Source organism: Primulina tabacum, chromosome 18 (genome assembly GCF_025594145.1).
Source record: "Primulina tabacum isolate GXHZ01 chromosome 18, ASM2559414v2, whole genome shotgun sequence".
In the NCBI taxonomy this organism is placed as follows: Eukaryota; Viridiplantae; Streptophyta; class Magnoliopsida; order Lamiales; family Gesneriaceae; genus Primulina; species Primulina tabacum.
In genome coordinates, this window is record NC_134567.1 from 8,958,256 (window position 1) to 9,030,344 (window position 72,089).

Sequence of the window (72,089 nt, forward strand, 5' to 3'; positions counted from 1 at the left end):
AACTATATCGAACGTTGTCCAAACATTAAAACAAATTATATATTCGGAATTCTCATGTCGAGAGCGTTCTTTTGAGGTAAGATTCTTTTAGTTTCAGTACCTTTAATTATTGAAGTGCTGGAATAGCGTGTATCTGAAGTTGAATTTTCTGTTTGTAGTAGAATAACCGACAATAAACTTATATTCGAAGTCGGAATTGAATTATGATCTGATTTGGATTTGATATGAATTTTTGAAGTTTCAAATGATATTTGAAACTATATTAATGATTTTGAATCATGTTATTGATTGAAATGAGTATGTTATTGATGTAGATAAAGTGTAATATCAATATCTTCAGGCTACATCAACCGGAAACTAAGAATTGAGGTATGTTGCGACCGGGTAACATACGACAGGTATCTGTATTATATGATATATGTAGGATTGATTTGATTGATTGGAATAACAATACATGTCTATATGCCTTATTTGTTGATTGATGTGGCATACATGACATTGAGATTGAAATATCGATGTATAAAATAAATGTTTTGTTAACACACATCGTTTGATGCATACATCGATACATGACATGCACGTTGAGCTATGATCCTTGGATACCCTGATATGATTTGATTGGATTCTGGGGTTTGTGAACACAATTGCTATGTTGGTATTATATGACCCGCAAAGCATAGACAATTGTGGCCCCGATGATTGGATATGAGATTTGGGATTTGATGGCGCTTTGTCGACGCTATCATACGAGTATCCCTTATTGAGGCCGGTGTGCCAGCTCGAGCATTGATTTGATAGCGATTCAATTGATTCTGACATGTGATCAGTGGATGGGCATTTGACCCGATACCTCCACGACATACATGCATTGCATACCATATATCATTGTTTAGATATATGTGGTATATATGATTGGTTGTTCCATACGGAGCTTTGCTCACCCCCAAGGGGGGCTGTTGTTGTCTTTGTGTGTGGACAATGGCAGGTACTCCAGGATATCAGGAGACCGGAGAGGGTACTTCTGGAGGGAGCCACAGCTTGGGCTGAGGTTTTATGTTTATGTCTTGTTCCCAGTATATATGTATATGTATCTATATACCGGGGCATGTCCCGAGGATATGAGTTGTTTGTATATGATTGGTTTTGATTACGTGTGGGCATGTTTATGACGTGAGATTAAATACTATTTTTAGTATTCAAATAAAATGATTTGGGCTCATTGTAAAGAAAATTTAAACTCGTTTTCCGCTGTAATTAGTTAACCCTAATCAGATTGCATTGTAATAACGATTAGGAGTTAAGGGCCCCACATCATCAGTTGTATCAGCCAACAGACTGATAGTTCGTATCAAAACAAAATAGATGAAATAGAACAAAACAATTTGATATTTCATACGACTGTCAGATAAAGTCATCTACATGGACGATTCAATGGATATTAGTCACAAATGCATTCAATGCGACCGTTGGAATCGAAGAATATATATAGCTGATCGATTCAGTTGAAGAAAGTTGGTGAAAAATACTGAACAAAATATCTACGATCATCAATCAGTTTTTATACATTCTCAATCATTTCTCAGTCTATAAATCACACACTTTAGCTCTCATTTCATTGTATTTATTCGTAGCATTCGGTTTTCTTCTCATACCGATTCAGTTATCTATTGTACGATGTTGAAAAACTAATAGTTTCGGCTTGGCAGTGAAGTGAATTATTACAATCAGTAGTAATACATCAAAGTATTTTAGTGAAAAACATATCCTTGAGATAGAAGTGATGATGTAGGAGCATTTGAGGTCTACGAACATCCATAAAAATTATTGTGTTATATTTTATTGTTTATTTAGTTTTTTACAGCACCTCAGCTTTAGTATTCAATCTATATTTCATTCTAATTTTTCACTATCATTAGTTGACTAATTTATATTAACAAATAAGATTTCAGAATCAGTTCAATCAAAGAACTGATTCATACTCAAAAAGATTTAAAAAGCCAGAGTGTTTATTCAACCCACCCCTTCTAAAGTGTTGAAGGAAGAAGGACCAAACGGTCCTAGAATGCTTTTCATCTAAAAAATTATTACTCCTAGAAGACTTAATAACAAGTCAGTAAATCTAAGTATTTCTTTTAATATTGTTTATGTTGTTCCAAATTTAATTCTAGTTTAAGCTTTTTTCAACATTTTTTACTATCAAGGAGTTATTTTATTCATTTTCTACGGTCCAATCATCTAAGTATGCAAAAAAACAAGGTTGTAAATGGCGGGAGGCGGTGACGTGGCGGTCACCCGCCTAGGCGGTTGAAATTTTTTAAGTAATTTTTTTATAGATAATCATGCAATATAAAATGTGCAATTAAATAATTTTTAAGCACAAAATATAATATCATCTAGATAATGTGCAATTAATAAATATTCATCATCATATTAATGCTATCATGCTAACAAAGCCAAAAAACTAAGTTTAAATTTCAAAGTTTCAATCAATTATCCATCATTAGAACAAGTAGTAGACTAAACATAACTAATCTTCCAAATCATCTACATATGCACCATCTACTATATCCATGATCCTCTCATTATCGGACTCAAAATCAACATTTTCTTCATTCTCCTCCTCCAATGTATATAAATCTTCGTCAAGTTCTCTAACGGGAATGTTCTTTGCACTCCTCCTTGGATGTAGCACTTCATCCGCTCCCGAGGCCTCCGCTACCATTCTCCAAGTAAGTCCTGAACCCGGCTCGACCTCATCTTCCATCACCATCATTGACAAGCCAACCTTGAGCTTCACTATCTTGAGAGGATAGAAGCAAATCTCCACCCATTTCTCTTTTACTCTTCTTCTTCATAAGATTAGCATTGAATTTGACATATACAAGATCATTCAATCTTGATGTCTCAAGCCTATTCCTCTTCTTAGTATGTATCTAAAAATTTAAAACCATTGTTTAAAAAAAAGATAGATAACATAATTTATAAATTAGTTCTCAATATTTACCCCTTCAAATTGACTCCAATTTCTTTTGCACCCCGATGAACTACTTGTCAAAGAGAGAAATCTCATTGCCATTTTTTGTAAGTTTGGAGTGTCACCACCATAATTGGACCACCATCCAACTTAAAAAAGCAAAGAGGAAAAAATAATTAAACCAAAGATGGGTAAAAAAAATACATGTACTGACATGAATAAAAGTAAAAGAAAAAAGATTTACCCGAGTCAAAGTCATGGTACACATCCACCTTCTCATATGCCGCGACCGTCATTTTTCTTCCAAATTTTCCAGATTTACTCTTATACTTCAGCAATTCATCATTAGCAATGGTAGATTGCATGTTCTCGTCAGTGGCAAAAATTATCTCAACACAATTCAAAAACTCATTCATGAAATTGGTGTCATTTGATATGCTTGAATCTTTGAAGTAAAAGAGGGATTCAATAAATAAGCGGCATAATGCAAAGGACTATCAAGTCTACCCTTAAACTTCTCATCAATAATCTTCAAAATAGGGATGGTATTTTACTCTTTTTTGAAAGACTTTTTAATGTCTTCTTTGGCTTGTTTAAGAGCACCCAATAAGAATGCCATGGAGGGCTTCTTATCACCGTCAACAAGACGTAAAACTTTCACTAAAGGGGTGAAGACATTCAAAGCCAAAGAAACATCATTCCAAAAGGATATACTTGTTATCGTGGCTTCCCCCGCTTTTCCCTTCACACTACTCCTTAAAACTTTGTTTTGCTCCATTCATCGGATGTAAACATGAGTCTCAATTGATCTTTCTTGTCTTTGAGACTTTCCAAAGTCAAAAATGAAGTAGCAAATCTAGTCACCCAGGGCCTCACAATATCACTCTTCTTGGTATATTTTCTCATAATAGCCAAAGTTCTATGATGTGCATAGATGAATATCGTCAAGGCCTTTTCTTTCTCAAGTATTCCGCTAAACTTGAGTAGTTTTCCAATTTCTTCAAGCATGAGGTTGATTGTATGAGTCGCACAAGAGGTCCAAAAATTTGAGGTTGTGTAACCTTCAATAAATCCTCCGCCACCATATTGTTTGTGGCATTGTCCGTCACTACTTGAACAACATGTTGCGGGCCAATCTCAATGATATATTTTTCAACAAACTCAAATATATAAACCCCGGTGTGTGCCTCCATGGATTCTTCAATAGAACCAAGGAATGAAGTGCCTAGCTAGCAATTAACACATATATTCATAATGCTTCTCCTCTTGCGATCGGTCCATGCGTCGGTCATTATTGAACATCCATTTTTCATCCATTCTTCTTCATGTTTTTTTAGAGAAAATTTGTTCATCTCAACTTCTTGCTTCAAAAGTGGCTCTCTTAAAAGATATTCACTTGGAGATTTGTAGCCCTGACCGAACTGGCCAATCGCCTCTACAAGTTGTCTAAAACTTTGATTGTCAATTGAATGAAAAAGAATCCCCGTTTCGTATATCCATCTAGTAACATACTCATGCACATCATTTGTAAACTTTAACTTCAAAGCATCATTTATGTTTTGTTGTCTTGTCTTAGTTGGATCGATTGCGGATGTCCACTTATCAATAGGCCCGAGATTCTTTGGCTTTTTTTTTTAAAATTATCTCCCATCACTTGACAATCACCATCCTCTTCATCAACACATATGTTTACCTCTGCCCTTTCTTCTTTTAATTCTTCCACCCTTTGACGCTTTTTATTCTTGCTATATATTCTCAAGATAGTCTCCCAATCTTTTTTTGTCATCATCGGATACTTTAGGACATGCTTCAACTTGTCCTACAATACCCGCAATATGATGTTTCATCCTATAAACTCCTCCTTTAATAAGCCTCTTACACAACTTGCATGTGATTCAATCTCTTTTCTCTTTATTATACAACACCCCATATTCCCAAACAATACCATTAGACTTTGGCTTAAATTCCAACTCCGGTTTTTTTATCTTTTTTCGCCATTAATCTTCAACAATAAATAAAAAAATAAAATAATAAATTAATAATAGGAAAAAAAAATTTATTTTTGAAATCACAAAATCTGAAATATTATAAAAAAGTATGATAAATAATAAATATGCAATGCCTAACCTAAATATTCTGACTGCTGGCAGCAGTAGGCGACAGCACCGGAAGCGGTCCGTGGCGGCGGTCCGCGGCGGGCGGCGACGTGCGGATTGTGTGTGGTGGCTGAGAGTTAAGAGTTGAGAGTGAAAACAAAAAATAAAATAAAGAAAGTGAGATGTGTTAGGGTTTTAATATTTAAAATTAGTTGACTTTGACTAGATTTTTAAAATTTTTGACTAGGATTTTTAAGTTGTTTTTTAAATTGTTGACTACAACTTAAAAATCTTGACTGCCTGCCTCATCCGCCTGCTCGCCGCCTCGCCCGCCTAGCCTGCCTGCTCGCCGCCTTTCCCCACCTCGACTCGCCTGCTTGCCGCCTCGACCCGCCTCCCCAATGTCAGTATAGCTTGGGACGCTTAAAACACCCGCCTAATGCATAGGCGTCCGCCTCGACCGCCATTTAGAACACTGCAAAAAAGTAAGTCCAACACTTGTTGGTCATCTCACAAGGATGTCTTCCAGCAAGAGCTTGTAAAGCCCAACCAGCTCGGCACCCGTAAGCCCAGCTCAACTCGACACATTACTTAAGTCCAACAGAGCGTGACAAGTCATAAAAGTCCGACCAGCTCGGCACCTTAAAGCCCAACACATCCTACACATTACTTAAATCCAAAGGAGCTTGGTAAATTACAAAAGTCTTACCAGCTCGACATCCTAAAGATCAACACAGCCTGACATGTTACTTAAGTCCGAAAAATTAAAAAATCCCGACAAGCTCGGTACCCCAAAATCCAGCACAACCTAACATATAACTTAAAGTCCAACAGAGCTTGGCAAATTATAAAAGCTCGACCATCTTGACATTCTGAGGCCCAACACGTCCTAACACACTAGTTAATTCCAACAGAGCTTGGAAAATTACAAAAAATCCGACCAGATCGGCACATAGAAGCCCAGCACATCCTGACACATTCTTAAGTCCAATGGAGCTTGGAAACTACAAAAGATAAAACATCTCGGCACCCTAAATCCTAGCACAGCCTGGCACATTACTTGACTCGGATGGAGCTTGACAAATTACATAATCCCGAACAACTCAGCACATTAAGCTCAACACAGCCTCAAACATTAGTTAAGTCCAACAGAACTTGGAAAATTACAAAAGTCTGACCGGCTGAGCATGCAGTAACTCAAGCTATGTTTGGCCAATTCTTAAGTCCGGTATGTCTGATTGGTTAGTAAGTCCATCTATATATGACCGATTGTTAAGTATTTCTATGTCTGATTGGGTTTTAAGTCCAGCTATGTCTAGCCGTTTATAAAGTCCTACAGAGCTTGGTAAAATCAATTACACCCCGAGCAATGGTCCTGCTCAGGCCGATGGTTCATGACTTAGTAAAATGTCAAAACATTTGACTTATTCTCAATTATGCCACAGGCAGAGGTCCTTATCAAGTCAATGATTCATTACTTAGTAAAAGTTCAAAACATTTTACTTATTTTCAGTTATGCCTCGGGCAGAGGTCCTGCTCAGGTCGATGGTTCATTACTTAAAATATTTCAAAACATTTTACTTGTAAATAATTATTCCCAGGGCAGAAGTTCTGCATTGCTCGGTGGTTCATTGCTAAGAAAAATTTCAAAATATTTTACTTATTCTAAATTATGTCTCGGACTGAGGTTCTACTCTGGTCGATTGATTATTACTTAATGAAGTTTCAAAATATAGTAACTTATTTTCAGTTACAGCCGGAGCAGAGGTCTTGCTCGGGGAGATTGTTCATTAATTAGTAAAGTCTCAACATTTTGTGAAAGTTTAGATTGTTAAGAGGCTCGGTTGGTGATCCTATACTATTAAAAATAATATGCTAATTAATTGGGAAGGGTGAGGCTAGATGGAAGGAAATGCATAATTCATTAAAATAGGGCTGAGCCCAACTGTTACAACAAAAAAGGTACAAGTTAAAGGGTCCTCCAACCTAGCCTCAGCTCTTTTTTCAGACTCCTCGGTGACCTCGCCCTCCCCAAGAAGATCATAAAGGGCCTTCGCTCAGAGTTGAGAAACATAACCCATGAAACCGAGCTCAAAAAACTTTATTGCCTTGTTAGTACATAAGGAATCGAAATCATCAGACTTGACAAATTAGGTTTTCTTTCTTGTCCAAAGGGCCTCAGTTTCCTACCATTGTCTTAGCAACTGGCTTTCCAAAGCCTAGTTCTTCTTAGTTAGTTGGGCCCTCTGCTCGGCTCCCATCTCTCGTGCCTCTTCCAGCTCAGCCACAAGTGAAGCCTTCTCCGTCACTGCTCGGTCTCGCAGCTCTTTGAGCTGTCACATCAGTTCCCCGTGCCTAGCCCAGACGTCGGTTATATCCTTTTTGTGGGACTAGACACGAGTACGAGCCTAGAAAGCTTGGAAGTTGCGCTACCTTGCATGAATTACTCCTTGCACGGGAAAACAATAGTATGATGTTTGGAAGAATGCAAGGAAAGTGAGGACACTAAAATATCTCTTGCCCATAGGAAACCAATGGCTACTTGTTAATCCAGTTCCTGATTGGGTAGCTGCCAAACCAGATTGAGGTCGGTATCTCAAATCAAATTCTACATAATCCCAAGGGCCATTGAACCTTAGGAGCCGAGCATCAGAGAGTCCTCGGGACGTATAAGCGATCCGGAACCCGAGGCGGAGGTGTGCGATTTAGTGAGTCCTCAACCTCAACAAAAAGGCTTTTCTCGGAGGCTTGAGCCTTCTTTGAGGAGCCTCCGAGCTCCTCTACATCATTAAGAGTAGGGTCCCTAACACCTGAAGCCACCTTCTTAGCTGGCTCAACGACCTTCTTTTTTTTCCTCCGAACTAAATTATCCGGAGATTCGAGAGAAGCCTGCTTGGATTGTTCAACCATCTCGGCTTTCTTCTGCCTTAGAGTATTGACCATTTCAAAGCTCACCATTTTTTTACACGAGGAAAGAGAGTATTAAAGCTCCGAAAAAATTATAATAATAATAAAAAAAAACACTAATGATGTTAGCACGAACTATACTTATGAGCACTCTAACTCAACCGACTTCCTACAAAATCCGGATTGGCATAGGATGTCATCTTGCATCAGACTTAGTGTTCGGAAGCACTAAGCCGACATGGTGGAAAATTATGTTTTGAACCGGGGCTTAAACTCAAAATGATAGGATTCTCGAGAGGTTATCTCATCCTCTCATGTCATGGGGAAGGAGTAAGGCACGAAAGAGGTGACGTAAAAGAAAAGGTTCGACCTCCCCTTATGAGAATAGGGTTACTCCCCAAAAATTGGTGCTTAGTTTTCATTTAATGTAAAATCGGTTGGGCCTACTCATTTGATATGTACAAAAATAAGTAAAAGACCCATGGTAATCCTAAAATTGAATTATTTAATAATAACCCCTAAGGAAAAAATGGTGGAATAGCCATTGGGGGCAACTTGGTTTGGGGAAATGCCAGAGTATTTACACACCCATTGAATCAGTTTCAGGACGGGAAACCTAAGGTCCTTGTCTACTTGGCCTTAATAAAATTATGGTAGCCCAGGGAGGATTTTGTGCTTGGTCAGCTACCCCAGGCATAGCCAGTTCAAATATGGAGGGCATGCCGGATTTCTACTTAAGTTCATCGGCCAACACATGATCGAGGTGGGAACCTTCCACCCCGTACCACTTCAGCCCTACATCCCTTAATTCGACCTTTAAGGCTCTAGCCTCCCTAACACGCTTTTCATGTAGACTCAAAAGTATGGGGCTGGGGGATCGCTTAGGATCAGAAGGATGGGAATCAACAAACTCAGCTATCTCATTGATGGCTCGGGGATCGGGACCAGACATCTTGTCTTACTAAGAAAATACAAATAAATTACTAAGGAAAATTATGAAGTCTCGAGTACAAAAAATGTCTTGGTTGGGAGAAATTTGATAGTTCTGCAGCATAGCGGCAATGTGGTGAAAGTTTGAAAATAACACGAAGAAATCGCCTATTTATGGTATGGGATCTCTTAGTCATGAAAACATGATCAGAAGTATTTGGACGGTGTGGATTGGATCGGGAGTCCGAACTATTCCCTCAAGAATCTGAACAGAGGCTAAATCATGGTAGTCCACGTGGGCATCAAAGGACTGGAAATAAAAGTCACACGGATCGAGATTTTGATTCTCATGCATCTTAATCTTAACCATTAATTGCCCTCTGTTTCAACTAAACGAATAGGCCTGAACAAACTTTGAGTTAGAATCCGGAGGAAAACTTAAACCACTCGTATTACAATCTTAACTGCTCGTTTCAACGGTTGGGATGCCATCACGGAAAAAATGGCTTCAGAAATTCATTCTTTAATCGGTTCAAACCAAACATTCAGTCTAAACTTCATAATTCTTTTAGGCCGAAATGAAGGAGGTACTATTGATACCCTCGAAAAATCCGACCCGTCCCGAATCATGTTGACTGACCCAGACTACATAGGAACTATTTATAAAGATTTACTCGAAATTTGAAATACTCTCTGCTCGGTAAAAGTTTTGTCAATGATAAGGACTAAGAAGCCAAACTCAACGGTTTTTTTTCCCGAAAAACATCGCCGGAAGCGGGGGGCGGGGGGTGTAAGTTGGACCCCTACCAGTATATACAACAAAAGAGGAATAAAAATAAAACCTAAAGGGAGGGGGACTAGGCCAAGACCTCCCAAAGGCTATACAATCGTGACATCAAAAAAAAAATAAAGACATACTACAACAGAGATCCCAGATAACAGCAAAAAACACGAAAGACCATGGGGCACCCCGGAATATATCAAACGAGGTAAGACAAAATAATGGACAAGGAGAACTCTTCAGTGAACGCCCACCACCTACCGCCAAAAAAAGTAGAACAAACAATATCAACCAAGATCAGGAGGTCGCCCATATGGCAAACTCTCGACTGAGCCGCATTAAGCCTGTAATATCGTTGCTGCTGGGAGCGCGTACGACCGGGGAGAGGTAAAGATAAACACGCAGTGGTAGAAGAAGGCACAACACCCCCCTCACCGCCCACATTCTTGGACTCCAACGCAAAAGATGGCAAACTCAATGGTTACCGACCCGAGCTCAGGTAAATAGGGCAGTGCATAATGTTAAGTCTATATAAAACTTTTGAACTAAATCCTCTGTGATAAGGAAACAATCTCAAGGAAAATGAGATAGATTATTTCTAACGTCCCAAAAATTTGAAGGTCCACGTGAACCACATGCATGCAAGTTATCAAATTCTTATCTATTTTAATTAAAAAAAATTTAGTTTCTGGTAGGCATGTTTACATGTTTAAAATGTAATTTTATATTAGAATGCATAAAACTGCATTTTTAAAGGTTATTCGAGATGGGATCGAGAAACGGAGACCGAGGGCTGAAAAATGGAAAATATTTTAATTAAATAATTGTTTTTATTTATTTAAAATAAGGTTGATGTTTTTTGTTATTTTTGAAAATATTGAGTTTTGAGGTGATTTTATACGCCGAGACGTAATTTTTATTGATATTCGATTTTCATCAAAAATACGAACTTTTTGACAACTCGGCTAATAATATCACGAACTTTCCTAAACGAAATATTTTAAATACACTATTGGGATTATTGGGCCTATTATGTCATGTTAATGGAACTAAGCTACCACACTTATTACTTATCAAATATTAAGCCCAAAACCCTACCCATCTATTTGTAAACATACGCATCATCTCTCCAACACACACAAGACTCCTAGCACCCCTAAAACACACGGCACACACAATTTTCAAGAAGAAAAGCATCGGTTTTCTTGAGGGAAATTCAGCCAAGGTCGTTCGTCGTCATTCTTCGCATTGTCAACGTATTTTCGTGCGTAATATACGCAAAGGAACACCATAATTCTTTCTTTTCTCATATATCACACCCTAATATGTATTTGATTATTGTTTGCATGATAAACATGTTGTCCTTTTGAATATTTTCGTTTTTATGCATTCATGGATGATTAAGGTATGATTTTTGTTCCAAAACTTGATATGTAATTGTGTGAAGGGGCTGCCATGATTAAGGACCAAGATGGTACATTTTTATATGAGTTTAAGAGTCCTTAGACACAAAGAAATAGGCTGCACGGGTCATGGAACCAAACTAAGCGAAATATTGCATGTGTTATCGCAAGGGTTCGGTTATAAGGGAACCACGGTGCATGGCTCGGCCAGGGCTTGAACAGGGCTGGGCTGGGATGTGGTTGGGTCCGGAGAGGAGTCTTAGCCACGCTAGGACTCAAGCTAGTCAGCTAGGGAAGAGTCCAAGCGAACTAGGGCTCTTCCCAAAGCCACCCTAGAGTAGCTGCAGCGTAGGGAGGTTCGCTGCAGGGGCTAGGCTAGGTCTGTAGGGTCGTGAAAGGGTTCACGAGGGGCTAGGCATGGTGTGGGCTCGAGGGTAAGGGTCCTAGCTAGGTTTCGAAGAGTCTTAGTCTTGTAAGGGCTTCTCGGCCGCAGTACTCATCTGGTGTAGGTAGCTTCAGCGCGAGCTAGGGTCGAGTTCTAGGGGTCCAGTAGGGTCCATAGAGGTTCTGGTCAGGAGTTGGCTCAAGGTGGCTCGGGCTTGGCTCGATGAAACCTAGAGTTGGCTCGAGGGTTCTTGTCTAGGGTTCGAAAATTTAGTTTAATGGGCTAAGGCTTGAACCATGGGTTCACGGGGGTGGTTCATGGATCACAAGGGCATATTAGTGAAAGGGGATCGGTTACGGTGACCGAAAGCGCAACGGAAGTTTAAAAATCAAAATTTTGCTTGGAATTTTCGGCCACCCCACATTTTGTGTAGCAAATACAAAAACAAACACATGTCATACATAGGGTGTTTGAGAGATATACCTATCAATCTTTAAAAGATTGATTGTGGCTCCAACTTTGTTGTTAAACAACAAAGCTCTTGAATGGCAAGAAGATCTACAAGCTTCCTCCTTGAGCACACCTTGCTCAAAATTAGGCCCACCACTTGCTAAGAAGATCCCCTCTTGTTTTGCACTAGAAAAACAAAAGGATTTTTCAATGAGAATTATTTTCTTTCCTCAACACTTGAAGAAGAAAAATGAGAGAAAAATGAGGGAGAGTATCATCCAAAATTTCGGCCATTGCAAGGTGTAGGAGGGAAGGGAAGACTTTTCTTGGGTGTTGAAAAAGTTGAGTTAAGCATGTGCATGCCATGCCTTGGTTGTACAAAAAGTTGTCTCCCAACTCTTCACCTCCCTTGCATGCAATATGACTTGGGCTTGTAACAATTACAAGGCCCATGGACTATTTAAATTGTCTCAAACATATTTGAGCCTAATTAGACTTTACTTAATTTTACTCAAGCCCACTAGTTAAATAATTATTTCCAATTGGGCTCTACAAGGCCCAATGTTATTTAATTAATTCAACACTTGAATTAATTTAATTATTTGGACTCTACTAGGCCCACTAGCGTTTTATTAATTCAACACTTGAGTTAATTTAATTTAGTCCATAATAATGTTTATAAAAATCACAATTTTCAAATACATTATTTACTTGGCCTATTTTTAATTTAGGAACACATTCATAAATTAAAAATTACATTTCTCTCATAGAAGTCATACTTCTATTTTTCTCAACGCTTATAAACTCATTTATAAGCCGTTCAACACATTGAACTATTTTTACTTCTCAACGGGATCTAGAAAGCTAGTACTTGTGTGGCCCTCAATGGTTCATTGATACAACTAGCCGTGGGTTCACATCTCCATGTGATTCGGACTAAACATGTCCTTATATGAGCATACCCCAATTGCTCCATTCTTACTTATCAACTCCTTGATAACAAGAACGTCAGAACTGAAGTCTGATAGTACCCAACCAATCATGTTAAACGCCTAGCAGCATCGCTTACATGATTCCCTAGGTATCAAATGATAGTGCCTGCAAGAACCATTCAATTATGGTTAGCGTACAATACGGTCCCTTCAACTCATATATCCCGACCGATTCGACAACCATTGGTTTATCGAGAGTTGTCAATGAATTGATACTATGTGTCATGTCGTAGTTGCATCGATGGTGTAATCTATGAAACCCCTTTCATAATTACCACCATACTCTGATCAGAGATTTCAACCTACACATACATGAGAACACATAGGATATCCATACCCGAAGGTAAGCGGTGAATCCCCGACTACAATGCATCGACTCCTATATGTTTCGACAGAACACCCAACCTTGCCACTTGATGACCCCATGAGAGTCGGTAAACAAGTCAAAGTGTAATTCTAGCACATAGAGTCTCAATGTTGTCCCGGGTCATAAGTAATAATGGTGTACAACCATAAACTAGGACTTTTCCACTCGATAAGTGAGAACCACTTGGAAAGTCCTTTATGGAGGGTTGTTCAGTGCACTCTACCAGGAGCACCTATCTGCATGCTCGGACATCACAATGTCCCCTACCAATGAAACATGGTACTCACATCGCAGATACTAGTCTCGAACTCTAGCGGCCTATATCCTTCTTAGCGGCGGCTGAATCGACTAGGAACTGTTTAGAATATACAGTATTCCAAATATGAGTTTCATGATACTCATCATATGAGCATCTCATATTCTTTCTACTATTTGTATATTCAAGGGCTTTATCTATGCAACTAGCATGGGTATACAGATAAAGATTTGCCAAAACAATAATTTCAAATATTATTAAAATAAAGACTGCTTATACACAGAGTTTCATTGTGAACACTCGGCCAACATTTGCTCGACGGGCACCTACTCTTACAATTAGGTATTTTGGGAATTTTATATTAAAATTTGAATTAATTCTGGAATCAGTTGCTCTACGAATTAATAATTAAGAAATAATTAGAATGCCTTGAATTTAAGCTAAATAAAATATTAAAAATTTAATTTAAACTTAGATAATTATTTGAGATGGTCTAGAGTCAATGAAAGCAAGAGAAACTCAAAATCGAGAAATTTTACGTCTAGAGGTAAAACGATTATTTTACACCTGAAAAATAGTAAACGTCATGGCAGTTCCCTGAATGCTGTAAAATATTTTAATATGATTATTTTAAATTTTTATGGAATTTTATGATAAAATATTAATGTTAAAAGATATGTTGCAGACTTGGCTTAAAAAAAATGATTTATGCATGTTTAAATTTTATAAAGTTATGAAAATATGAAATGTTGAAGGAAGTGAAGTAATTGTGACTAATATGATGATATGATGATATGTAATGCCAAGGCTCAGTTGACGGGTGAAAGTGTCGCTGATGTCCCCGCCGTCCAGTACTGTGGTTACATGTAGATGGATCCATCGACCTTCAGCTAATACAAAAATAATAATTAACGATCTGAATTCAACGAAAAGAAAACATATATGTATATGATGAAAATGAATATGTTTATAAGGATATGAAAAAAGTTTATATTTATGCATTGTTCATGAAATGTTATGTTACGTAAAAGTATTTTCACTGTTGCAAGTGATTGAATACGTATTACTTGTTATAAAGATTATGATTTGCTGAGTCTTTAGACTCACTAGGTGTGATGGATGGAAGTGAGCATAATAATATTTATGTGGAGGGACTTGATGGTTGATCTTTTACTGGACTGAAGGTACACATAACCCGAGGACCAGTGCTAGTTTTCCGCATTTACGTTTAAGTTTATGTTAAAGATTTTTACGACTATTATGATTGATTTTGAGTGGTTTTTGAGATGTTGGTAGTGTTAGTATATTTTGAAATATTGATAGTTTAGGTTTGGCAAAACAGTTGACCATTTAATATTTTGAATTCTTCTTTTGAGTTTCAAATATAGTTGGTTGTTTTAATTTAAAATGGTGTCAAAATATTATATATATGTGTGTGTGTGTGTCGGACGAATTAGGAGTAGGGAAAAAATTGTAGTACTTTTTAAGAAAAACGAGTAGTTGACGTTTTATTATTAGATTTATAAATTGCCAAAAATAAGGTAAGATCATCACAAATATGGTATTTTACGGAACTTACTCGACCATAGTTTTTTCCTTGTAAAATACTTGCCTAGCTAGAGTTCATTATATACAAGGTACTCAGTTTCATACCTATAAATATCAAGTACTCTACGATTTGATTCATTCACTCTTTGCTTTACACAGTCACTACTTTTCTCGCATAATTAAATTTGCTCTCCGGACTTACTTAAGAATCGGAAGTGTTACACAAAAAACACTTACAAATCTCTATAAGGGCACCCACAATGGGGTGTTAAATGGGTGTACTCTCCATTGTGAGTGGGCGTTATAACGCCCATTCACAGGAGGGAGAGTGAGGGGCATTCAATTGTTTGAACGCCCCTCTGTCAGTTTATTTTTTTAAAAAAATTAGACAATTAGCGACGGTTTTTGAAAAATCCGTCGTAAATTTACGACGGTTTTTCAAAAACCGTCGCTGCCACGCGGACCCCTCTTGTTTTGAAATAGTTTTTTATTTTTCACGCGGACCCCACGAGTATTTCAAATAAAATTTTTTTAAATTTTTTTTTTCTTATAACGGTAGGATTTTTTTGTTTTTAAATTTTTTTTTCAATTATTTGTGACGGCTATTTAACGGCTAGTTTTAAATGTCTTCTATAAATACCCACAAATTTGTACATATATTTTCATTCCAACTCACTACAATCTCCAATTATACTCTCTAATATTCTCCTATCTATTTTTTTTTGAAGTTCCAAAAATCTTATTTTCTATCCGAAATGGATGAAAATAATAAGGCATTTTTTTACAAATTTCTTAAATTCTACAAACAACCCGCAAGAATATCCATCTTCCCAAAATCCACAAATTCCACCAAATTATCAATACCCACATCCATTTCCAAATATGATGTTTCCTCTCAAAAATCTTCAAAATTTCCAAGGTTTTGGAAATTCTATGAATCATCCGAATTATGCACCTCGAGGTCCATATCAACCGCTTCCAGCCGAATATTGGCAAAACATGAGTAATCCGTATTTCGTGCCGCCAGTTGTTCATGGATATAGTACCCCGCACACAAATGTTATGCCTTTCACATCTCTGATGTCGAATGAACCTGCAACTCCGACTTTTTTCCCGGAGACGCAACTTTCTGATCGTGAATCCCCAATTGAGGTGGTCAATTCAGAAAAAAAAAACGTTTTCAAATGCTGAGGGTTCAAGAAAGCGTTCAAATTGGACAAAGATTGAAGACGAGGTGTTAGCGAGAAGTTTTGTCACTATCAGCGATGATCCAGTAATCGGCAATGATCAAAAGGCGGATGCTTTTTGGGGACGTGTTGCAAGCTACTACAATGAGAATCGTCCCACAGGCTCAAACACCAAAAGTGCAAATGTTATACGATCACATTGGCACAATACAATCCAAAAGAAGGTATATCGATTCAACGCAAATTATAATACTGTTTACAGTTCATATCGAAGTGGTCACAGTGACGAAGATATATTGAGGTTTGCGTACGAAAAATATCGATCCGAAAACAATGGTGTAGCATTCAATCTCGAGCATGTGTGGAGAATTGTCAAAGACCGTCCAATGTTTACTTCACAGTCCGCTAATCACTATGTGGCCACAAAGAAGACGAAGACTTCAGAGTCCGGAGCAAGCAACACCTCGTCTAACCAAGAGGTGAGCATAGATATGGATGATGAAGATACTCGTCCAATGGGACAAATGGCAGCGAAAAGAAACGGAAAAGACAGAGTCAAATCGACCATAGAAGATCTTATAGTAAACTACAACAATATTTGCGCAAAGTTCACCGAGTACACAAGCGTGAAGAAATCCGAAGTTGATCTGAAACAAAAACAACTCGAAGTAGAGGAGATTAAGGCAAAAGCTGCTTTGTCCAGATCTGAAGCAAAGAATCGACGCTTGAAATTAAAGGAGTACGAAATCTTGAACAAAGACACCTCGCAGATGACAGAGGAACATCTTATCATACATGAATGTCAATGCCAGGATATTAGATCGGGATGGAATATCTAAACAATTTACTCAACGTTCATTTTCTATTATTATTGTTATTGTCAAATATCTGTTGGAAACTAGCCGTTGCAAAGTAGCCGTTGGAATATCTACTTTATTTAATAAATATATTTTAAAAAACATTAATATTATTTTTTAAAATTAATAAAATTATTTTATTACGAAGTTAGATTATTTTAAAAATTAGATTAATAATTTAAATAATGTAAAATATATTTAAAACATATTTCTTTAATATGAAAAAATTTAAAGATGAATGAGTGGATTGTGGGACCCATCAATAATGAGTTATAATGTTAATAAGAATGTGGGTAAAAGAGACATGTTGTTATAATGAGTATGTGACATTGGACCCCAGATTTTTTGATGAGTTGGTGGGTGTTATGACTTTGTTCATCCGCGAAGGAATCAGCTCGGCCAATTCTCTACCTAGAAGTTTCTGTTCAAATCACTCTATATCAACAAAGAAACCAGGAATAATTTTTTAATCACCAGATTGAACTTCAGGCACATAAAATTTTTGGTACCATCGCGTTTAATCGATCTAGTAGGCGATTTTATGCTCGTTTAATATGAGGTATCAAGATATAATGAGTCATAGACAAATGCAAGTTCTCGTCGGTAGAGATATTTATAATTTGGTATTTGCGTGGTTGTAAATAACTGCAATGCAATTATAACATTTTGTATGTAACATAATAATGCCAAAATCTATTATAAAATATTATCAAACAAAATCTTCACTCTTAAAATCATTGGATTCAAAAAAAGATACAGTCGGCATAAATAATATATATCATAAGAATAGGAGAGGCCAGACAAAATTTCGAAAATATATATAAATCTGGTCAAAATTAAATAAGATCATCTCTCCAACTTGTAATTATACACATTTATGTTACATTAAAATAATAGATATTTAAATTCAGTTCCCAATCACGAGCATCCTCGTCAGTGCCGTACCCTGATTAAATTTTGTCGCTGGTAGCAAACTTGTTATTGTTGGTCTGGTGGTGACGTAATCGCTCACGCCACTCATATAATGACAAGAACCACTCTGTTTTTTTTTTTTGTAGTCTTCTTCTCCAGATAACTCAGTCAGCCTCTCTTTGGGATGATTTTATGTATATATATTTGTAAGATATACGTTAATTCAATTTATATTTGTAATGAAAATAATATTTCTGGCGTAAAAAATTGATATATTTTCATGAATTGAGTTAAATAAGAATTATTTGTAAAATAATATCAAACGAGTTTTTGTGATCAATTATTGTATCAAGTCAACTATTACTATGAATATGATATGATGTTTAAAAATCATCTCCAATGTTTTGAGTTGACTGTGAAACATTAATTTTTTTTTATGAACTTCACGTGAAAAATATCATGTACGAAACATTAATTGATAACCACACAATTTGGGTCCAGTGTGTGTTTTTTAAACACGTAGGCCTCTCCTTGTATTGAAATACTGGTACAAAAAAATTAGAATAATAATTGATTCTCACTTATCTCAATTTTTTTAAATAATTATAAATTTTTCAAATCAATAAAAACTATACATATGATAGTGTTATAATAAATATTACACTATGAGTAAGTCTCTTAAGCAGTCTCACAAAACTATATCTTTGAGACAAATCGATCTGATCCATATGATTTTAATGTTACATGAAATAGTGTAGAGGATTTACGGTCTTGAAATACATGAGAGAGGCCTATATGTTTAAAAAACACAGAGGTGCTCAATTTTTGATTTAAACAGAAAAAATTGAAAATCGAACTTAATCAAAAATCAAAATTTAAATTCGGATATAAATGATAAAAGAGAAGTAAGTATATATGGTTTAGTTTTGGATTATAATCATAAAAATCGAACCGAAAAAATAAAATTTTAATTAAATTAATGATTTTATTTAGACTATATATTTTATGAGATGATATTTAGTGAACTACCAATATTTTTGTTAATTTTCAGTTGACTGTTATTTATTTAATTTATTTAGATTTTATATTTCAATTTTGCTTGCTGAAAATTAATATAGTATATTTTAACTACTAATTTAAATAATTATTATCAAATAAATCGACTTGAAAGAACTGAGCTATTTTCATAGAAAACCGACCGAACCAAAGGAAAACAACTCAAATTGAAATAAAAATGGAAACTGGAAAAGACCGACAGGATTCAGATATTTTTACCAGATGCACGTGACTACCAGCTTTTGAGTTTTGTAAGGGGTAGGGACGGAGCTACCTCCTCATCTACCCCAACTATAAAAGCTATTAATATTTCAACAGCTGGAAAAATGAGATTCCAACGTACGAACTCAATTATTTCTCGATTATTGTTTAAAATAAATGAGAAATTAATTGAATTTAAAATAATAATAATAATAATAATAATTCACTCGGCAATTGGATTGTCATTCACACGGCAATTGGATTTAGAGCTTGCAACACTTGAAACTAAAAGACTTGGGATGTAGTTGATTTATCTGCTGTTGTTAAACCTATAGACTGCAGATGGGTTTATAAAGTGAAATTTAAATCTGATGGGACAATAGAACGATTTAAAACTCGTTTGATTGCCAAAGAGTATACAAAACAATTTGGTGTTGATTTTCATGACACGCTTTTTCTTACGGCTAAAATTGTGACCATTTGATGTTTGTTGAGTAATTGGACTCTTCATTAGAAGGAAGTGGCAATTGAACTTTTAAAAGGTGATTTAGAAGATGATATCATTATGTCACTTCCACAGGGTTATCGAATTAGTGATAAACACAAAGTTCGTAAGTTGTTAAGTCGATTTATGGCCTAAAACAGACATCTAGACCGTGGAATCACAAATTTGCAATTGTTATGTTCTTGGCTGAGTATTGCCGATCTAAATATGATCATCCCCCTTTTGTCAAGCATGATTTGCATGGGATTACACTGTTAATTGTGTGTGTTGATGATATTGTCATCACAGGTAGTCACGAAAAAGGCCAAATTGAACTCAAGGCATTTGTGCATTCGAAAATGCAGATTAAAGATCTTGGTGTGTTGAAATATTTTTCGGCATCAAAAGTAACTATCTAAGGAAGGCATTTACCGGTATCACATAACTATTCCTTAGAACTCATCGCAGAGGTTGGAGTTGCAGGTGCTAGGACTTATGATACACCGAAGGAACAAAATAAAAAGTTGGCAAGCCATGCACTGGACAATCTTTTCCATTTTATCACTCTTGACGATAAACTTGACTCTTTGTTACCAAACCCAGACTCGAATAAAAGATTGATTCGGAGGTTAATCTATCTTATATTTACAAGGCCTGATATGTGCTATGTAGTTCAAACAATAAGTCAGTTTATGAATTCTCCTAAACAATATCATATGGATGCGGCAGTGAGACTAGTGAGATATCTCAAGAAAAATCCTGGTTTGGGAATTTTGTTGCCAGCAAAAAGCTCAACACCTTGATGCTTATTATGACTCGACTGGGATGTGTCCTATGAGCCGCATATCCTTGATGGGGTACTGTATCAAATTTGGGGATTCTTTTATCTCTTGGAGAACAAAGAATCAGAATACCGTGTCTCGGTATTATGCGGAGGCGGAATACCCAGCTATGGCCACTACAACTTTCAAGATAATTTGGATTTTTGTTTTTGTTGACAGACACGGGGATTAACTTGGTGAGAACAACCACACTCTTCTGTGATAACCAAGCGGTGAACCATATTGCGGCCAATACCAAGCAAATCGAAATCGGTTGTCATCTAGTTTGGGAAAGAGGTAAAGATGGTACCACAAAGACACTCGATGTTTCAAAAACCTCAGCAGCTTGGTAACTTATTTACTAACAGGTTAGGCGTTAGTGCATGTGCTTTATGAGCCAACTTGAGGCTTTCATTTTATTGACTCTTATGCAAAAATATATATATTTTAATAATAATTTACGATTTTATCCAATTATAAAAATTAATTTATCTGTATACTCATGCAAGCTACATAGATAAGACCCTTGAATATATAATAGGTATCATGAGGTCTACCTCACAACGTAAGATCATGAAAATTATTAGGAAGTGTACCATATATTCTGGATATGTTCTAGTTGAATTAGCCGTCTTTTGACCCGAGACAATATAGAGGCTCTACGTACTAACATGCACTTTGATCTGTTTACCGACTCTATTGAGGGTCTTTAGATAGCGAGGATGAGTGTAGCTTCGAAATACGTAAGAGCCAATGCATTATAGTCGATGATTCAATGTTTGCCTACGGGTGAAGATATCCTATATAATTTGATGAGTTAATAATGCAAAGAATCTCAAGGCAGAGTAAGATATGTGCTTTAGGGAAAATGATTCTCTAGTTGCATATTCGATGTCACTATTATTACTCAAAGATATATCACATCGTTAGAATTCATTTGCAACTCTCAATATACCAATGATTGCAGATTCGATCGTAATATATGAGTTGAAGGGACCACACTAAAAGGTAACTGAGGATGTTACAATCAACTAAAGTATGGTTAGCTAGTAAATTATCTTTGGGATATAGGTGAAACATCTTATATACTTGAAATACAGATCTATAAAGATATATCAAAGAGGATTCTAGGGCTCACCTAATCCACTTATATCAAAACCATACTGAGGAGATTATTAATGAAAGAGTGCAGCAGAGGAAATCTCTCAACGTGTCATGGTGTGATTCTATCTAAGTTTATGTGCCTTAAGACTGACGATGAGATAGAAACCATGAGCCGTATCACATATGCATTTGTTATAGGCAATATAATGTATGATATAATATCTACTCGACCTGATATTGTATTTGCATTGAGTGTTGCAAGCATATATCAGTCGAATCCCGATCCATTGCATTGTAAAGCCATGAAGGACGTTCTTACGAACTTGAGAAGAATTAAATATTTGTTCTTGGTTTATGGGAATTGAGAATTAAAATTGGAAGGCTATACTAATTATAGCTTCTAATCAGATGTGGATGATTCGAAATCAACCTCTTGATTTGTATTCAAGCTAATGGTGGTGTTGTATCTTGGAAAAATCCAAGTAAGACACCACAACAGATTCAACCAACGAGGCCCAATACATAGCTGCATCAAATGCAGCATATGAAGCTGTTTAGATAAGGAGTTTCGTTCAATATCTGGGTGTCATTCCTGAAACAATTGACCCATTCCCGGTCTGCTGCAACAACACTGATGCCGTAGCGCAAGCAAAAGAACCAAGGTTTCATCAACGATCCAAACATATACTGAGGAAGTTCACATAATTCGGGAGATTGAGGAAAGAAAAGACATAATCAGTAGAGAAAGTAATCTCTGCAGATAATGTTGCTGATTCACTAAAACAAAACCCTGTCAGGACCATTGTTTGAGATGGACCGTGAAACAATGTGTCTAAAATCTATAAATAGTGGGCTATGGGGCAAGTAAGACATTGATAGAGTAGGTACTCGACGAGCCAACTTGTGGCTTAGGATTTATCGTCTCTTATGTAAAAACAATATTTATTTTAATAATATTTTACAGTTTTATCCATTTGTTATAATTAATTTATCTGTATACCAATGCAAACTGCGTATATAAAGCTCTTGAATATATTATAGGTAATATGAAGTCTGCCTCGCAACGTAAGATAATGAAACTCATTAAAAAGTATATCGTATTTTTTAAACATGTTCTTAGTTGAATCAGCCTCATAAAATTAGGATAAAGAGTGCTTGAGCTTGAGACTAGAATCTGTGATATAAGCATCATGTTTCATTGGTAATGACACGTAAAGTCCATTTATACAAATGAATGATCATTTGATGATGCACTGAATATCCCTCAAGTGATCATTTCATGATACACTGAACAGCCCTCCATCAGACTATCGAAGTGGTTATCACGTATTGAGTGGAATGGTCATTGTACACCATTAGTCATTTGACTATGGAAACATAGAGGCTGGCTTTACGTATTAGAATGCACTTTGATCCGTTTATCAACTCCATTGAGGGTATACAGGTGGCAATGTTTGGTGTAGTTTCAAAATACGTAGGAGCTAATGCATTGTAGTCGGGGATTCATTGTTTGCCTACGGGTGAAGATATGTTATGTGATCTAATGAGTTAATTTTGCAAGGAGTCTCTGGCCATAGTAAGATATATGCTTTAGGGAAGGTGGTTATCTAGTTGTACATCTGATGTCAGTATTATTACTCAAAGATATATCACGTTATTATCGAATTCATTTGCAACTCTCGATATATCAATGGTTGCTGATTTTATCAGTTTATATGAGTTGAATGGACCGTATTGTATGATAAACATAACTTAAGATTCTTGCAGGCACTATCAATGATACCTAGGAGATCATGGGATGATGCTACTAGATGCTCTTACCATGATCTGATAGGTGCGATCAAACTTGAGTTATGACATTCTTGATCAAGGGATGGATGAAAAAGATGATGCTAATTAGGGTAGGCCCAGATAAGAATAAATGTTATTATGAATCACAATGTAGTTGTGAACTCACGACTAGTTCTATCTCTAAACCATTGAAGGCCCCACAAGTATCGGATTCTGTGTTCCCGTCAAGATAATCAAGTTCAAAGAGTTGATTTGGCGACTTTAGTTTAATAAAGATCAAACAGATTGCTTATAAAAGAGTTTATAAATAAATTTCATGTAATGGAAGTTGTGGAAGTTAGCTTAATTGTAAAGTGAGGAGAGTGAAATTGTCTGTTTTAGTGAAAGAGTTCACAAAACTTACATCTGTCAAAAATGAAAAATGACTAATTAAATAGTTTTAATGAAACGAATTAATTATGATATGCATGATTATGTGTTTAAAAATAGGGTTTATTGTTAGAATGCATAAAACTATATTTTTAAAGGTTATTCAAGACACGATCGAGGAACGAAATCGCGGGCTGAAAAAGGAATAAATATTTTTATTAAATAACTTTTTAAAATTATTTAAAATAAGATTTATGCTATATGATATTTTTGAGAATAAGGTGTTTTGAGGTGATTTTATACGCCGAGTCCTAATTTTTAACGGTATCCGATTTTCAACGAAAATATGAACTTTTTGAGAACACTTAAACAAAATATTTTAAATATTAACAAATGAGCTTAATAGGCCTATTATACCATGTTAATGAGCCTATGCTTGTACACGTTATTTAGCAAATAAAGCCCCAAACCCTCACAACTCCACGCCTACCACACACAACACACACCTAAACTCTCCTAGCAGCAACAACACGGCACACACATCACTTTGAGAAGAAAATCACGTGGCTTTGAAGAGAAAAATCAGCAGGTCCTTAGTTCATCGATGTTCTTAGCATCTCAACTTGTTTGTCGTTCATAAAATACGCAAAAGCACGCCTTAATTCTCTCTTTCTCATCTATCACACCATATTACATGATTGATGTATGTTTGCAAGGAAAATATGTGATTCTTGTGTTTATTTTCGTTTTTATGTCATAGTATGTCAATAACTCATGTTTTTGTGAACTAAAACTTATGTTAACTTTACACTAAGGGGCTGCCATGGTAGGAGCATCATAAGGGAATATTTCAAGTAGGTTTAAGGGTCACCTAAGACATGGTTAAAGGTTGGACATGAGCTAGGGAAATCTTGCACGAAAATTATGAATTTGCATGAGTTAGGGTTCGAGCATGGCTTTCTTGATGGCCACGGCTTCTAGCTGATATTAGGATGCGACCAGGGCTCGTGCTGGTCGTGTCTTGGACTTAGGAAGAGTCCTAGCCGTCCAACCGAGGGAGAGCCCCGTAGGGGTAGGGCTCTTCTCATGGACGTGCAAGTGCGCGAACGGTGCTTGTTTAGTCTGGTGGGCAAGGGTTGGAACAGGGTCCAGTGAGGGTCAGGATTGTGAGGGCTCAGGTGGTGTGGCTCGGGCAAGGAGTCCTAGTTGGTTTAGGAGTCCTAAGTGCTCAAAGAAGGAACTCGCGCATGCTCTTGTGTCGGGCAAGAGGCTGCAGCATGCGCTAGGCACTGGTTCAAGGGGTTAGGACCGGTCATTAGGCTCCACAGATGGTTTGGTCAAAGTTTGGATCGAGGTGTCTCGGGCATGGCTCGATGAAATCACGAGATGGCTCGAGGGATTCATGCTAAGGTTTGGTTTCTTGAGTTTAAATGGATAATGGGTCGAACCATGGTCCACAGGGGTTGATTCATGGTTCACGAGGGTAATTTAGGTATAAAAATTCTATTTTAAAGTTTGGGATTAAAATATTAATGTTTGAATTAATTCGGGAATTAAACGCCTTACGAATTAATAAATATGAAATTAAATCTAGAGCCTAGAATTGAAGCTAAATAAAAATATTAAAAATTAAATTTAAGCTTAAATAATTAATTGGGATGGTCTAGAGTCAATGAAAGTAAGAAAAAGTCAAAATTGAGAAATTATGTGTCCAAGGGTAAAACGGACAGTTTACACATAAAAATGATAGACGTCCTGACAATGCCAAGAATGCTGTAAAATATGTTAATATGTTTATTTTAAATGTTTATGGAATTTTAACGATAATTCTAAAAGATATGTTGCATGCTTGGTTTAAAAAGAAAAATGATTTTTATATGCTTTAAATTTTATAAGTGATGAAAATATGAAAGTTGAAAGAGATGAAGTGATTGTGACTAATACGATGATACAATGATTATGATGATACAATGATATGTAAGGCCAATGATCAGTTGACAGGTGAAAGTGTCGCTGATGTTCCCGTCGCCCAGTACTGTTGTTACACGTAGATGGATCCATCGACCTTCAGCTGATATGAAAGTCACAATTAACGATCTGAATTCAATAAAAGAAAAACGTATACGTATATGATGAAAAAGGAAGTGTATATGATGAAAAAAAACTGTTTAAGTTTATGCATGTTCATTAAAATTATTTTAAGTAAAAGTGTTTACACTATTGATTGTAATTGTATATGTATTACTTGTTATCATGGTTAAGGTCTGTTGAGTCAATAGATTTACTAGGTGTGATCGATGCAGGTGAGCATAATAGTGATGTTTTCGAGGGACTTGATGGTTGATCTTGCTGGACTGAAGGTATACACAACCCGAGGACCAGTGCTAGTTTTCCGCAATTTAAATTAAGTTTAAAATTTAAGTTTACGTTAAAGATTTTATGACTTTTATGATGCTTTTGAGAGGTTTTTGAGAGAATGTTCGAAACGTATGCTCATTTTAAAATTCTACTGAACATTTTTTTTATAAAAAAAATGCAAAAACCGAAACCATGCCTACATAAATTCATAAAATTCGAAACATGCATTTTGTGAAATCATTCCACAGCTGAATAAAATAACTACATTTAAAAGTATGAAAAGAGCAACCAACCTAAACAATTTACCGTTTAAAAAATATAGAACGTCAAACATATTAAATATGTCAAAACCCTTAGCAAAATAAAATCATCAACCACTTAAAAAGTTGCTTAAACGTGTTCCCATAAAATCATATTCTTGCGGAAGAATACAAGGTCCACGGGTTAACGTGCGCCACCAGCTTCGCCCGTTGAGTCATCATCACCTTCAGTCCCCTCATCAAAAAGCTCACCTGCATCATTCACATCTAGTGAGTCTAAATACTCAACACACCTGTAACGTTATATAAAATACATATACATAACATGCAAGAGTGAAAAGTACTGTAATCAACATACATTTCATGATCTTAAAAGCGTAAACGTAAACATGTCGTAAAAAATCATAACGTGTCAAAACGTGTCTCATCATAACATCATATATGTATACATTTTCTTTTAATTGAATTCAGTTCATTAGTTGTGACTTTCGTATTATCATGTCAGTCGATGGACCCATCTACGTGTAACTGTTGTACCCGACGGCGGGGACATCAGCGACAACATTACCCGTCCATTGAGCCCTGGCCTTACATGTCATCATATCATCGTGTCATTGTATTAGTTACAACCAACTCCCATCATTAAGAAAATGTCATCATATTCATCACTTAATAAAATCATGTATATACGTTATTTTCCTTTGAAATCAAGCATGCAACGTATTTTTATAATTACGTAAAAATCATATACGTGATACATAAACATTTAAAAAACATTATAAATTGGTGCTCAGGGCGCTGCCAGGACAAAAAATCTCGACTCGCGTGCAAAATGACCAATTTGCCCCCGGAAACCCAAAAGACCGTTTTACCCCTGGACCTCAACATTTCGACCCGAAGCTTACCAAACTCCTTAAAATCTCCCAAAAAATATTAAAAATATTTTTTAAATGTAAACTCGAGTCCGTTTCAAAACTTAATCGATTCGTTTTAAAACTTGTCGGGGTCCCGGTTTTAACCTGAATCAACCCGAATTTTCAACCAAAATTTTCCCAACTTGAAATATGACTTAAAGCTACATGTCCAGCATAAAAACCACTTATTCCAGCCTACTTATAACCCATGAAACGACCTCTAAACTTTGCTGGAATTTTACTGCACGAGCTAACTCAAGACCCTAGTGCACCAAATGTACTATAATTTCGATCCTATCTCAAAACCACGCTGACCAGCACCTAACCAGCTATACTGGGATCGTGTTTAAACCCACGAGACTTCCCTGGACCGACCCTAGCTGACCCTACTGCCCAAAACATGAGCCCCGTTCACTACCTTAGAAGTCGCGCCGCACAAGCTATCGAACCTTCCCTCGATCTAATCCCTTCAGCCGACTCCTAGACTACTACCAGCCATTTCTTGCCCCCTTCGAGCCTTGTCACGGACCCTAGAGGGTCCTTGGCTGGAAACAAGCCATGCACAACCACGCAACCCCAAACCTCCGATCTCGCCAAACCCGAGCCCTCTTACACTAAGCATCGATCGGCCCTCAATGATTTTAACTCTTAGCCAACTCCAGCCCCTTGCTACCTTAGTTCATGACGTTATCAGTCCCTTAGCAACATGTAATTGGCAGCCCCTCGCACAAGATCAAGAAAACGTGAGTTGCACACAAGATAAACGCATTTACGTGTCAAAACCTTTACGAGAACGATTCTAAAAGAGGGACTAACGAAAGTTCACGTAAAAATGTAACATCAGCATATAATCATGGTGTAAATGATGAGAAAGGAGATACATGGAGTGCCTTAATGTTTTTACGGTTGAAAACTCGAAGATACACGCGTAAGACTAACACCGGAGAAGCGGGGAAGAAGCTGGCTTTGAAAATTATGGAGGAAACTGAAGTGGCTGCTGGTTGCTGCTGATTTACGTGAGGATGGCTGCTGTAGAAAAGAAGGGGGCGGCCACCATGTAACAAAATAGGTTTAGGGTTTTAATTAAGGAGTTTAAGTTATAAAATAATACAATAATGATCCCTTAATTAAAAGTTAAAAGGATAAACTTTTTTTTAGGCTCATTAAGCAATAAAATTAACCCATCAAGCCCAATTACACTCCCTGAAAATATTTCGTTTAGGTACGTTTTTGAAAATATTGTCCGGACCCTCAAAAAGTCCTCTGAATCGATAAAATTTGCGTACCGACTAAAAATATAACTCGGCGGGTAAAAATACTCAACCAAGGCTCATTTTTAAAAATCATACTTAAAAACACCTCATATTAAATAATTAAAAATAATTATTCAATAAAAATATTTTTCCAAATATCCGCTGTCTCCGTTTCTCGTTCGAGCGCGAAATGCAACTTAAAATCCTAATGCATGAAATTTTAAATAAACCATGAATTAAAACACATATTTATGCAATAAACATGCATTTAATGCATTAAAAAAATTTAATTAAATAGAAAAGAAGTTTGATAACTTGCATGCATGTGGTTTACGGGAACCTTCAAATTTTCGGGACGTTACAATCTATCCCCTTTAAATTGAATTTCGTCCCCGAAATTTGTTTATCCTCGATTAACAAAAAGTTTAGACTCTTAATTCAAGTATCTCAATAATCCGCGCTTCCGCTGCGCCACTATGATAAAATAAGTGTTAAGCTGTCCTTATGTCTCCTCAATCCTAATTAAATTGCCTATCAAAATCCTCGGCTGCGAATCGCAACTTAAAATGACTTAGGGTGACTTAGTTCTATTCTACTATGACCTCGAATTTTGACTTTTCACACAATTCCCAATATTAGTAATGGCAGTCCAAACTTATCGTACTTTACTTTTTTTATACTATACCCAAGATGTTCACCAACCTATTACATTATCATTTATGCAGTTCGACTTAAGAGATCTTAGCACCAAAGATTACTAATCGACTTCCATCCTCGGTAATACACTTAAAAGTTAAACCTTATCTCAACCCCATAATAATATTAACTTAAGATCCTTGAATTGAATCTTTATCTTACGACACCAAACTTACGTAATTTAACTATTTACAAGTACATCCCAAATATAAAATTGTTTCAACCTTAAATTCGAGTAGTGTTAATCCATAGAACCCAAAATATACAATATCGATCTTCTACCCATATTATAAAACCCTTCTAGCATCAATTACGTGCTTAAACTACTCTCTTCCCAATTACAAAATAGTTGAGGCCTAAGACCCTTAGACTTTCCTCATTGAAACGAATGTCACATTCTTACGTACCCTTAATGTTTAATTAATACTAGCCTATATAACTTAATAAGTTCTCTCTTGTTAATGATGGACTAACTATAATAAATCAACTTCACTTATAACCTATAGAATTATAGAATCCCCATATCAAGATTTTAGATCTCTTACTCGATAAAAATCTTAATATTTGTCCATTGGTAATCTATGTTGAAGACAACTAATTCCATTTGTTTTAATTTCAACCAAAATTTTTGTATGAACACTTATCTCATAAACTTGAAATTCAAGCTTACTCAACCCAAGTAGTATTAGATAGTATAACTCCAATACACATATCCTCTTAGTCTCAAGTTTCTTAATGACTTTCAAAAATTTCTCAAAACAAGGTGTCTACCTCAGTTCTTACATGCGTCATCAAGTAACCTAACCATCAATCATACCAAAATTTCTAGAAAAATTAAATTCCAACAAAGGTATAGTCCTAAATGGTAAGATCATGACTAAAACTTATGACACATCAAACTTAAGTTCCTAAAAATATGCTAACTAAATGTCTACTCTTATAACTTAATTAATTGATCAACTTTACCTCAAATCATTATCACTCTAAATTTAATTTACCACAACATTATTCCACTAACTCTTAGATTTTTCAAGCCCAAAATTGATTCATTTTACCATGCCCACAATTACCATTCCTTATAGCAGTATAACGAAGATATCTCATGGCTCTAAATATCCCATCAAGCCTAAATCATCAAAATTTTCTATCATTTAAACCATTCAGATCTCTCTTAATGCTAATCTAGTCCCCAAATTTCTTAACAATTGAAAAATAAATTCCTAATTTCCTCGAAAATTATTCAATCGGTTCTAAATTATGAAAATTCTACAATTACCCATAAGTTTTTGCGTTCCTAATTTCATTCTATAGGTTTCTCTTAACATAAAGTTCGATAATTTTAAGCTCATTAAACCCAAAATCAATTCTCATAACCAAATCTTAAATTTCCATCAATAGTTAAAACTCAAAGTTATACATTTTTATACTTCTAAAGATTGTCGTAGTCTTCGAATCGTTATTGCATATATGAAATCCTCAAAAATTAACTCGACTAGTAACCACGAAACATCAGTATTTCCTTAGAAAATCTACATACCCCAAAAGCATTCTTAGTTTTTAAGATTAACTTACCATAAGTAGAACATCATTACTACTAACCCAAAAATTAATATAGTCAAATCATTTTCAATCTTTCTTAACGCCCAATATTTGAATTCTTAGACATGTCCAATTCCACAGGTAACCAACATGCAATCCAATCTAGTTTTTAAAACATTTAATCTTCAAAACATAGAAACATCTAAACATGTACTGTAATACATATATCATGTAAACATGTAGGTGGTAACATTAAAACTTTCAAAACATTTAAAACATGTAAACTTACAGACTTGAGGCTTGAAGACTGAGCTGCAGAAGCTGGCGGTGGCAACCATGTACAGGAACCTGGCTCTGATACCAACTGAAACGTCTGCTCATTTTAAAATTCTATTGAATTTTTTTTTTTTAAAAAAAATGCAATGGCTGAACAATGCCTGCATAAATTCATAAAATTCGAAACATGTATTTTGTGAAATCATTCCACAGATGAAGAAAATAAATACAATTAAAGGTATGAAAAGAATAACCAACCTAAACAATTTACCGTTTAAAAATTATAAAACATCAAATATATTAAAATTTGTCAAAACCATCAACGAAATAAAATCATCAACAACTTAAAAAGTTGCTTAAACGTGTTCCCATAAAATCATACTCCTGCGGAATAATACAAGGTCCTCGGGTAAACGTGCGCCACCAGCTCTGCCCGTTCAGTCATCATCACCTCCAGTCCCTTCATCTAAAAGCTCACATGTATCATTCACACCTAGTGAATCTAAAGACTCAACACACATGTAACATTTTATCAAATGCATATACAAAACATGCAACAGTGAAAAGTACTGTAATCAACATATATTTCATGATCTTAAAAGCGTAAACGTAAACATGTCGTGTAAAATCATAACCTGCCAAAACGTGTCTCATCATAACATCATATACATATACATTTTCTTTTAATTGAATTCAGTTCATTAGTTGTGACTTTCGTATTATCATGTCAATCGATGGATCCATCCACGTGTAACTGTGGTACCTGGCGGTAGGAACATCAGCGACAGCATTACCCGTCCACTGAGCCCTGGTCTTAACATATCATCATGTCATCGTGCCATCGTATTAGTCACAACCAACTCCCATCATTCAAAACATGTTAACATATTCATCACTTAATACATAATTTTTCCTTGAAACCAAGCATGCAATGTATTTTCATAATTACGTAAAAATCATATACGTGATACATAAACATTTACAAAACATGATAAATTGGTGCTCAGGGCGCTGCCAGGACAACAAATATCGACTCGGGTGCAAAATGACCAATTTTCCCCTGGAAACCCAAAATGATTGTTTTACCCCTGACCTCAACATTTCGACCCGAAGCTTATCAAACTATGTAAAACCTCCCAAAACATATTAAACAATATTTCTTATATGAAACTGGAGCCCGTTTCAAAACTTAATCGATTCGTTTTCAAACTTGGACCGGGGTCTGGTTTTAACCCGAATCAACCTGAATTTCAACCAAACTTCTCCCAACATGAAATATGACTTAAAGCTACATGTCCAGCCTAAAAACCACTTATTCCAGCCTACTTATAACCCACAAAACGACCCCGAAACATTGTTGTAATTTTACTGCACGAGCTAACTCAAGACCCTAGTGCACCAAACGTACTATACTTTCGATCCTATCTCAAAACCACACAGACCAAAACTAGCTATACTGGGACCGTGTTCAAACCCAAGAGACTCCCCTGGATCGACCCTAGTTGACCCTACTGCCCAAAATGTCAGCCCCATGCACTACCCTAGAAGCCGCGTCGCACAAGCTATCGAACCCTCTCTCGATATAATCCCTTCGGCTGACTCCTAGACTACTATCAGCCATTCCTGGCCCACTTCAAGCCTTTTAACGGACCCTAGAGGGTCAGCTCCTTGGCTGGAAACAAGCCATGTACGACCACGCAACCCCAAACCTCCGATCTCGCCAAACCCGAGCCCTCATACACTAAGCATCGATCGGCACTCAATGATTTCAACTCTTAGCCAACTCCAGCCCCTTGCTACATTAGCTCATCAAGTTATCAGTCCCTTAGAAACATGGAATTGGCAGCCCCTCGCACAAGATCTAGAAAACGTGAGTTGCACACAAGATAAACACATTTACGTGTAAAAACCTTTACGAGAACGATGCTAAAAGAGGGACCAACGAAAATACATGCAAAAATGTAAAAATCAGCATATAATCATGGTGTAAACGATGAGAAAAGAGATACATGGCGTGCCTTAACGTTTTTACGCTTGACAACTCGAAGATACGTGCGTAAGACTTACATCGAAGAAACGGGGAAGAAGCTTGCTTTGAAAATTATGGAGGAAACTGAAGTGGCTGCTGGTTGCTACTGATTTACATGAGTATGGCTGCTGGAGAAAAGAAGGGGGCGGCCACCATGTAACAAAATAGGTTTAGGGTTTTATTTAAGGAGTTTAAGTTATAAAATAATACACTAATGGGCCCTTAATTAAAAATTAAAGGGATAAAAATGATTTTAGGCCCATTAAGTAATAAAATAAACCCATCAAGCCTAATTACACTCTCGGAAAATATTTCGTGTAGGTACGTTTTTGAAAATATTGCCCAAACCCTCAAAAAGTCCCCCGAATCGATTAAATTTGCGTACCGGCTAAAAATATAACCCGGTGGGTAAAAATACCTAACCAAGGCCCATTTTCAAAAATCATACTTAAAAACATCGCATATTAAATAATTAAAAATAATTATTCAATAAAAATATTTTTCTGAATATCCCCGGTCTCCGTTCCTCGTTAAAGCGTGAAATGCAACTTAAAATCCTAATGCATGAAACTTTAAATAAACCATGAATTAAAACAAATATTTATGCAATAAACATGCATTTAATGCATTAAAACAATTTAATAAAATACAAAAAAAGTTTGATAACTTGCATGCATGTGGTTTACGTGAACCTTCAAATTTTCGGGACGTTACATTGTTAGAGTTAGTTTTATTTTGAAATATTGCTAAGTTTATGTTTGGTAAACAATTGACGAATGTTTTGAATTAATTTCCTTTGTATTTTAAAATATAGTTGGTTGTTTTATTTTTTAAAAATGGCGCAAAGATAATTTAAAAATACATGTCTATATATATATATTTATAATCAGACGAAGAAAAAAAATTCTAATATTTTTTAAGAAAATGAGTAGTAGACATTTCATTAGATGTGGAAAAATGATATTCGGGAAAAGGATACTCCGACATTAGGAAGATCGCAACACTGTTTTTTACTCTCCAAGCTTGGTGTACGAGACCTACACCAACATTGAGGAGAGTGTGTGAGTTATAGTAGTTGTTGTTTACAATATTACTTTCACGCATTTAGTTGCATGCCTTTACGTTTCTCGTCCATTGTCAATATACTTCACACTTTAACAAATATCATTTTTGTTGAAAATAAAAGATTGAATGTTGAAATAATAGTTTTAAATATTGAAAATTAGTGTGTGATGATGTATTTAATGATATAATTATTTTTGAATTGTTTCCAAAGAAATTCTATAAATAGGTCTCAATTTTTGAAGAAAAACACAATTGAGTAGACAAAATTTTATAAAGTGTGTAGTTTAATATATTTCGTAAGTTTGAGATTTTTTACTTTTTATCGTAAATTTTTACTTTTAACACGTTATCAGCACGATACTCGAAGGTTCTGTTCTCCATATTTTTTCAAGCTCCAACACAAGAAAAATGTAACAATATTCAAAAGTAAAAGAATGTTTATTTTACTTTTTATTTATTTTTATTTGTATATATTTAAAATATAATACCATGTTATTATATAAAAGGAATCTATAACACCTCATTATAATAACGTGATGTGATTATATTATTACACTACTTATATAATTTTATTGTGTTACTGTTTATTATTGTATATATACATTTGATGATATCATGTTATTATATAAAAGGAGTCCATGACACCACATTATAATAACGTGATGTGATTATTTCACTGTTTAGATATTTTATTGTGTTATATAATAATTATATATATATATTTGTATAATGTCACATTATTAGATAAAAGGAGTCCCTGACACCTCATTATAATATTGTGATGTGATATACATAATTATTTAAATATGATTTAACATTATATACATCATATTATTTGAAGGATCGCTTGTGGGCATCGTGAGGTGCTTCAAACAAAATATTCTCCAATGAGCTGCAATAGCTTTTGTTCTAAGAATATTAACACCGATGAATTAAATCGAGTTTGGTTAAAAAAACCAAGCGGAAGAAACCTGAAGTAATCTTTCGTGAAAAATACTGTTAAATTAGATAGCATTTTATCTTATGTAAACTGAATAACTGAAAAGCAGGGGATCCGTTGTCTCATATATCAGTTCAGTTATGGCAAGAACTGAACTGACGGATGCTCTAACTGATCAAGTCAGTTTGAAAACAACAGTTAATCAGTTAAATACGCAAGATATGTTTATGGATGTTCGGAGACTTCAACTGCTCCTACGTCACCCTTTCTACCACATCGGGTAGGATCCACTATAAGACTTTGATTTATACAACTACTTGTACAAATCCACCCAGCTTAGGACTTACCCACTGCCTAACTGAAATCCTAGTCTAAACTGAAGGCAACACCTTCTAGCCAACACTTCTTTGATGTCTATGTGAGAAAGAATACATACACAAGTTAACATCTTTGTACAAGACTGTATGTCAGTGGTGGTGGTGTGTGTTCGTGTATGAGAACTAAACAAAGAATACACCAGAAAGGTGTTCTCACACACTGAGGGAAGTGAGCTTATAATCTAAGCCGATATAACTTTGGAGTGTTCCCTCAACTGGGTGGTTGTTTCCTTTTAAGCTGATACGCGATATGCGTGCCCTTATTTTTACCACACTCTCTCTAGTGTTGTATGGTTCACTCTTCGTTTCGTCTCCACTGATCTCCTCTTTATATAGGCGAGAAACTGATCGTACAGTGAGACTCAATTATTGTATCTGTTGCATCTTTAATTCGTTCATTGGACTTTGTGTCTCGACTTTTCGACTGCCCTTCTGAAATGTTTGTCTTTAATGCTCTGATAAAACGTTCATTATTGTCCTTTGACTGGAAAATTGCTTTGTACCTTTGTGTATAGCTGTAATCCACTAAATGAGTTTGTCTTGATCTACAACTGAAATGCTCCAAACTAGTCAGTTGAACTGATCTTCAGTTGGGCTAGCGAAATCAGTTGACTCGTCAGTTTAACCGATCTCGCTCTTGTTCAGTTGAACTGGTTTGCTGGGCTCTTGATCAGAACACTCCTTTGGCTGGCCAGGCTTATCAACAGCATTTCCAGAAGTAAATGTTGCAAGTAAAAATAAATTTAAACCTGGAAACAAAAATCAAAGTCAAACACAAGGTTTGGTCGTGGACGTGGACGTGGACGTGGAAGTGGAAGTGGTCGTGGTCGTGGTCGCGGACGTGGTTTTGAAAACAATCGAGATAGTTATTTCTATAATTCACCTCAAAAGGGCGTCACGAACCACCCACTGAAAATACATCATGAGAATATGAGTGTTAATAAAAATCACTCAAAACGATTTGAAAGTTCTTGTTTTAGATGTGGCACTCCAAGACATTGATATCATATTTGTCGATCCCCCGATCATCTTTGTAAGCTCTATAAAGAATCAGTAAAGGTAAAAGAAAAAGAGACCAACTTCACTGAACACAGTGGTCGTTTGAGTGATTCAACTCATTTTGATGCTGCAGATTTTCTGAATGATTTCTCTGAAAATGATCAATACATTGGTGGAATTGAAATGTAAAATATTTTATTTTTTATGTGCTCATATGCTAATATTTTATTGTATAATTATGATATGCATTATATTTTTCAATAAGTTACATATGTATTGTGAGTAATTTTTTTCATTGCATATTTTTTTGAAGTTCAAATATGGAAACTGCTATGAACAAAGCTAAACAAAGAACTAATCTCATGGAAGTTTGCATACCTAATAGTTGTACAATGCACACTATTCTCTGAGATAAAAGATATTTCTTAGAACTAAAATCAACAAAAACATTGGTGAATACAATATCAAGTCCTGTAGACTTGATTAAAGATTGTGATAAAGCACATTTTTGTTACCTAATGGTATTCTAATAAATGATGCTATGTATTCACCATAATCGAAAAAAAATTTGTTGAGTTTTAATGACATATATTCCCATGGGTATTATACTCAGAAAATAAATGAAGGAAATGAGAAATTATGTGTCTTGCCACATATAAATCAGGAAAGAAATATGTAGTTGAAAAAAATATAAGTGCTCACTACTTGATTGTATTATACACATATAAGTCCAATTGAATCAAACATGGTAATTGATAATTCTTCAATATTAATCAATTGACATGATCGATTATGACATCCTGGTTCAACAATGATACGAACAATTATAGAAAATACACATTATCATCCACTGAAAGACCAGAAGATCTTTCAAAATAATAAGTTTAAATGCAAAGCATGTTCTCTTGGAAAACTTATTATAAGATCATCACCAGCTAAAATAAAAACTGAATCACCTATGTTTCTTGAACGTATTCAGGGTGATATTTGTAGGCCAATTCATCTACCATGTGGATCATTTAGATATTTTATGGTATTGATCGATGCCTCCAGCAGATGGTCACATGTATGTTTAGTATCAACTTGAAATGTGACATTTGCAATATTACTTGATCAAATAATAAAATCGCGGAATCAATTTCTCGATCATACAATCAAGAAAATTAGACTTGATAATGCTGTGAATTTATTTCCCAGACTTTCAATGATTATTGTATGTCATGAGAATCACTGTTGAGCATCATGTTGCTCATGTAAATACACAAAATGGATTAGATGAATCATTGATAAAACGTCTACTACTTATTGCTAGACAAATGATTAAGAAAACAAAACTCTCTGTTTCTATATGGGGACATGCAATTTTACATGCTGCTGCGTTAATTCGCATCAGACCAAGTGCATATCATAAATACTTCCCATTGCAACTTGTCTTTGGTAAAGAAACAGACATTTCTCATCTGAGAATTTTTGGATGTATGGTATACGTGCCTATTGCACTGCCTCAACGAACAAAAATGGGACCTCAAAGAAATATCGGAATTTATGTTGGTTATGATAGCCCATCAATAATTCGATATCTTGAACATCAGAAAGGCGACGTGTTTACAGAACATTTTGTTGATTGTCATTTTAATAAGAAAATCTTCCAAATGTTAGGGGGAGAAAAGAAACATATCGAATAGAAAATTACATGGTATACATCATCATTGTTACATCTGGATCCAAGAACTAAACAATGTGAAAAGGATGTACAACAAATTGTGCGCTTGCAAAGAATAACAAATCAAATACCAGATGCATTTGAAAACACAAAAAGAGTAACTAAATCATATATACATGCTGTAAATGCCCCTGCACAAATTGAAATTCCAAAGAAAAAAATTGAAGACACTCATGATGTCATTAAATGCTTGAAGCGTGGAAGGTCAATCGGTTCCAAGAATAAAAATCCTCGAAAAAGAAAAAACATAGAGAAACACGATGATCACAAAATAGAGAATGATATTCCGGCAGAAATACATGATGATGAAAATGTACTGGTAGAACCACAAATTGATGAGAATCGTGAAATCTCTATCAATTATATTAATATTGAAAAAATATGAAACAGAAAAGATATAAAAGAAATTGATGAGATATTTTCTTACAATGTGGCATTTGACATCATAAATGACAATAAAGATCATGAACAAAAATATTTTGGTGAATGTAAAAATAGACAGAACTGGATAAAATTGAAAGGCGCCATCCAGGTTGAATTGGATTCGCTAGATAAACGTAACGTTTCTGGACCTATAGTCCTTACACCTGAAGGTGTAAAACCTGTTGGGTAAAAATGAGTTTTTATTCGAAAAAGAAATGTGAAAAATGAAATAATAATATATAAAGCTCGACTTGTTGCACATAGTTTATCTGAAAGGCCTGGAATTGATTATGAAGAAACGTATTCTCCTGTTATGGATGCAATCACGTTTCGATATTTGATTAGTTTGGCGGCATCTGAAAATTTAGAAATGTGTCTTATGGATGTTGTCACAGCTTACTTATACGGATTACTCGATATTAATATATATATATATATATATATATATATATATATATGAAAATCCCTGAAAGATTTAAGATGCCTGAAGCACAAAGTTCAAAACCTTAAGAATTTTATTTTGTGAAATTGCAAAGATCATTATATGGGTTAAAATAATCAGGTCTAATGTGGTATAATCGGCTAAATGAACACTTAATGAAAAAGAGATATATAAACAATTCAATATGCCATTGCGTTTTAATTAAGAAAACAACATCCAGATGCGTAATTATAGAAGTATATATTGATGATTTAAACATCATTGGAACGAATAAGGAAATTCAAGAAGTTGTGTTGTACTTGAAGGAAGAATTTGAAATGAAGGACCTTGGAAAAACAAAGTATTGTCTGGGTTTGAAATTCGAACAAAAAGAATGTGGAATGTTTGTTCACAGTCAAATTATGCAGAAAAGGTCCTTAAACGTTTTTGTTAGAATTAAATTTATTGTGGAGATGCTAAGGAAAAACCAGTAGATGTTGGATTAAGTACAAAACCAGTAGAACCAGTAGATGTTAGATTAGTTCAAAACCAGTAGAACCAGTAGATGTTTTAAACCAGAAGTACTTGTATCGCGCTAAAACCTGCTTAAATAATTTCTTAGCTAAAACCAGAACTAGAAGGATACAAAATTCGAAATATACACTAACAGAATCTTGCGTATCTCAAAGTCTCTAAAATATTACTGTTGATCTATTAACGTGATACCATCATTTATTGCTTCATTAAGTGCCATTAAATGCTATACAAGAACATTTAAGACGGTATACCATTTTTGGTATGAACTGCGACTGATTACTTTTGATGTATTCTGCAGGGTCCATTTTAAGCAATAAAGCTGAACCACCAAAAAGAAAAGAACCGTTCAGTTTTTGAACGTTGAATAGAGCCTATATATGGAAATGAAGGATTTCGGGAAGAAAGACGTAGCATTGAACAAAAATCTGAATTAAAAAAATATCATTCAAGCATTGTTAGAACCTTCAGTTATCTAAAGAGCTCAAACACTGAAAAAGCAGCACACACTTCATTGCATACTCTTGATCATTGAGATCATATTGTGCTAGCTATTTTTCGTTATATTTTCTCAAGCTATTCACTTCACTATTTCATTGATAGAAGAATTTGTAACTTGAAAGGAGTCTTTTCCGGAACTTAAGATCATTCAAGAAGTTGAGTTGTAAAGCTAAGAGTTTCAATAGGCGAAGGGTAAGTCCTGTTGAAGTGGGTGTGTACAATTGTTGTGCTGTATTCACCAAAGTCTTTTAGTGATACCTTCTGGAAACAGAAGAAGGGGAGACGTAGAAGATTCATCTTCGAACTTCCAGAAACAAACCTTGTGCTATCTACTGCTTTTCGGCTTTATTATTTTTCACCCACTAACCAACAGATCGTTTTCCGCACATTATCTTGTGATCTGCTGGTCTTTATACTTGAACAAGAATCGTTAAAATCTCTAACAGGATTTAGCACATCATTCGAAAAAATTTAATAAGTTGGCCATTGAGTTTAGTCAACCCCCCCTTCTAAACTCAACCCGATCCTCAACAAGTGGTATCAGAGCAGAGTTATTCTTGTTCTGAAAAATATTTAATAGACATGGCTCATTTCAGCAAAGTTCCAATGTTCTCAAAAGAAGATTTCGATGATTGGAAAATCAGAATGCACGCTCATCTTGCGGCTCAAGATGATGACATGTGGTATGTCATCACTGATGGTCCATTAAAGATCTTAAAGCCAAATCCAGCTATTGCTATCACCGAAGGTGCACCTCAGATGCTTGAAAAACCAAGATATGAATGGACAAGTGAGGACAAGAAGAAAGCCAATCTTGACAACGTTGCGAAGGACATTTTATACAAGACACTCGACAAAAATACCTTCAGCAAAATCAAGATGTGCCATACTGCCTAGGAAATCTGGGAAAAATTAATTCAGCTCTGTGAAGGAAACGAAGAAACAAAGGAAAACAAACTGTCTGTAGCCATGCAGAAGTTTGAGAATATGAAGATGAGGGCTGGAGAAACTATGAATGAATTTGATGAACGATTCAGCAGCCTCGTCAATGAACTCTCAGCTCTTGGGAAAGACTTTGGCAATAGAGAAATTGCATTAAAGGTAATGAGAGGCCTACCCAGAGAATGGGACGTCAAAACAATGGCAATGAGAGCTTCCAAGGATCTCAACAAGTTAGAACTACACGACTTGTTCTCGGATTTAAAGGCATATGAGTTTGAACTTGAAGTTCGAAGTGGAGAAGAGCCCTTAGCAAATCCACCAACCAAAGCTCTCGCAGCTACTGTTAACTCTACTACTACAGTTGCTCCAAGCTCATCTTCTGCTACTGCTTTAGAGAACACTTCTGAGAGAAGTGCTGAACAGATAAGCAATGACGCAATGTCATTATTTGTTAAGAAGTTTTCCAGATTCTGAGAAAGAATCATAGAACATTTCAAAGTCCCAACCGCAATTTCAAAAAGGAATCATCACCTAGTGATATGGCATGCTTTAACTGTGGAAAAGTTGGATACTTCATTGCTGATTGTCCAAAACCAAAGAAGGATGACCAGAGGAAGAAGAGTGTCAAACGCAATGATAAAAAGACCAGAAGAGACAGGAAGGCAATGGTTGCAGAAGAAAGTAAGTCCAAATGGGCAGACTCAAGTTCTGAATCTTCTGGTTCTGAAAGCCATTCGAGTGAAAGTGATGAAGATGAGATCAAATGTCTGATGGCAAATACTGATTCAACCTCGACATATGGAGAGGTATTTGACTTTGATTCTGATGAATTTACACGCACTGAGTTAGTCAAAGCATTACACGACATGGTAGAAGAGTATTCTAGACTTTCTCAATCATTCGAGGAAGTTAAGATCGAAAATCAGGACTTAAAAGATCAGAACAGTAAGTTAACTTGCTTGCAAGTAGACAGCTGTAATGATTTACAAGTTGAGATGAGTAAATTAAAAATGGAGAATGAAAGAGCAAAAGCAGAATACCAGAAGATGCTTTCTGAAAACCAGAAGTTATCACTACTGGTAAATGTTTGGAACAAGTCCTCTATTTCACTGGAAAAGATGCAAGAATTACAAAAACAATCTGGAGACAGGAGTGGTCTCGGATTTTGTAATAATGAAGGCACTTCTGAAACGAATACTAAGCCAAAACTGGATATGTGCAAAGGGAAGTATATTCACTTTGTGAAATCCAGTGTGGTACAGAAACCAGAAGTACCTACTGCTTCAGTAGAAAGGAATGCAAATCAGATGAACAAAATGATGCATTATGGTCTGAGTTATGTTGAACCTAAGGAAAAAGTTGACCAGAGTTCTAGAATCAGAAGAGGATTCAACTCAGGAAGACAACCTCCTATGAAGGTTAAAAACTACCAGTACTACAATTCTAGACCTGTTCAGAAGAGATACAGGCTAGACAACAGAAACAGAAGGGAAGAACAACATACTAAGATGGACAATGTTAGAAACAACAGACCCTCTGTTGCACACAACTCCATGGATACCCGAAGTATAAAAATTATACAAATGTGGGTTCCAAAGGGACTAATAAGGCTTGGACCCAAATAGATTGGGTACCAGATACTAAAATTTGTGCTTGCAGGAACAGGTGAAGAAAACCAAGATCAGTAGCTCAACATGGTATTTGGATAGTGGATGTTCAAGACATATGACTGGACAGAAAAGTCTACTATCAGAAGTAGTAAGTTGTGCTGGACCAGAGATAACCTTTGGGGATAACTCAAAAGGTAAAACCGTGGGTAAGGGTAAGATTATCCATGGTAACATCACTATTAAGGATGTGCTTTTAGTTGAAAATCTTTGTTATAACTTGATCAGTATTAGTCAATTATGTGATAATGGATTTTCAATAGCATTCCAGAAGCACACTTGCACAGTTAAAAATGCTGATGATTCTACTGTTATAACCGGAGTAAGAAAAGGCAACACCTATAAAATCTCATGGAACATAGATCATATCATTGCTCCTACATGTTTAGTTGCATCTCTAAGTAATAAACACTGGTTGTGGCACAAAAGATTGAATCATCTAAATTTTAAGTCTATCAACAATCTCAAAAAGCAGAACTTAGTCGATGGATTGCCAGACATAAAATTTATTAAGAATCATGTATGTTCTGCATGTCAACTTGGTAAGCAAGTAAGATCTAGCTTCAAAAATAAAGGCAGTAAATCATCCTCAAGATGTTTAGAATTATTACATATGGACTTATTTGGTCCAATCCCTATCATCATAAGCTTAGGGGGAATGAGATACACTCTTGTTGTTGTTGATGATTTCTCTAGATTTACTTGGGTAATTTTTCTTGCTGGAAAAGATCAAACCAGTAACCTCCTGATCAAACTTCTGAAAAAGATTCAAAATGAAAAATTAGTTTCTGTCATTAGAATCAGAAGTGATCGAGGTACTGAATTTACTAACAAGATTTTTGAGATATATCTAGATGAACAGGGCATTCATCATGAATATTCAGCTGCCAGGACGCCTCAACAAAATGGAGTAGCTCAGAGGAGAAATAGAACACTTAAAGAAGCTGCTAGAACAATACTAGCAGATGCAGACATTTCTCAGCGCTTCTGGGCAGGAGCTATTAATACAGCTTGCTACACACAAAATAGAACGATGATCAACAAGAGAAACAATCAGACTCCGTATGAAATATGGAAAGGAAGTAAACCAAACGTATCTTACTTTCATGTTTTCGGTTGTAGATGCTTTGTGCACAATAATGGCAAAAATCATTTAGCTGCTTTTGATTCAAAATCTGACACAGGTTTATTTCTTGGATATTCAGCAGTTAGTAAGGCTTTTAGAATTTTCAATAATAAAACTCTTAATGTTGAAGAATCTATTCATGTTGTCTTTGATGAAGACAGCAGTGTTCCCGAGATTACTAACATATCTAATTTAAGTAAAAGATTAGACAGGTTTTATCTGGAATTAGACAGTGAAGATGATGCAGAAGCAAGTGTCAAGGATATTCAAAATCCAGAACCAGACATTCACATTCCAGAACCAGCAGCTGATACTCCAGAACCAGCAGCTGATACTCCAGAACCAGCAGCTGACATTTCAGAACCAGCAGTCGATACTCCAAAACAATCTACTGCCTTATATGAAGACAATCTAAATCCTTTTATTTGGAGAAAATCTCATCCTCCATCTTTGGTAATTGGAAATCCAGCAGCTCCACTAAGGACTAGAAGACAGATGATAAATGAATACATGCATGCTGCTTTTATTTCTCAAGATGAACCAAAGAAGATTGAAGAAGCTTTTCTGGATCTCAGTTGGATAGAAGCTATGCAAGAAGAGCTGAATCAATTTGAGAGGAATAAAGTTTGGTTTCTAGTACCTAGACCTTCTCACCAAGCTGTCATTGGAACTCGGTGGGTATTCAGAAACAGACTAAATGAGAAAGGAACAGTTGTAAGAAACAAAGCAAGACTGGTTGCACAAGGATTCAGACAAGAAGAAGGAATAGACTATGATGAAACCTTTGCACCAGTAGCTAGGCTCGAAGCTATCAGAATATTCTTAGCCTTTGCTGCTTTAAAAAACTTCAAAGTATATCAAATGGATGTAAAGAGTGCGTTTCTTAATGGTCTACTACAAGAGGAAGTCTATGTTGAACAGCCTCCAGGTTTTTCTAATCATTTGTTACCAAATCATGTTTTTAAATTATATAAAGCATTGTATGGTCTGAGACAAGCACCTAGGGCTTGGTACGACACACTTTCACAATTTCTCATTAATCATGGTTTCACCGTTGGTACTGTAGATAAGACTTTGTTTACCTTAGCCAAAAACAAACGCATATTGTTAGTTCAGATTTATGTTGATGATATCGTATTTGGGTCAACTAACCCCGAATTATGTGCAAAGTTTGCTAAGTTAATGTAGGACCAGTTCGAGATGAGCATGATGGGAGAGTTAACATTTTTCTTAGGACTTCAAATCAAGCAACTCTGATACTGGAATCTTCATAAACCAAACTAAGTATACAAAGGAACTATCGAAAAAGTTTGGGATGGAAGCATGTGCTGCTGCTTCCACTCCTATGAGCTCATCTACTAAACTTGATAAAGATGAAGGGGGAATTTCAGTAGAGGTAACTCAGTATCGTGGTTTGATTGGTTCATTATTATACCTTACTGCCAGTAGACCAGATATCATGTTTGTTGTTTGCATTTGTGCTAGATTTCAATCAAATCCTAAACAATCACATTACATAACTGGTAAAAGAATTTTAAAATATCTTAAGGGTACTCAAAATGTAGGCCTCTGGTATCCCAAAGACTCGTCGTTTAATCTTATTGGATACTCAGATGCTGATTATGCAGGATTTAAACTGGATAGAAAAAGCACAAGTGGTTTTTGTCAATTTTTTGGTGATAGGTTCATCTCCTGGTTTAGCAAAAAGCAGACTTCCATAGCCACGTCTACGGCAGAAGGTGAATATCTGGCTGCTGGAAGCTGTTGTTCTCAAATACTTTGGATACAGCAACAACTCAAAGACTATGGAGTTCAAGCCTCTGAATCACCAATATTTTATGACAATACCAGTGCAATTGCTATATCACATAATCCAGTACTCCATTCCAGAACTAAGCACATTGATATCAGACATCATTTTATCAGAGATCATGTGCAAAAGAAGAACATTCGTCTGGAATACATTCCTACTGATCAGCAAGCAGCATACATTTTTACAAAACCTCTGCCTGAGAATAAGTTTTCTTACTTTCGAAATACACTTGGATTAATAGATTTAACTTGATTATTTATCATCATCTGATATTATGGCTTAACTTTTCCTCTGTGATTATTCAGTTTTTAATTTTGCAGAAGGTAAAAGCTGAACGATAGAGATAATCAGTAGACATAAAATTTCATTAAAAATAATAGAAGCGGGGGCGTACATTTCTCACTTTTTTTTTAACGTACTCCCTCTAGAATGCCAACCAAGTGGTCAGCTCTCCAGTAGAGGTACGTAGAAACTCCTCTGAAAAAGCAATCTTTTTCAGAGTCTTTTGCTCCTTTAAGAGCATGAGAAGGTAGACGCCATCATCAGAGACGACGTCTGCACTATCAGCACTATGGAGACGTCGATAATATTTCTTCATCATTAACAACTCCTTGGTGGAAGATGCTCGCCCACTCTCGAAGGAGGACTTAAGCTCCTGGATTTTAGTCCAGGTAGCAAGTGTCTTCTTCAGCACTTTGTCTTCTATTGCTTTCTTTCTTGCAGCGGTCACCTCCCTCATAAACTCATCAGCCAAATCAGGACTATTATCTCTTGCCATTTCTCTTCAAGAATGATTATCTGGTTTACCCCATGTTCATATTTATAGATGAAAATCAGGCACCAAAGCTCGAGAAAGTCATGACTACAGTAGATATATATATGAAACATCTCATATCAAGCTATCATCGGTTCAGTTACCAAGTATTTTCATTTAATAATTGCACTAATTTAGGTAGAACTTTATTCTGATCTTCTGTGATTTTGTGTCAGATGCAGAAAGTATTTTGTCTCATTAACAAAACAAGGCTTTCTTCAGTTTCCAGTAGAAGCTATCATAAGACGACTTACTTCCTTCTGAACTTAATCATTTATTCATTTTATTCTTCTAACATTGAGTTGTTTGCAGAAAGGAATAAAGGAACATCAAGTACTTCAACTGAAATTTTATTAGAAATTTTCCAGTACATTAAACAAAGCGAAAGTTACAGAAATCTCAAGACAATCGAAACGTCTTCTGAAATTCTAGACTAATCAAGCTCATGTCTTCAGTAATATCAGCAGCTTGTAGTATTCTTGCAAAGTACTTCAGCAGAAGAAGGAGAATCTTTTTCGAAAAGAATCTAGCAAGCTTGGGTCTTGTCAGCACTAATGTATAATCAGATACTTTACAGGGCATTATAGATGATATTAGCATTATCGATCCACCAGCACTCTCTTATTGCATTAGCATGCTTCTGGAAGGGATCGATGCTACATATCAATCTCAATGAAAGCAAACAATCTTTTTGATTGTTAATATTACAACTCCAGGAGTATGATCCAAGGATCATTATGTGCAGAACGACTTTTTCCAACATCTTCTTAGAAATCGCAGCAAGCTGTCTTCTGAACATTCTTGCTTCTGCTTTCGGATCAGTTGTTACCTCTTCTTTCATTTGATTTTTATGTTTACTTAACCTTGTTTAACCCTTGCAGGTATTTATAGTGATATTCAAAGGAGATAAGGATCCTTGCGACTGTTCAAATTCAACGGTTTAAATTGAAAGATTGCCAAGAGTCGTTTAGTATTTAATATACATGACTACTGCATTAATTGAGGGGGAACATCTTTATGGCATTTATATTAGAAACTGATTTGTCTTTTCGATAAAACAGTATACCTACCAGAAGTTGTTGAAGTGCTGCATTTGTTTCAGCATCTTATCTACTTCCAGTAGATATTATCATAAAATGACAAATCAGCTTCTGTTTATATAGCAACCGCCTCGGACAGCCCGCCAATTTTTTTAAAATATTTTAAAATGAGTAAAGTAACTGACACTTTTGCCTCTCTCTCTTCTAACATATCGACACGTGTCCCTATGTTCACTGACGGCCGTATATTTTGCTTTAACCGTTCATTTTTTTTACTACGCTTTACGAACTCAGATTATTTCCTTGTCTCTACTGCTTTTTCGCATCTACTGCTAACATACTTCTATTCTCTTTCAAATTTAGAAATGGCCGCAACATATACGTTGAATGCTTATCAGGTGAATTTTGCTTCTGTTCTCACTATTAAGGATGAGAATCTTGTCAAGATGTTCAAATCATTGGAAAAGTCCGGGCTTCGAATATTCTTGGAATCGCCTGCTGTTATCTACAAGTCTGTTCCTCTGGATTTCTATGCCAAAGCAGAAGTTGTGGAAGGCAAGATTACCTATACACAGGGAGATGCATCGATCTCTATTGATGCTGCACTTCTGGGTTCCACTTTCTTCCTACCGATTTCTGGCCTTTCCGAGCTCTCGGACATTTCAAAGGAAGACATGTCCATCGCCTTGACAAATTTTTCAGCCACTGGAGAAGAAATTTCACCCTCTTGCTTCAAAAAGCTACTGAAAATTGAGTACCAGGTACTCGCTGATATAGTAGCAAAAGCCTTGTTAGTTAAGGCTGGAACCTTTGACAAACTAACAAAAAAAAAGGTTCAAGTGATGGTGGCCATCACATCAGAAAAGAAAGTGGATTGGGGACGTTTTCTGTTTCGCATTATGAAGGATATGATTCTCAGGAAAATTACTGGATTTGCTGTGCAAATCAGTAAGATGTTGAAAGATGCTGGTTTTCCTGGAACAGCAGAAGAGGATGGCTCTTCGGTAACAATGACTGATGCTGATAGCGTGCTTGCTTTAAGGCCAAAGCTAACCGTTGGTGTGTTTGTGGCCATTAAGAAGGAGATTGGAGAATCTCAAATTGAGGGGCAGAAGAAAATTAAACGAAAAAGAGTTGTGGTCTTGTCTGATTCTGACAAAACAGAATCTGGAGAATCAACAACACCCACTCAGCAAGCTTCACTGCCTCCCACCCCAGCTAAGAAGAAGCCTCGCACAACAATCCGCATAAAAAAAACAGCGGTTCTGTCTGAACTGGAGAATGTTCCTCTCCGCCAAGTTTTTCCATTTGTTGTTTAATCCACCAAAGCCAAACCGATTGAATCAGGGCCCTCACTTGCTCAAAGCTTCAGACCAACTTCTGGTGTGGTCATTAGAGAATCTGCTACTGGTTCTTCTGCTTTTAAACCAGTAGTCCCTGCTACTTCTGAAAAAGGGAAAGAAAAGATTACTGAGTTGTCTCAGTCACCGGTGGCAACATCAACCATTCAAACAGCAATATATCTACATCTGGAAGAAGTTGAAATCTCAACCAGAGAAGATATGAAATTTTTTGACGATTGGCTTAAGGTACGTGTCTACCACCCAATCACATTTTTGAAAACTACTGGTGTTTATACTCAAACAGTAGAAAATGAGAAAAAGGTTTTTGATGCTGCCGGGCCACGAAATGTGATAGAAGCTATAAATCGTCGCAATTACATTCTGAAAAAATTCAAAATGCAGAAGATGGACACTGTTCTGAAAACCTTAAAGTCAAATTTTGACTCTGCAAGTCCTACTGCTTTTCATGACCAGAATGTCATTCAAATTTTGTCGGAGCAGCTGACAATTCTTTCTGAACAAACTGCTGATAAGGAAAAGGCCTTTTCTCGGCCTCCAAAGTTCAGTTTCACTTCTGTCTCCGCAATTTTGAAGAATCAGACAGTTGAGGAACCGACCAAAGCTTCTCCTGAAGTCAAGGTCTCTAGTACTCCTGTACCTCAAGAAGTTCCTACTCAATCATCCTCTCTTATTTCTGTTCATGATCTGGCATCGGTTGATGAGGTAATCGAATCGATTATGCCGACCCAAACAACACAAGATGAATTACTTCAAGCTATTCCTACTACTACTGATCCTTCTCCAGAATCTGCTATTGCTACTGCAACTGCTGCTGCCAGTGCTACTGTTATGACTACTGCTTCATCGTCTCTTCCAGCACTTGAGCATTTTTCAGAAGCTCACCAAGCTGATATGGCAATTTTGTTTCATACTTCACCCTCTGTTGTTGAGCCACAAGCTGTATCTGTACCTGCTGCTGTTTTGCAGCAACCAGACGAAGGGCCAACAGAACAGTCTACTGCTTCAGAAGGACCTTCTGTTGAACCAGAACCAGCTATTACGACTCAAGCAGAAGCTGCACCATTCTCTATTCCTTCTTTGCAGTCTCCTGAGCACATTGCCCGAATGGAGGAAATTAAACAAAGATTGCAAGCAAGGACTCCTTCCCCAGCTATGGAACCATTTGATCTAGAATTCCAAATTGATGCTCTCCAAAGGGATCTTGTAAATCTTTCAGACTTTGTCAAGCGGATATCTTATGAAAATGCCGCCGAATTTCATGATGCTCAATTATTCCGAGAACGCGTGTCTAAGGAAATACAGAACACTGCGGAATCTCTGAGTAAAATGCATGCTGAGACCATCGTCTTTCGACAGGCCATATCCAAAAGTTCCAGTCAGATCGCGCTTGCCCAATCTGATATATTTACCAGGATCACCGAGCATGATGAAATGTTTCGATCAATCTTCACCACCATGGACCTGATGGATGCCAAGATTGATTCTCAATCTCAAACGCTCACTGCTATTAATGATCGAGTTTCTAATCAGACTCCTTATCTGGAGATGCTGACAAATGGCATTCACAACTTATCTGGGAGAATGGATGAATTACTTGCTAAGGTCCTTCTTGATGATGCCAAAAAGGGAGGAAGACGATAGAACTGGAGCAAGTAGCAGCAGACCAACTGCAAGGATTCAAAATCCAGATGAAGCCATCTTCAGGGATATTGGAACAAACTAATTTTTCTTTGTTTTCTTTGTGTCTCTTTTATATTTATGCTTTATGTGATTTTCTCTGGATATAAATTGTTTTGATTATCTAATCCGTTCTTATCTCTATTTTACTAACACAGAACATCTAGGTTTTGGCATCACCACAAAGGGGGAAATTGTTAGAATTAAATTTATTGTGGAGATGCTAAGGAAAAACCAGTAGATGTTGGATTAAGTACAAAACCAGTAGAACCAGTAGATGTTGGATTAGTTCAAAACCAGTAGAACCGGTAGATGTTATAAACCAGAAGTACTTGTATCGCGCTAAAACCTGCTTAAATAATTTCTTAGCTAAAACCAGAACTAGAAGGATACAAAATTCGAAATATACACTAACAGAATCTTGCGTATCTCAAAGTCTCTAAAATATTACCGTTGATCTATTAACGTGATACCAGCATTTATTGCTTCATTAAATGCCATTAAATGCTATACAAGAACATTTAAGACGGTATACCATTTTTGGTATGAATTGCGACTGATTACTTTTGATGTATTCTGCAGGGTCCATTTTAAGCAATAAAGCTGAACCACCAAAAAGAAAAGAACCGTTCAGTTTTTGAACGTTGAATAGAGCCTATATATGGAGATGAAGGATTTCGTGAAGAAAGAAGTAGCATTGAACAAAAATCTGAATTAAAAAAACATCATTCGAGCATTGTTAGAACCTTCAGTTATCTAAAGAGCTCAAACACTGAAAAAGCAGCACATGCTTCATTGCATACTCTTGATCATTGAGATCATATTGTGCTAGCTATTTTTCGTTATATTTTCTCAAGCTATTCACTTCACTATTTCATTGATAGAAGAATTTGTAACTGGAAAATAGTCTTTTCCAGAACTTAAGATCATTCAAGAAGTTGAGTTGTAAAGCTAAGAGTTTCAATAGGCGAATGGTAAGTCCTGTTGAAGTGGGTGTGTACAATTGTTGTGCTGTATTCACCAAAGTCTTTTAGTGATACCTTCTGGAAGCAGAAAAAGGGGAGACGTAGAAGATTAATCTTCGAACTTCCAGAAACAAACCTTGTGCTATCTACTGTTTTTCGGCTTTATTATTTTTCACCCACTAACCAACATATCGTTTTCCGCACATTATCTTGTGATCTGCTGGTCTTTATACTTGAACAAGAATTGTTAAAATCTCTAACATGATTTTAGCACATCATTCGAAAAAATTTAATAAGTTGGCCATTGAGTTTATTCAACCCCCCCTTCTAAACTCAACCCGATCCTCAACAGTTTTAATATGGATAAATCAAAACCTTTAAGTACTCCAATGATTGTTAGATCATTAAATATAGAAAAGGATTCATTCCGTTCATGTGAAGATGATGAAGTTATTTTTGATCCAGAATTACCATATCTAAGTGTTATGGGCGCCCTTATGTATCTTGCAAATTGTACAAGACCTGATATATCTTTTGATGTAATTTATTGGCAAGATTTAGCTCATATCCAACAAAGAGACACTGTAACATAATTAAACATATATTCTATTATATGAGGAACGACAGACTTGAGACTTTTGTATTCAAAAGATACCAATCAAAACATAATTGGTTATGCTGATGCTGGTATTTGTCTGATCTACACAAAGCACGTTCCCAAATCGGATATGCATTTACTCGTGGAGGCACTATAATTTCTTGGCGTTTACAGAAACAAACACTCGTAACAACTTCTTCAAATCACGCCGAGATTATTGCACTACATAAAACAAGTCGTAAATGTGTGTAGCTAAAATCATTGACCGAACATATCCAAATCTCATGCGGATTATCATTCAACAAGAAGCATGTGACACTATATGAAGATAGTGATGTATGTGTTATTCAAATGAAAGAAGGATACATAAAAAGCGACATAACTAAATATATTCTCCCTAAGTTCTTCGCATTCACCCAAGAGCTTGAGAAGAGTAAAGATATTGATATTTGTCACATCATGTCAAGTGAAATCTCATCAGATCTCTTCACAATAGCACTTCCTATGACAATATTCAGAAAATGTATATATAATATTGGGAGCGCAATCTATGAAATTTGTGAAGAATCGTTCGTGTTAACATGAGGGAAAGTTTATGTGACTGTATTTTTTTCTCTTACTATTATTTTTATCCCAATGAGTTTTTTATAATAAGGGTTTTAACGAGACAATATAAAAACATGTAACGAAGAAAATCATTGTATCATGATCATCATTACAAGGGGGAGTGTTGAAAATAAGAGATTGAATGTTGAAAACAAGAGTTGTAAATATTGAAAATTAGTGTGTGATGGTGTATGTAATGATGTATTTATTTTTGGATTATTTCCAAAGAAATTCTATAAATATGTCTCTTAATTTGTGAAGAAAAACACAATTGAGTAGACCAAATTTTATAAAATGTGTAGTTTAATATATTTTATGAGTTTGAAATTTTGTTGTTTCACCGTTAATTTTTATTTTTAACACTTTTTATCTTTTAGTATTGTTTTTTTCAATTGTCTTGTGATATAGTTGTCAATTGTCGTGTTCTTTAATTCGGTGCACTCATTGCTCGTAATTTTCCGAACACTCGATGCGTAATGATCAAGAAAATGGCCCGACAGCTCATATTACTTTGTACACACAACATTGCTACACGCCTTTCTCATTTTTTTTTTTTGTATTCCAACTTGTCGCATCTTTTCTTCTGTTATTTTGTTTGATACTAACAATTATGGGCATGTAAATAATATCTTTTCTTTATATTTATCAGAAAATGTTAATATCTATTTTGTTTAAAATGTGATTTGTACAATTATTATTAACTACCTCTTTTAGTAAAGCGGCACAATACTAAAATTAATATTGTTATTTTGATGTCTACTAAATAATGTTTGTGAAAAAAATTTAGAGATTAAAAGTTTTAAAATTATTTGATTATTACTTAGAATAACTTTTATTTATATTTAATATTTATGTTATTTTAAGATTTTTTTTTCGTTTTAAAAAAAAAGTTGTCTAATAACGTTTTTCCTACATTAGTTGATTTAGATTTTGGGTCGATGGCCGACGGTCAACACTTGGTATTTGTTATCCCAAAGTAGAATACATTTTATTTCTCGAGCCACAATCGTTGTTTTTCGTCAACTCCGCTGGTTCTTTCCTTAGCAAATTTCGGCGAGAATGCACCACATTGTAAAGGATGTTGGGAATCGGTTTTCTCGTGTTCAAAACACAGCGAAGTTTTAAAATTTTTAATTTGGGGTTCAAACAACGTTTTTGGACACTCGTATGGTTTAAACAAAATTAAATATTCATAGGACATTTATGAATATACCTTTAGTGAATAAATCACTTGACACCAATTATTCCGAGATTGGCGGAGATACCACTTGTAGTATTTCCTACGAACGATCTTTTTGAAGCTTTTCTTCAATTATCTGATCAAGTCCATGACTAGAACGTTTGTTCCTCTTCTAAATTGCATTAGAAAATTCAGAAGAATTTTATCGTTGAGATCAGAAAGCTTGACAACTCAAACCCAAAAAATATTTTAAAGTGGCCGAAAATTTGGAGAAGCTCAAGGAGAGAGAAATTTCGAATATTAGATATAATGGAGGCTAGGGTTTTTTTCTCCTTTTTAAAACATGAGCTCTTAACCTAGTTTTCTTTATTATATGTTTATGTTTCCTTAATTAAACATTAATAGGCTTAGTTAATTAATTTGAATAGTCCTACTAGTTAATTAATTAATATATCAAAGCCCATTAAGGATTTTAATTATTTAGCATGTTGGATTTGTACTCATACAAGCCCATTATACGTAATTCTCATTACATTTTATTTAATATTTTATAAACTCAACCTTAGTTAAATATTTTAAAATCTCAATTTTTCATAAATTCAACTCCTTGAATTTATTCTCTCAAAATTTAATTATCATAAATTCAACATTTTGAATATACTATCTCATAATTTTATATAAATTCAACTCCGTCCCTCGGGACCAACAAGGGGTAGTACATGAATATTCACCTGTTGTCCATCGACTACGCCTTTCGGCCTGATCTTAGGCCCTGACTCACCCTCCATGGACTTGAATTTATTGTCTCAATGGGAACAAATGATCTAGTACTGGTGTGATCCTCAATGGTTCAGGTATACAGCTAGCCGTGAGTTCACAACTCTTTGTGATTCAGGACATTGTCCTTTATTCGAGCTTACCCTTATTTGCCCCATTCTATGTATCAACATTTTATAATGAGAACGTCAGAAATAATTTTCTCATTAAATCCATTGAATCATGGTAAGAGCGTCTAGTAGTATCGCCCCATGATTCTCTAGGTATCACTGATAATGCCTGCAAGAACCAATAGTTTATGATTAACGTATAGTACGGTACCTTCATCTCATATATGCCGATCAAATCTGCAACCATTGGCTCATTGAGGATTGCATATTGGATTCGATAGCTATGTGATACATTCATGAAATATTTATAGTGTCATCACATGAACAACTAAAGAACTATTGTCCTTAATATACATCTTACACTCTGGCCAGATATTTCATTCGCTGCTATTTCATTAGACCACATAAGATATCCATAACCGTAGGTTAGCGGTGAATTCCTGGCTACAATGCATTGTCTCCTACACATGTCACAATTGCACTCAACCTCGCCATCTTGTGACCCTTTCGGAGTCGGTAAACGAGTCAAAGCACAATCTTAATATGTAGAGTTTCAGTGTTGTTCCGGGTCGTTAAGACTAATGATGTACAATCATAACCACAAATTTTTCATCTCGATTAATGATAACCACTTGGAAAGTCAGAGAGAGGGTTGTTCTGTATAGCCCAAAATTCAGTACACGTAAAACCCATGCATTTATTTAATTGTAAAATTATTTATTTAAGTTTAAAATGATTTATAGCGATGCAAGATCTATTTAAATCGCATTATTTTAATTATTTATGTTTATGCGATGCACGTTAAATGTTTTCTTGAGTTTCATGTTTCAGGCGATTATTCGATGAGGGATCGAGGAAAAGACACCGGCGACGATTTTTGGCATTTTTAAAATGTGGTATTCTATTTTAAGTTAGGATTGTGGCATTTTAAAAGATTTATTTAATTTTTAGCATTTTAAAAGCCTAATTAATTTATTATGTGATTTTAAGATTTTAAAACTTTTAAAGTTTAGTCATTGTGCATTTTATTTTGTTAATTAGGGGATTTTGTATGAGTAGAGGGGATTAACTTTTAACTAACATTTTTATTTATCATTAAGCAATCTAATTATCCCTAATTAATCATACACACATGTTACACACACTCACACACACTTACTATGTTTTTACACACACCACATATACAATTTGCACACACACATATTTCCTTCCATTTCATTTCATCTTTTTGAAGAGAAAAACCTAGGGTTTTAAAAGAAAAGCCGCCGCCCCCTTCTCTCTATAATTTCCAGCAAGTTTCCGTCACTTTTCTTCAAGAAAATAGTGTCACGTTCGTCCCGGATCGTCTCTCGCATCCTTCCCGCTTCCGTGTCGTCGTTTCGGTAACGTTAAAGATTTAAAGGCATGTATATTCTTTTGTTTTCGCATCGATCTTGTCATATTATTAATTTTGATGTTTATTGTATGAAAAACATGTGAATGTTATGCAAAAATTTGAGCAAAAATGGATGGATTGATTTTGAAACGTTTTTGGATCTCAAAACTCGAAGTTTGCTGTCATTTTAAATACTGCGACTTTTCGGTCGACTTTGTGAAAAAACTTTCAACATATAAAATGTAGAACTTTTTGATACCTTCGATTTCACAGTAAATTCGAAATATTTTGATAAGAATTGAGTGAGAAATGACCGTTTTTGTGGGACTGCTCAAACTGCGTTTTTTTGAAAAATATGTTCTTGATGTGTTATTGAAGTTTTATTGTTGCAGGTTTCGTTGGGGATCGACGGGTGATAGCTGCTGCGTTTAGGTATATCGAGAATGATGTTGGCATGATTGTTGGTGTTTCGTTTCGTTTCATTAGGCACATGGTCGAATTAGAAGTCGTAGTGGTTTTAGCGCCAAGAGTCGTTTTTACGTGTTACGTTGCGTTGCTTATGATGCGTCATTTTGGGAGATGTTTGGGACGTTTGTGGAGTCGAGCCAGTGCCATAGTGTCCTAGGATGAGTCTCGAGGCTTTGTTCACTGTCTGTGTAATTGTATTTGGAGAACTTCAGCTTCTAAGTCGCGGAGTCCAAAGTGCACGGCGCTCGAGCGGTAATGTTGTACCGCCCTGAGCTCCACTCGTTCTGTCCGAGCGTAGTTCCCAGAAGACCTGGCGCTCGAGCGGTAATATATTACCGCCCGAGCGCGGCCCCATCTGTAAAAATGTTTAGTTTCCACTTCTTTTCAAGTTCAAATAGTGAGTTCATGTCTTTTATTGTTGGGAAATGTTCACACATCACTTTAGAGATTTTTTCGGGGTTCGATGTCATGGGTTAGTACGATGATTTAACGAGATCAAGTCCCAAGTGATCCAGAACTTCATAAGCTATTTATGTATTTCGGTGGTGTGCGCGATTACCTACCTCTAAGTTATGAAAGTTAAGTGCATGTAATCACGTTAGTAAGTGCAGCAGTGGCCCCAAGCGAGATCCAACGAATCCCTCAACGCCTAGTAAGTAAGTATGTCCGATGTGCAAAAGAAAATATTTTTAAGTTTTTGAGGTATGCTAAATGTTTTGTGACCAAATTATGTATGGGATTGGAAAGCGGTAAATCATGACCAGGGACCAATCCACCCGTTAAAGCATGAACGGAGATATCATGTATGTGGCAGTGGATTTTCCCTGTCAGCCCAGTACTGTGGTTTAGTTTGATCAAGCGTTTTATGTATGGGTCACTTGCTTTGAAACATATCTCTATGCAAAATGATGAAGTTCATGTATGTTCACTTATGTATGTTTCAAGCATGTTTCAGAAAAGTTTCACGTTATGGCACGTCTATGTTATGTATGTAAGTTCAAGCTTTTACACGCATGTTCAAGTTCCAAGTATGTTTATGCTATTACGTTCAAGTTTCAAATATGTACGCTCTACTTTATAGATGCATGTGGTTTTACTATGTTGTACTTGCTATCCCAGTTTATACATGTTGAGTCTTTAGACTCACTAGACTTGATCGATGCAGGTGAGGATGACTTTGAGGAGACGAGAGGTGCGGACTAGTGAGCTGGCTTGGACTGAGTGGGAGGCTAAACTCGACGACCGCCCATGTTTTTTTAGATTTTACGCACGACAAATTTTATTACTCTGATTTCATGTTTTGGTTTACGAAGTTTAAACAAGTGTTTCTAGCAAACTTTATTCGTGATCTTTTTATTTCAATTATTTTTGGATGAACAGTATATTTTAAATGGAAATTTGAGAGTTTATTTCTTATGTAAGAAAATTTTTATTTTTCCGCAAATTTTAAAATAGTTAAAAGTACGGTACGTTACAGTTGGTATCAGAGCGGTGTTCTTGTAAAGGGTTACGCCTACTGCCAGTTGCGAGAAGCTCATGAAGCCACACCTCAAGTCTGTAAGTTTTAAGGTTTTGAATTATCCATGTATTAAGCGTCAAGTCATGATTTCAGCTCCATGTTTTAAGTTCAAGTTACGTGCATCTTATGCTATTGATATTATATTCATGCACATTGGGTTACGTGTTGGGTAAATTGTTGGAACAGTATGCCTCCTAGACGCATGATTAACAGGGAAGCAAGGGATGAAGACAGAGAGGCTCGAGAGGAGGGGAGAGACGCTCCTCCTCCTCCACCGATAGATATGCAGGCACAGATGCTTGCAGGTATGACTCCGTTCTTCGCATAGTTTGCGGGGAACCAGGCGGCAGTGGACACGAGGGCGAGGCCCAGACCAGAGGCAGTGTACGAAAGGTTTAGGAGGATAAATCCTAAGGAGTTCTTGGGGAATACTGACCCGATGATAGTAGAAGGATAGATTAAGTCCATCGTGGTGATTTTTGCTTTTATGGAGCTGCAAGATGCAGACAGGGTCAGGTGTGCCACATTCCTTCTGACAGGGGACGCCAGACTGTGGTGGGATAGTGCGTCAGTGTTAGTGAACTTGCAAACACTGACCTGGAATGGATTCAAGGAGGTTTTCTACTCCAAGTACTTCACTGAAGAAGTACGATCCAGATTGAATACGGAGTTCATGACGCTGCGACAAGGAGAAAGAAGCGTGGCAGACTTCGTCAGGGAGTTCGAAAGGGGGTGTCACTTTGTGCCCCTGATAGCTAATGATGCCCAGGGAAGCTGAGGCATTTCATGGATGGTTTGCGGCCGATCTTGCGCTGTGATGTGAGGGTTGCTGGTCCGACTATGTATGCCGTTGCCGTTTCTAGAGCCTTGGTGGCAGAGCAAGATCAGAGAGACATCGAGGTTGACAAGTAGGGCAAGATGCCCTATTAGGCACCGCAGCAGCAACAACACCGACCTCAGTTTAAGAGGCCTTACTAGGGGCAGCCAGGAAAAAAGCCATTTCAGGGACCACCGAATGGCAAGGGTCCTGTTCCACAGCAACAGGCTCCCTAGAGGCCGGGTGAGTACTCGGCGTGCCCGAAGTGCCACCGCTAGCATCCAGGACAGTGTCTATATGGATCGGGCAAGTGTTTTAAAGTGCGGGGCCAACGATCACATGTTAAAGGAGTGCCCACAGTGGAGGTAGCCGACTCAGGTAAGAGTATTCGCCATGCATGCTCAGGAGGCGAACCCAGACACGACACTATTGACTGATAAAATCATTTAGTTAAGCACCGTATTTTTTTGCCATTCATGTTTCGATTTTTTTTTTTTTTTTGTGATTATTAGTGTGCTAGTAGTATTTGGTGACTTGTGTAGAGATTTTTCTACTGTGCTTGAGGTTAAGATTAGAATTTTTAGGATATAAGTTATGTGTTGTGCTATCGTCTCTCGGGGAACATTTTTATAAAAAGTGTCTCCTACGGAGGCCTTGATAGATTCAGGGGCCACCCGCTCTTTTATTTCGGAAACGTTCGCTAATCATCTGGATGTCAAGTCTATTGGACTTGACGTGAGCTATTCAGTGACACTCCCATCCAGGGAAGAATTATTAGCTACTACCGTGGTCAGAGACATCGATCTTGAACTGCAGGGCCACCTAGTGTATGCCGATTTGATCTTGTTGCCGATGCCAGAATTTGATATCATTTTGGGAATGGACTTGTTGACGAAGAATAGAGTTCTCATCGATTTCCAGAAATGGTCAGTGTTCGTAAGACCTTTGGGCATGAAGCAGTTCCTCTTCGAGCCAGCGAGATTGAGGAGTTTCCCTCGCATGATCTCTTGCATACTGGCACGTAGACTTATTCACAAGGGATGTCAGGCTTTCTTGGCCAGTATTATTTCCGCACCTGACGTACCCACTCCGTCAACAGCTGTTGTGCCAGTAGTCAGAGATTTTCCTGATGTCTTTTCGGATGACGTCACAGGCTTTCCACGAGAGAGAGGTGGAGTTTTCAATTGATCTTTTGCTAGGAACCGTGCCAATCTCTAAGGCACCGTATCGGTTAGCTCCAGCTGAGATGTTAGAACTCAAGCAACAGATTCAGGAGCTTCTAGACAAAGAATTCATCCGCCCTATTTTCTCACCATGGGGCGCACCAGTGCTCTTTGTTAAGAAGAAAGACAGGAGAATGAGGCTGTGTATCGATTACCGAGAACTGAACAAGGTAACGATCAAGAATAAATATCCACTTCCAAGGATCGAGGACTTATTAGATCAGTTGCAGGGAGCTACAGTGTTCTCTAAGATAGATCTTCGGTCAGGGTATCACCAACTTGTGGGGACCCGAACCTAATTCATTTTCTTAATCATCATTAGGATCAGTTAATTAATCTGGGTCTAATTTTTTTTTTTAAAATACATGAGTGTGCAACATATGATAATCAATCTGATATAAACATCGAAAGTAAGGTACAAGTCTTGTACAACATATGTTCAGATCAACTAGTGTTCAACAACTACATCAAGTGCTGAAAATCAAATCTACGTCTAAGTCTGGATCTCCACGCTAATCTTGATCTCTCATCCTCTTCTCGACCCTGATCCTGTCCCACCTGTTGTCATGCACACATACAAACACAACAACAGCCGGATAACTCCGGTGAGAAATATATTTCCAGTATAAACAACGTATACATGAAATCATATAAACAGATATAAAAGCTTGAAATAGATATCAATAACATGTATCATAATCTGAAAAACATGAATCGATATAAAACTGTAAATCAAACTCTTGACTCATAATCTCTGACTCGACTCTTTCCTAATCTAGGGATCCCGGTTCCTGGACATTGGCACACAATATCGAATCTCAGCAATAGAAGTCGATCTGCTCCTAAGAAACATCGATATAAACCAACATCCAGTGTCTTGGCGGTTCTGCCAAAGACTTGGCACATCTGCCAATAACTAGGCACCTCTGCCCATGACTAGGCACATCCGCCCATGACTAGACACATCAACCCATGACTCAATACATGCTCTGCTATAAATCAATAGACTAAGCATAGCAATCTCATGAATTGCAAACATCAATGCAATAAAATAAAGTATGTGGTTTTGGGAAACTCAAGTCGGATCTAACTCGAGGCGTATCTTCCCGGTTCAACATTGATTTATACCTTTCTTTTGTCGATCTGACGAGGTCGAAGTCTCGAATTCGAAACCTGTAAATACTCAATCTAGCAATGACAATATTGAGGAGTACAATATCAATATACAACCCAATCAATACTGGATACAATCAGAACTCAATCTAATTCTGTTTCGACAGCATAACCGCACAATCTCGATATACCCAGCAATACAAATCAATAGATATCAATCTCAACAACTCATAATCGATAACAAACTCAATCTGCTATCAAATCTGTACAATCTCAATCAAATCAAATCTAAAAAATCTTAACAATTTAATACGATATCCGTTCTTCAATCTGATTTCGATTATATGATTACAACAATCTCAGGAACAGTTAATATCAGTCATATCATAATTTCTTCCATATAGGATTTTAAAATCATACAAGAACATAACAAAACTAACGTCCTGTTGAAGCTCTTGACAAGAGAAGTACAGTACTGAATTCGGATCGAAATTCTGACGGCCGGATCTTGCGTAAATCAACTTCTAGTACATGAAGGAACTTGAATCTTTCCCGGAGCTTTCGGTTCTTCTTTGTCACAATTCTGAAGGAAATGAAACTTTTGATATATATATCATGCTTGTTTAAGCCATGTGGCTTAATCTTCAAGCTGCACGTCTCGTGCATATGCGCGACCTTCCCCGGCGCATATGCGCGAGACCTACTGGTCTCGGCATTTTGAGTCCTTCTGCTCGCGCATATGCGTACCCCATCTTCGCGCATATGCGCGAGACCTACTGTCTTGTCACTTGTCAAGTTCATCAGCTCGCTCATATGCGCGCCCTGTCTCGCGCATATGCGCGAGGTTCTCTGCCTATCTCGCATATATGCGCGCCTCTTGGTCGCGCATATGGGCGGGGGGTTCTGTCCTTGCCCAAAATTCAAGTATTTTTTTGTCTTTCCGGTCTGATCCCTTTCCGTCTATAATCACATCAATTCAAAATCAATAATCGCAGATTAACAGAATAAAAATCTCAGGCATTACATTTCTCCCCCTCTAAGATTTGATTTCGTCCCCGAAATCATAGGCAATCAAATCAGATACAAGAAGGAGATATACAGAAGCTAAATAAAGAGACTCACAATAATAAAATAACTCTGGAAATTTCTGTCTCATATCTGACTCAGTCTCCCAAGTAGCTTCTTCGATGCCATGACGACTCCACTGAACTTTCACAAGCGGAATAGTCTTTGTTCTGAGTTGCTTTTCTTTACGATCGAGAATCTGGATCAGCTTCTCAAAATAACTCAATGTCTCATCAAGTTTTGCCTCTTCTGGCAGGAAGAATATGATATGCATCAGGAAGATACTTCCGCAATAAAGATACATGAAAGACATCATGTATTCCAGATAGAGAAGGAGGTAAGGCGAGTCGATAGGCACGATCTCCTATCTTCTCGAGAATCTCATATGGACCGATGTATCATGGAGAAAACTTCCCTTTCTTGCCAAATCTGACAACGCCTCTGAAAGGAGAAATCTTAAGAAATACTCTGTCTCCTGCCTCAAATACTAGAGGTCAACGTCGAATATTGGCATATTTGGCCTGTCTGTCTTGAGTTGTTCTCATTTTCTCTCGAATCAGCTTCACTTTCTCAGTCATTTCAAGAATCATATCAGGCCCAATCTCAGGTACCTCAGAAATATCATCTCAATAAAGAGGGGATCTGCACTTCTTGCCGTACAACACTTCAAATGGAGCCATCTCTATACTCATCTGATAGCTGTTGTTGTACGAAAATTCACAAAGTGGCAAAGAATCTTGCCAACTAGTGCCAAAATCTAGCACTACAGCTCTAAGCATATCATCCAATGTCTGGATAGTCCGCTCTGACTGTCCGTCTGTCTGTGGATGATATGCGGTACTCAAATGCAATTTCGTACCTAGAGCTTGCTGCAAACTATGCCAAAAGTACGAAGTAAATCGAGGATCACGGTCTGATACAATCGACTTCGGCACTCCATGCAATCTGACCACTTCTTTGACATAAATCTCTGCCATCTGGTCATGTCTGTACGTCATCTTGTACGGAATAAAACATGCTGATTTGTTCAATCTGTCAATCACGGACCCAAATCGCATCACAACCTCGGGAGGAACATGGTAACTTCGTCACAAAATCCATAGAAATGTGATACCGTTTCCATTCAGGAATAGACAAGCTGTGCAACAAACCTCCTGGTTTCTTTCTTTCGGCTTTCACCTGTTGGCAATTCAGACATTTTGATACAAACTCTGTAATATCTGCTTTCATTTGTTTCCACCAAAACTGTCTTTTCAAATCATTATACATCTTTCTACCACCAGGATGAATACTGAATCGACTACCGTGCGCTTCTGACAATATCTGTCATTTCAAATCTGAAACATCTGGCGCAACTGAGACGATTATTCACATACAATACATCATCACGTACCCGATATTCTGATCGATGCCCTGCTCTGACCATCGATATTGAGTTCTGAACATTCTGATCAACTTTCTGAGCTTCTTTAATTCTCAAAATCAGCTCTGGTTCAGCTCGAACAGCATAGAGTCTCAATGGTTTACAATCTGTCTCAAATATCAATCCAAAAAGACAGCAATCTTCCATCAAATTTGAAACACCAATCGTCGATAAGGATAAGGAACATACCTTTTGACTCAGTGCATCAGCTGCTGCATTCGATTTTTCCGGATAATATTTGATTTCACAATCAAAATCTTTCAATAAATCAAGCCATCTTCGTTGTCTCATATTCAATTCTGACTGTGAAAACAGATATTTCAGACTCTTGTGATCAGAATAGATCTCAAACTTCTCACCGTATAGATAGTGTCGCCAAATCTTCAATGCAACTACGATGGCCGCCAATTTAAAATCATGAATTGGGTAGCGAGTCTCATGTGGATTCAATTGTCTTGAGGCATAGGCAATAACATGTTCTCGCTGCATCAAAACACCACCCAGTCCTCTGTGAGAAGCATCACAATAAACAAAAAAATTACCAGTACCTGACGGGATAGTCAATATAGGAGCACGGGTCAATCTTTTCTTCAACTATAGAAAACTAGCTTCGCACTCCTCTGACCAAATAAATGGTGCATTCTTCTGAGTCAACTGAGTAATAGGCTTCGCAATACTAGAGAAATCTTTGATGAATCGATGATAGTAGCCTGCTAAACCCATAAAATTGCGTATTTCTGGCACTGATGTCGGTCTAGGCCAACTGATCACAGCTTCAACTTTGCTAGGATCAACAGAAATACCATATCCAGATATAATGTATCCCAAAAACACAACTTACTTTAGCCAAAACTCACATTTAGACAGGTTAGCATACATTTTCTCAGCTCTTAGAATTCTCAACACAGTTCTCAAATGTTCAGCATGCTCAATCATATTCTTCGAATAAATCAGAATATCATCGATAAAAATATTCAAAAATTCATCAAGATATTTCTAAAATATGCGGTTCATCAAACCCATAAATACAGCTGGAGCATTCGTTAAACCAAACGACATGACAATAAATTCATAATAACACTCTCAGCTGATGATATCCAGATCTCAGATCGATCTTGGAATAGACAGAAGAACCCTGCAACTGATCAAATTAATCATCTATACGAGGCAAAGGATCTTTGTTCTTTACCGTAGCCTTATTCAGTTGCCGATAGTCAATGCAGAGTCTCATTGAACCATCTTTCTTTCTGACAAACAATACTGGAGCACCCCAAGGAGAAACACTCGGTCTGATGTAACCCTTGGCCAGTAAATCTTCTAGCTGATCTTTCATTTCTTTCAGTTCAATCGGTGCCATTCTGTACGGAGCTCTAGAAATAGGAACTGTACCTGGTACCAATTCAATTCTGAAGTCTATCTCTCTAACTAGAGGCAAACCCGGAATATCATCTGGGAAGATATCATCAAACTCACATACCACTTGGCAAATCTGCCAATGATGGGCTCGATTTCAGTACGTCTACTGAATACACAAGGAATCCCTCTGCTCTTTTCTGTAATAATCGAGTCATAGATAATGCAGATATCAAAGGAATTCTCGATCTAGAACCCTTACCGTAAAATTTCCATTCATCAGCCATATCAGGTCTGAATCTCACAATCTTCTGGAAACAATCTACGGTAGCTCTGTACTTGGTCAGCATATCGATACCAATAATGCAGTCAAAATCAGACAACCCAAGTACAATACAATCTAACTCCATCTCATGCCCGTCATACTGTAGCATACAATGTTTCAGAGAAACCACTGATATAAGACCTCTCCCCAAAGGTGAAGAGATAGATACTACAACAGATAATGACTCAACAGGCAATGCATGAATCAATGCAAATCGCTCAGAAATAAAAGTATGGGATGCACCCGTATCAATCAATACGTAAGCAGGATAACCACATAGAGAACAGTTACCTGCAACAACATCATCTGGTGCTTCCTGGGCCTGTTCTTCAGTCAAAGCAAATACTTTGGCCTGCTGTCTCGGAGGCTGGCTAACAGTCTGGCTTCCTCCTGGCCTTTGCTGTGACTGAGTAGTAGTCGGTGGCTGGAAAGAGTGAACAGCTGACGTTCATCTATCAGTCTGAGCCAATGATCCAGATGATTCTGCTCCCTGGGATCCTTGATAACTTCTCTGTGGACATACTCTGGTAAAATTTCCCTGCTGTCTGCTGATGTTGCAACTACCAAGCACTCCTTGGCATTGCTCGTTAGGATGTTTTCCACCACATGTTCTGCAATAAGCCCCGGTATAACTCTGGCTCTGTCGTGAACCACTGGAGCTGGATGAACTGCTGCCAGACTTCTTGAACCGTCTTCCTCTGGCTTTCATATAATCTCTCTTCCCACTGCTACTACTGCCACTATCAAATCTGGGAGTGGGTTGGTGGAACTGAGTAGAAGATGGTTGCTGTTTCGGTACTGGAGAAACAAACGAAGCTCCTTTTTGTCTAATCAAGCCAGCTTCAGCTCCTTTGGCTCTGTTCAGGGCGTCAGCAAAATTATTCGGTCTCCCATTGTTTACCAATGTGAAAATATCACGATTCATTCCATTGATAAACTGATCAGCAACTGCTTCGTCATTCTCAGCAACATGCGGAGCAAAACGCAACAAGGTAGAGAACTTGGCTACATATTCGTCAATATTCAACTGACCCTGTCTCAGATTAGCAAACTCTGCCCCCTTGTATTTCCTCTACGATGCTGGGAAAAATCTTTGATAAAATTCAGTCTTAAAGATTTTTCAAGTAATAACTGTACCTCGATGCTCCAAAGCCCTCTTAGTCGTAAGCCACCAATTCTTTGCAACATCATGCAACTGGTGCCCAATCAGTCAGAATCTACGCTCGTCTGTATAATCCAGTGAATCAAACAACATTTCTATATCATCTAGCCAACTCTCACAGTTAACAAAATTCTCGGTGCCCTTCAAAGTCGGCGGTTTGAACGACTGAAATCTCTTCAGTAGGGTTTCCATAGGAGTTGCTGTGACATCCATCGGATTAGTCGAGGTACTACCCTGTTCTAGGGATTCTTCGAGGAGGCATATCTGATTATCAAAAGGATTAGTAACCAAATAAAACAAATCTGTTTCAGTCCTCCTCCGATCATCTTACTGCTATCAAGAATCGGTTTTGATTCATTCTCAAGTCATACATGTTTCCAATCAAATCAGATAATCAGGTAAACATGTATTAAAAGCGATAAGACATGCTAGCATAGCAAAAGCAGGAAAGAAAACTCAATCTACCCCGCTCATTAGCTTCTATCTCAGTCTAAGGAACCTACGGCTCTGATACCACCTGCTGTGGGGACCCAAACCTAACTCATATTCTTAATCATCATTAGGAACAGTTAATTAATCGGGGTCTAAACATGTTTTTTTTTAAATACATGAGTGTGCAATATATGATAATCAATCTGATATAAACATCGAAAGTAAGGTACAAGTCTTGTACCACATATGTTCAGATCAACTAGTGTTCAACAACTACATCAAGTGCTGAAAATCAAATCTACGTCTAAGTCTGGATCTCCACGCTAATCTTGATCTCTCATCCTCTTCTCGACCCTGATCCTGTCCCACCTGTTGTCATGCACACATACAAACACAACAACAGCCGGATAACTCTGGTGAGAAATATATTTCCAGTATAAACAACGTATACATGAAATCATATAAACAGATATAAAAGCTTGAAATAGATATCAATAACATGTATCATAATCTGAAAAACATGAATCGATATAAAACTGTAAATCAAACTCTTGACTCATAATCTCTGACTCGACTCTTTCCTAATCTAGGGATCCCGGTTCCTGGACATTGGCACACTATATCGAATCTCAGCAATAGAAGTCGATCTGCTCCTAAGAAACATCGATATAAACCAACATCCAGTGTCTTGGCGGTTCTGCCAAAGACTTGGCACATCTGCCAATAACTAGGCACCTCTGCCCATGACTAGGCACATCCGCCCATGACTCAATACATGCTCTGCTATAAATCAATAGACTAAGCATATCAATCTCATGAATTGCAAACATCAATGCAATAAAATAAAGTATGTGGTTTTGGGAAACTCAAGTTGGATCTAACTCGAGGCGTATCTTCCCGGTTCAACATTGATTTATACCTTTTTTTTGTCGATCTGACGAGGTCGAAGTCTCGAATTCGAAGCCTGTAAATACTCAATCTGGCAATGACAATATTGAGGAGTACAATATCAATATACAACCCAATAAATACTGGATACAATCAGAACTCAATCTAATTCTGTTTCGACGACATAACCGCACAATCTCGATATACCCAGCAATAAAAATCAACAGATATCAATCTCAACAACTCATAATCAATAACAAACTCAATCTGCTATCAAATCAGTACAATCTCAATCAAATCAAATCTGAAAAATCATAACAATTTAATACGGTATCCGTTCTTCAATCTGATTTCGATTATATGATTACAACAATCTCAGGAACAGATAATATCAGTCATATCATAATTTCTTCCATATCAGATTTTCAAATCATACAAGAACATAATAAAACTTACGTCCTGTGGAAGTTCTTGACAAGAGAAGTACAGTACTGAATTTGGATCGAAATTCTGACGGCTGGATCTTCCGTAAATCAACTTCTAGTACATGAAGGAACTTGAATATTTCCCGGAGCTTTCGGTTCTTCTTTGTCACAATTATGAAGGAAATGAAACTTTTGATATATATATCATGCATGTTTAAGCCATGTGGCTTAATCTTCAAGCTGCACGTCTCGTACATATGCGCGACCTTCCCCGGCGCATATGCGCAAGACCTACTGGTCTCGGCATTTTGAGTCCTTCTGCTCGCGCATATGCGCGCCCCATCTTCGCGCATATGCGCGAGACTTACTGTCTCGGCACTTGTCAAGTTCACCAACTCGCGCATATGCGCGCCTTCTCTCGCACATATGCGCGAGGTTCTCTGCCTATCTCGCGCATACGCGCGTCTACTGATCGCGCATATGCACGAGGGGTTCTGTCCTTGCACAAAATTCAAGTCTTCTTTTGCCTTTTCCAGTCTGATCCTTTCTGTATATAATCACATCAATTCAAAATCAATAATCGCAGATTAACAGAATAAAAATCTCGGGCATTACACAACTGAAGGTAAAAGATGCAGATGTTCATAAGACAGCCTTCAGAACAAGATATGGGCATTTCGAGTTTTTAGTGATGCCATTCGGACTGACGAATGGTCCAGCAATTTTCATGGACCTCATGAATCGAGTATTTCAGCCCTACCTAGACCAGTTCGTCATAGTGTTCATTGATGATATTCTCATATACTCAAAGAGCCATGAGGAGCATGTTCAGCATTTTAGTATAGTGTTGCAGGTATTGCAGAGTCGCAAGCTGTTTGCAAAATTCAGTAAGTGTGAATTTTGGTTGGAGAAGGTAGCATTTTTGGGTCATATAATATCTAGCAGTGTTATTGAGGTGGATCCAGCCAAGGTGGCAGCCGTTAAGGAATGGGTTGAGCCGAAGAATGCGTCAGAGATCCGCAGTTTTCTTGGCTTAGCAGGCTACTACAGGAAATTCGTTCAGGGATTTTCTTTGATAGTAGTGCCACTCACTTCATTGACCAAGAAAAATGTTAAATTCGTATGGAGTGATGAATGTCAGAAGAGCTTTGACACTTTGAAGCAAGCTCTCATTTCAGCGCCAGTGTTAGCCATGCCATCAAGGCAATGAAATTTTATGTTACACATCTATGCATCTAAGCTCGGGTTAAGCGCAGTGTTGATGCAACATGGTCGGTTTATAGCTTATGCTTCCAGGCAGTTGAATGTGCATGAGAAGAACTACCCGACACACGATCTTGAGTTAGCTGCAGTTGTCTTTGCGTTGAAGATTTGGAGAGATTATCTGTATGGCGAGAAATGCGAAATATTTACTGATCACAAGAGTCTCAAGTATGTCTTCACTCAGAAAGAGCTGAACATGAGATAAAGAAGGTGGTTGGAGTTGGTAAAATACTACGATTGTGAGATTAGCTACAATCCAGGGAAATCTATTGTTGTGGCAGATGCCTTGAGCAGAAAAGTTGCAGTCGTAGCATAGTTGTCAGCAAAGAAATCTCTTCAGGCAGAGGTTCAGAGATCTGGGTTAGAGATTTATCCTAAGGGCAGGGCTCCTAAACTGTCTAATCCGACAGTCCAGTCTTCTTTGCTTGACCGAGTCCGTGCAGGTCTGCCTTCAGATGAGCAGTTGCAGAAATGGCGACTGAAGGATGAAGCCAAGGGCAGTATACTCTACACAGTTTTCGATGGTATTGTGAGGTACAGAGGAAGGATGTGGGTGCCTTGTGTTGATTCGATCAGAGAGGATATTCTGACAGAGGCACATGCATCTCCGTACTCCATCCATCCCGGAGGTACCAAGATGTACAAGGATTTGCAGATTCTTTATTGGTGGCCAGGTATGAAGCGAGATATCCGCCGATTTGTGTCTGAATGCCTCACTTGTCATCAGGTGAAGGCAGAGCATCAGAGGCCAGCAGGAATGCTTAAGCCACCACCTATCCCCGATTGGAAGTGGGAGAATATCAGCATGGACTTTGTAGTTGGTTTACCGAGGTCAGTCAGAGGGTTTAATGCTATTTGAGTTATAGTGGATCGACTCACCAAGTCGGCACACTTCTTACCAGTGAAGACGACTTTCTCCCTGACGCAGTATGTGGAGCTTTACATCAGGGGGATAGTTCGATTATACGGGATCCCAGTTTCTATTGTGTCCGACAGGGACCCGAGATTCACATCGTCCTTCTGGAAGAGTTTGCACAAAGCCATGGGGACGAAGTTGCTTTTCAGTACAGCTTTTCACCCGTAGACAGATGGCCAGTCTGAGCGAGTGATTCAGATTCTGGAGGATTTATTGCGAGCTTGTATAATTGATTTCACGGGACTTGGGAATCTAAGCTACCTCTAGTGGAGTTTACCTACAACAACAGCTTCTAATCATTATAGGTATGGCTTCCTACGAGGCATTGTATGGGAGCAAGTGCATATCGCCGATTCATTGGGATGAATTCGGTGAGAGATCAGAACTCGGAGCAGAGATTGTTCAGTAGAATGCAGATGTGGTGGTCAAGATCCGAGACAGGATGAAGACCACCCAGAGTCATCAAAAGAGCTATGCTGACAAGAAGAGAAGGGATCTAGAGTTTGCCGGAGGTGATCACATTTTTGTAAAGATAGCACCCATGAAGGGAGTTATGAGATTTGAGAAGAGAGGCAAACTTAGTCCGAGGATTATTGGACCGTTTGAAATTCTTGACAGAGTTGGGACACTAATTTATCGTGTTGCCCTCCCACCGAATTTGGCTGGGGTACACAATGTGTTCCATGTTTCGATGATGAGGAAGTACCTAGCAAATCCTTCGCATGTTTTGAGTTATGAGCCGTTGCAGCTTGCTCCAGATCTGTCATATGAGGAAAGACCTATTCAAGTCCTAGACAGACAAGAACGGAGACTTAAGAACAAAATAACCAAGTTGGTCAAAGTCCAGTGGCTAAATCAATCAGTGGAAGAGGCCACTTGGGAGACAGAAACAGACATGAGAAGTCGCTATCCGGAATTGTTTGGCTAAGGTTTAATTTCGAGGACGAAATTTATATAAGTGGGGGAGGAACTGTAGAGCCCAAAATTCAGTACACGTAAAACTCATGCATTTATTTAATTGTTAAATTATTTATTTAAGTTTAAAATGATTTATAGCGATGCATGATCTATTTAAATCGCATTATTTTAATTATTTATGTTTATGTGATGCATGTTAAATGTTTTCTTGAGTTTCATGTTTCAGGCGATTATTCGATGCGGGATCGAGAAAAAGAGACTGACGACGATTTTTGGCATTTTTAAAATGTGGTATTCTATTTTAAGTTAGGATTGGGGCATTTTAAACGATTTATTTAATTTTTAGCATTTTAAAAGCCTAATTAATTTATTAGGTGATTTTAAGATTTTAAAACTTTTAAAGTTTAGTCATTATGCATTTTATTTTGTTAATTAGGGGATTTTGTATGAGTAGAGGGGATTAACTTTTAACTAACATTTTTATTTATCATTAATCAATCTAATTACCCCTAATTAATCACACACACATGTTACACACACTTACAT

At 36.9% G+C, this 72,089-nt stretch overlaps 2 protein-coding genes across 2 annotated transcripts; one reads left to right on the top strand and one right to left on the bottom strand.

Annotated features, from left to right (window-relative positions):
- Window positions 1-2,352: 2,352 nt before the first annotated feature.
- Window positions 2,353-5,132, bottom strand: LOC142533948 (uncharacterized). Its single transcript, XM_075640883.1, has 3 exons — window positions 3,219-5,132; window positions 3,005-3,123; window positions 2,353-2,933 (listed from the first exon to the last, which is right to left on the bottom strand). Exons 1-3 carry the CDS (start codon window positions 3,388-3,390, stop codon window positions 2,754-2,756), a joined length of 471 nt encoding a protein of 156 aa, XP_075496998.1. The 5' UTR covers window positions 3,391-5,132; the 3' UTR covers window positions 2,353-2,753.
- An 11,044-nt stretch (window positions 5,133-16,176) lies between these two features.
- On the top strand, window positions 16,177-17,115 carry LOC142532285 (glutathione S-transferase T3-like). Its single transcript, XM_075638604.1, has one exon. It carries the CDS (start codon window positions 16,177-16,179, stop codon window positions 17,113-17,115), a length of 939 nt encoding a protein of 312 aa, XP_075494719.1.
- The last annotated feature ends 54,974 nt before the right edge of the window (window positions 17,116-72,089 follow it).

Excerpts from the sequence above, each read along its gene's own strand:
- LOC142533948 (XM_075640883.1), bottom strand. The coding sequence starts at position 3,390 with ATGAATGAGTTTTTGAATTGTGTTGAGATAATTTTTGCCACTGACGAG. Across the intron at positions 3,124-3,218 it reads GTACCATGACTTTGACTCGG|TTGGATGGTGGTCCAATTAT; the intron begins GTAAATCTTTTT and ends TGCTTTTTTAAG. Across the intron at positions 2,934-3,004 it reads ATTGGAGTCAATTTGAAGGG|ATACATACTAAGAAGAGGAA; the intron begins GTAAATATTGAG and ends TTAAATTTTTAG.
- LOC142532285 (XM_075638604.1), top strand. The coding sequence starts at position 16,177 with ATGAACCTGCAACTCCGACTTTTTTCCCGGAGACGCAACTTTCTGATC.